Source organism: Fulmarus glacialis, unplaced genomic scaffold (assembly GCF_000690835.1).
Source record: "Fulmarus glacialis isolate BGI_N327 unplaced genomic scaffold, ASM69083v1 scaffold16504, whole genome shotgun sequence".
NCBI lineage: Eukaryota > Metazoa > Chordata > Aves > Procellariiformes > Procellariidae > Fulmarus > Fulmarus glacialis.
The window spans coordinates 1-65,510 of NW_009207580.1; the positions used below are offsets into that span (position 1 = coordinate 1).

At 36.1% G+C, this 65,510-nt stretch overlaps 1 protein-coding gene across 1 annotated transcript; it reads right to left on the bottom strand.

Annotated features, from left to right (window-relative positions):
* Positions 1 to 16,409: 16,409 nt before the first annotated feature.
* Positions 16,410 to 32,199, bottom strand: PCLO (piccolo presynaptic cytomatrix protein; the record flags this gene model as incomplete). Its single annotated transcript, XM_009576176.1, has 4 exons — positions 16,410 to 18,424; positions 18,803 to 23,870; positions 30,886 to 31,586; positions 31,737 to 32,199. Coding segments are annotated over 4 exons (8,247 nt in total), but the record flags the coding sequence as incomplete, so codon positions are not given.
* Positions 32,200 to 65,510: the final 33,311 nt, after the last annotated feature.

Consider the following 65,510-nt stretch of genomic DNA (forward strand, 5'->3'; position numbering starts at 1 on the left):
GGAAGTGGCTGAGTCACCATCCCTGGAGGTATTTAAAAGACATGTAGATGTGGTGCTCAGGGACCTGGTTTAGTGGTGGACTTGGCAGTGTTAGGTTAATGGTTGGACTTGATGATCTTAAAGGTCTTTTCCAAACTAAATGATTCTATGACTAAACATACTTAAAAGTTAAGGGAGAGAGTTGAGGGAGAAAATGTCAAAGGAAATATTTTGTTGTAATATTAGCCTGGTAATTGCAATTTTAAATTCTCAAGAAGAGCAGCAATAAATCTCAAAACAAACCAAAAACATTCAAAATTAAAAAAATTATGAATGCTTCACTCTGAAAATATTGAAAAAGAGTTGTCAGAACTTTGAGATATAATTTATCTCAAAGAGCATCACATTGATATTTACACAAAGTCATTATCTCTAATGCAATATTTGAAGAAGCCTGCAATTAGATTTTAATGTAAGTATTCGTAGAGATGTATGAGCAGAATGTATATACCTATATATCATCAGAATGATATATGCTGCTATAGCTCACTCATCATTAAAGTTAAAACATGCTTTATTTCAAATTTCTATGCTTTGTGAGCGGGACACCTTTCTTGCTCCACCTTGTCTCTTAATTTATTGCTCATTCCAGTGTCTGTGTAACATAATGTATCAATATGGGTATGATACACATCAAAATACGTTACTAGAGACTGATAAAAACAGAATCACAAATCTGATGCAAAATGAGACTTCTACAGTCTCAGCTATTCTATTAATATCTCCAGTTCGATATACACATTCAGAGCTATTCTATATATTGAACCCCTTCTGGGCTTTGAAGCAAATGGAGCTGATTATCATCGTCTGTCAATTCCCACCATTTACTTTATTGACTGTACTGTCAATACTTCTAGAACAAGTCAGACAATTGGAAATTCTTCTCCATTAATAAAAACTTTTTTTTTTTTTTCAAAAATATTTCCAGTAGGATCAGAAGTAGAGGAAAAAACAACCCATACCTGTGTTTTGTTTTTTTTGTTTGTTTTTTTTTTTTTGATCTGGATAGGAAAAAATGTGTTTCAGGAGAATCACTGTCTAATTTTTCAGCTTGCCAGCTTCCAGGGACTCATTTTCACTTTCTCTCCATAGACAGCTGGCAAACGATCACTTTATTTTTTTTCCTACTATACAAAACTCCATTCTTTTTACTGTGCAAACTTGAACTTCTCCAATATAAAATTCAGATTTAAAGGATATTTTCTACTAGAACATTTCCAGTGGCCCTAACTATTTCAATCGTCTAAATGAACAGCCTTTCTCCCTGTTCCTCACATTCCATCTATTTGGGTGTTGCATCTTTTATAATAACCAGAATTGAGAGATTTTGTTTTAAAGAAAGTGCAAAAAAGCCTCCCCATATTGGAAATAGTGGAATAACCAGTTCAGAGAAAAAAAAAATCATTCTAATTTCTTCAAGGCATGATCCACGGGTTACTGAATTAACAGAGTGTACCATTAACTTCAGAAAGTTTTATATGAGTTATCTAGTTAATGTCTTCTACAACAACCCCTGAGATATAAGCACAAGCTTCTATGGCTTTAAAAGTCAATGGACATACTGAATTCTGAACTTAAGCCGTTATAATAGATCACAAAGGGTTCAGAGGCAATCCTTGTTTAAAGTATTTCTTTCTCTCCTACGACTCCACATTTCTCTTTCTGCATCCTCAGTTGTGCCTGTACACCAGAATAAGCTGGCAAACTGCAGCAGACACAATTTTGCTGCTGAAACCAGTATGTAGATTAATGGGGAGTAAGTCTAGTACTGTTAAGGAACTGTTAATGTGCATTATCTTGCACGAAGTGCAACATTAATATAAGACTTCTAGTTCTCCAAATAACTTCTTTAGAGCCAGTTTAGATTTCATAATTTTTCATAATTCAGATTGCATAATACTACTTGGGGTTTATCATGAGCTGGACACATATCTGTTCTCCTGGGCCCACGCCTCTTCTCCTTTTCCCACATTTAAGTTTAGAGTAACATCTTTTGAAGTTTCTTTTTGAGCTTGACACATTTGATGGAAGTTCTCTGTGCCTCTTTTCTGATAACGTTCCTACCCTTGGTGGTTAAGGTGGCAATTTGGCTGACTTAATAACACTGCCAGAGACTGCTGTGAATATTAATGAGGTAAAAGATTCATGAAGCCAGCAAACATGCTTTAAAGTAATGACTCAATGGTGAAAATACAGAAGAGAAGTGACATGAAGAAACATAAAAAGAAGGAGAAAATAATACAATTAGTGAACGATAGGAAGAAAGAATGGGGAGAAGGAGAAGGACTAACAAAAGTTTGAAGAATGGATGGAGAGGTTACGCAGGCTGAACAAAATAGGAACATGCGCATAATCCAATGAGTACTGGATGCGAATGACTGCGGAAGTAGTAAGAAATAGAAACAGAAATGAGGTGATCATTTTCTTCTTCATTTATTTTCTACCTTATACTTAGCCTTCTACATTAAGCATACAAACAGGTAATTATAGAAGACAAAAAACTATGATCAATTTTATTATTTCCCTTTTTTTTCCTTCAGTTATACTTTAATCATTTATGTTAATTTTTATCTGCCTTAAAATGCACATATATTATGATATATTTATTATTAAAAAGTTAAATTAATAAAATGTATGACCTCTTCTTACAAACATTGCTCCCCTGTTACTTGGATATGGTATTTATGGATTATAAACAGACTTCTCTATTTCAGCAGAATTTGAAAGACAGATCTTCATCTGCACATGAAATTATTTGCTTAAACATACTATAAGCAATCGATACTGAGTAGTAATGGAAAACATTAGATTTCTTCAAGATCAAGAATCTTTGAAGAATTTGTAGAACAAAGTAGAAATAGGCGTCAAAACCATTCTAGTTCCAGAGTCGCTGTTCTGCAAGAAAATTTAGAGCTACTTTAATACTGACATTTGCTTAAAAATTATTTAAAAAAAAAAAAAAAAATCTTCCAAAATAGAGGAAAAGATTCCAACATTAAGATTCTAAAAATCATATTCAAAGAAATTCCGAAATAAAAAGGCATTAATGAGTGCCAACTTGAATTTGGGATGGTGCTGTAACTTAGAAGTGTTTTGGCAGTGCTCCATCACTTATCCTTCAATTGTAGTTTCTTATTATTTTTGTATAAAATATGGAAATACTTTTCATGACATATTTTTGAAGGAAATGCCTCATAGCGATGTTTTACAGAATACTGTCACTGGATTGGGGGAATCTTTATTTTCAAGCCTAATTTCCCATAACATGGGATCGAAAGAGGCATTTTCTAATCTATCAGTTAAAAATCCAGAATATTTTTATAATAGATTTTCTCTCTGTAATGATGACAGATGTTGAGGTGCTAGTATCTCAGAATTTACATATCACCTATGCATTACATGCCTATAAACAGATACTATTTTTTATTACCAAAGGACGATTTCTCAAAACTTCAGTGTATCAAAAATACATCTAGATAAAAAGGAGGAGGTTTTAGTGGCAAAAAAAAAATCCAGCAATTTCCCAAATTACTCTAACCTAATTACTGGGTTTAAGAGCTTAATGGGGGGCATAGGCTAGTGTTTCCTGATCTGTACTGTGTATTTCTTTATAAAGCTGCACAGGAAGTGCTTGAGGGAACATAACTTGCTTTTGAAGTGAAGCAGTACAGCAGTTCGAGTGTCACTGCACTCGAGCTAAGGAGAACAACACTAACTAGAAGAGCAGGACTTGGGAGAGGTTTCCATACTCTTCCCATCTTGTTTTATATCCACCCAAAGCATTAAAAATCTTGGTTAGAGAGCCCAACGCAGGCTCAGTATGGTGGTCAGGGCTTGAGAAGAGTGGCTGTTCTATGAAGAGAGGCTAAGGGAACTGAGCTTCATTAGCTTGGAAAAAACAGCTGTCTTCAATTCTCTAATGCAGCTGAAAAGACAGACTCAGACTCTTCTGAGAGATGCAGAGTGAAGGACAAAAGGCACAAATTGCACAAGGGAAATGATATGTTCTTCACCATGAGAGCAGTGAAGTCCCAGAACAGGATGCCCAGAGAGACAGTGAAATCTCCATCCTTGGAGATCTTCAAAATTCAACTGGACAAGCCCTCTAGTCATCTGATCTAACATTGAAATTAGCCCAGCTTTGAGGTGTAGGTGGGACTACATGACCTCCACATAACCTTCCCAATCTAATTTGTTGGTGATCCTTTTCTCAGTCGCTGTGATGGCTGAGGAGTTTAGCTAGTTAATGTTTGCAAAACATAATACAGGCACCAACATCCTGATGGATTTACTGCCAAGATGCTGTGGAGGGTGAGAAAGAGTAGGGACTGCAGTATTTATTTTTATTAAATAAAAGCTTCAATGTAGGCAAAAATGTTCCATAACTGCAGTGTCACTGAGATGAAAAATACTGTTAGACATGTTTGCAAAATACACTCCAGAAAAGCCATTTGCTTTTTTACATATATTTTTTATATATATATATAACGTAAAAATGTTATTTTATAACATTGTAAAAACTTTTTGTTTTCATTGGTGAGCTCTTGGGCCAAATGATGAAGAAATGGAAAAAAAGAGATAAAAATGGGTTCCTCTGCCTGGTATGGTTCTCTCAGACAAGCAATGTTCCAACAGGCTGTAAGAACATAAGGACTCAGAGCAGCCTACACTACTGCTGTCAAGAGAACGACTTTTACTGCCTGAAGAAATATCTGGAGGCATTACTATAAAACTCTCTATACTACTACATCACTGATCAAATGAGCAAAGAACAAACTCACTGATTTCTTTCCATTTTTCCTAGAAAGCCATGATATTTCTGCTGTGGATTATAACTTAGGAATCATAAAAGGAGTATCAATATGATGTAAGGAATTAACCCAGACAGTAAAATTTCTGAAAAAGACAGTGATTGGTTCCAACTTTAACTCAGACAAGAAGCATAATTTTATTTCACTGTTACCCTCTTATATCATATACATACAGCAAAAACACAACTATGAAAGAGGTGACAGAAAATGTGCTCCACAAGCTTATGAAGTAAATATTACTTCCAAGCTACCCTATGATTTCCTGACGCTTATGTCACTGTGTTTTATTAATGATATACAGCAGTTGAAAATAAACACTGAGTCTCAAATTAATCTTCCCTATTTTAGGCTTAAATTTAGGTGGGTAACTCTCATTCTAATTCACCCTGTCCATCACCCTTCATGACTATCTTTTCACCTCTGGCAACTGCTGACTGTCTATGTCAAGCAGTTATCCAGATTTAGAGAAATCAGGACCGTTAAACTTCTCATCTCACACACACTGAGGAAATCTGCAGCATTTAATCCTCCTTCAGGCCTTCCCCCATACTAGTTATTTAATTTCAAACCCTGCCTTTACTTTTAGTTAATGGCTAGCCCGTTTAGCCTGTTTGGCATTTATGATCCTACACCGGGGAAAAGGCTTGCGAGGCAGTGTAAAAGCACCAGCACACTCGATGCTTGAGCTGGATTTGGCATTAGCAAACAGCTTGAAAAGTGAGTAAGGTGAGATAATAAAAGCTGTACTTTGATAGGAACCACTTAGACTGGATGAGAGAAGGTGTCAGAGAGAGACCGGCTGGGAAACAGAAGTAGGGTTTAGCAAGGAGATTAGAGGGAAGATATGGACAGATGGAGAATATGAACAGAAGTTGAACCAAGACCCAAATTCATTCTGTACAAAATGCAAGAAATTTTGGAAGAGGAGAGCCAAAAGCCAGGCTTCCTCTGTAGTTTCATACAGAGGGAGAGGAGGAATATGAAAAGAGAAATTTCAGGCTCTGCATCAGCCATATCAGCCATATCCTGTGACTATGTTTCAGACTTACCCCTGTATTTGGAGTTTCTAAATGGCTGACTTAGGCATCACAGCACAGAGCAAACTGGCTGCTATTAATTCCTGTCTCATATCTTCATTCAAATGCAAAGACAGTAAGCACTTACCATACCATGACCCATTACGGATCCCACTCCCCGAGCTGAACATTGCAGCAGGTAAATCACTTTTTTGAGTTTCTGAAAAAGTTTACCAGTGTTCAACACCTTCTTGGTTACAAAACTGGCAATTATTTGAAGAAACTGAACTGAGAAGATAAGCACAAAGGAAAAACTATCTTGGTCTCTCCAGGTCAGATTTGAGAACTGTTGACAGGATAGCTTCTGAAAGTCTGAATTGGTGTCACAAAGCCAACATTGTTCTGTGAATATGAGGTTTGTCTGCAGTATGATGCCCATCTGTCAGCAGCCATCCATCTTAAAAGCACGCTGGGAGAAACTGGAAACTATCGGAAAGACTTTTTTTTTTAATGACATACCAGTTAATTAAATTAACATTACTTTTTTTTTTTTTTTTTTTAAAAATTGAGCTTTGGCACCTAGAAAACAATTTGTTATCCTAACTTTAACTGAATCATTAACTTTTGCTGTGCAGAATTGATAAAAGGAAACTAGTACACGAGCAAATAAACCACTGTTTTTAATGAGAGAAAAAGCAGGAAATAAGAACATAGAAGACTCCGAAGACAGGCTTTTCAAGAGACCATGGGATTCACCGAACCAAAAGCAGTCTCCGTCATCCACAATCTCTTTGTAGTCAATGGAGAAATGGGTGGGATTAATCATATTTTAAAGTACAAATATAGAATAAGTAGATGAACTGTTGCTCCCTTGGAATACTTCTGCCTGCAGACTATAACAGGAATCTACAGTGACCAGGTCAGGTGTGATTTTACACCACCAATATCTAACATTAAACGTGATCTTTCCAAACCTTCATATCTTAACTAGGTAGCCTATGTCCTTGTGTCAGTCAAGGAAGATGCTAGACCCCCCTAGGCTTCTGAAGAGAAATGTAAAGAGAGAAAAGTAAAATGGGGAATAAATGCCACTTCAGCTAAGGGATAGAAGGAACAAGACAGGTAGCATTTAAGCTATTTGATTATGGACCTATTTTATTTGTCTCAGCTTCCTATCTTTTAAATAAAGACTGTATCACTGTGGTCATTCAGATTATAGAAAGAGCCCTATATGGTCTAAGAGGTTAAGTTTACTCGAGCAGTCTGTGACAAATGCTATATCAATACAAATTGACCGCAACAATGTGGAAGATAATGTGTAAGAAGAGCCATAAATACTAAAGAAAGTTGTATTTAATTTTAGAATTCAATTGTTAAAGATAATGCTAATACTCATACTGCTCAAAATATTCTTGGCCTGGAAGGAATATCAGTCATGTAGGCTATCTGTTTCCCTTTATGTTATTCGCAACATTCAGATATAACACAGTTTCCCTAAAATATATTGATTCTAAGGCATTTGTGCTATTGCAGTTATAAAGTTTTTGTTCATATCTACTAAATATTCCAGGCCACAAATTGACGTAATCCGTTTCCTGCCTCCACTGGACATGAAGAGTGGTTAGTAGCTGTCCTATTTTAATGTTTAACACAGTGAAAGACTGTTCTCTTGTCCAGCTTTGGTCTTCTTTCTAGATCAACACAGCCAGATCCTTCAGCCTTTCAACCAATGTCTTGTTGTCTAAATCTTTTATGCTTTCTCTTTTGCTCAACTTTGAATTTTTTCAGTCTCACTAACTCTTAAGTGCTGCTGACCTAAATGCATGTAGTGTTATAGCTGCAGTCTCACCAACCACTGAGTAGGGTAGAACAATTACAACACACATCTTAGACATGCACAAGTTGTCAGCATTTCCAAAGAACACCACTGCCTTTCTTGCAAGCACTTCATATTTTTAAGTCGTATCAAGTCTGAACTTCTGCTACTACACCTGAACATTTTCAGTACTGCTATTGCCTAAACAGCTATATTTCTGAATATTTGTTTTTCTTTTGTACCTGTAGTGTCTGTATCATTCCTGAATTTGATTTTGGAACATTGCTCTGAATTGCAATTCTGCTTTCCAAAGTAATTGTGTTTCCTATATTGATCTGCAAATGCTATATGAGTGCTTTCTCCATACTCTAAATTGCAATTGAATTATTAAAGAGTCAAGCCTATGGCAAAGCCTTATTTGACCCACTTAAAAGTGCCTTCCAGTTTGACAGTGACCAATTTGACCTAAGATATCTACTTCTAGCTGGCAGATGGAAAGTAAACTTCCATTAAGAAATAGTAATTGCGAAAATTTTAGTTTATCAATAAATAATATTGTGCTGGAGTAAGAAAGTAAAGAAGTACAGTAGAAGGGATTATTTTTCTCAATATTTCATAATTCTTAAATTTGATTTTGCAGCATCAATATGTAAACCCATATGCCTACACCTAGTTTAATTTATAACTGTGAATACAATTATTTATCTTAACAAATTATTTTTAATATGAAATCAGTGACTCAGAAAACCAATGCCTGAATAGAAGGATTATGAGGATCAGAACTGAGGTAAAGTTAGTTGTAACATAGGAAAGCCTTATTAATTAAAAAAAAAACAAACAAACAAACAACAAAACTGTTAGGTGGTATTAGCCCACATTGCAATTTGAAACACTGATAGCATGAGAAAATCTGGCCTAGCCAGTATTTCTAGAGATGGGAAGTAAAACTTCAGAGCTCTGGTAGACAATTTATGAAGTTAATAATGCAGTGATGAGTATTAACAACACACATCTAGCCCAAAGATTACTGGCTACCTTCATTTCACCCTTTTTTTATTTTTACTTTTTGGGGTGATCATAGGAGGTATATCTAGCTCTGCAGATATTTTTCATATTTTTCTTTAGGGGAAAATGTAGAGTTTTGAAATTTTTAGTATCTCACATGCTAAAAATAAATTAATCTCCAGGGACAAGTATGTCCCTGGAGAAAGTATGCACAGATATGAGAATTTAATGGAGATGCACCCCTTTAAATGCTAAGGAATTGATTGCACAGAATAATTATTTCAATACTGGCATACCCTGAACTGTTTAAAAAAAACCAAAAAACAAAAAACAACAAAAACCAACCAAAAAACAGGAAGAATTTTAAATTTGTGATTTGTGTTAAAGGAGCATCCTAGAGGCCTCATATGCAGAGGAAAGGTAATCATTTACACAGTGGAGAATGAAGACGCATACAGAACATCTTTTTACTGTTCTGAATATTTTGTTGTATTTAATTATATCTGATCATAAGTTTTGGATGTACTGTGGTTCTGGTTTTTTTTTTTTTTTAGTAATCTTCGTATAGGACATATGAGCTATCATGGATTTTTGCCAGTCTTGGATCACTTCCAAGCAACATTTAATCACATTTGGCTGATCAAGACAATATTTTACAAACTTAAAAATGTTTTAATAAAATGATGGGAAAAAGTGTTGGAATTAAAGCTTGCATTTTGTTATGAGATGAAGTTTGGACTACTTTGACAAGAACAAATTGGTTTTCTCTATTTAGTGCACATTGCTACAGTTTGCAGGGAGGTTTTCATACATGCAAACTAGACTCCTTCTGGAGAAAACGAAATAGGAAGCTCCATCCTGAGAGTATCTCAAATGTGCTCAAATCCCAGTAGGGAAAACTAGTCCAAACCAATGACTGGCTCCTTTTGGACAACACCACAGTATACTTGCAGATACTTTAGCACGAGCTACTTTGATCTATCGTTCTGCTTTTATTGTACCAAACAACTTGCTAACATAACACAGTCAGTGCTTCTTTTCTAGGGAAGGTTTCATAGACATTGGTCTTCTGCTCCTTTTGGAGAATGTATGTTCATTTTCTCAGTACAATATGATTTTCCTGTGCTTCAGTCATAGCTGCTCATAAAAGAGTGGACAGAATAAAATGCAGGAAGCCAAACTTATCAGCAGAACATGTGAAAGAAACTCTCTTTTGAGTTCAGTCAGGCAATTACACTAGTAGAAATTTTACCGTCCTACTACTTATTCGGACTAACTACAATAACCTGTGGCTTGATAGGAGATGAAAGTCTGAGGCAAAACAGAGCTGAAGCAGGCCAAAACTTGCTGGTCGGTATGTGCCCCTCTATCATTCTTCTGTGCCTGTTTGGTTCTGCTGTATACATTTCTACGCTGTATTTATTACTTTAAAGCAGGGAACATGATACTGGCCTCTCTCCACACCTGAAACTCAAAGTATTCCTAAAATGAATAACCAAGATTACCAAGTCAGCTGGAAATGAGTGGAACGATATTATTGTACCTTCATTCTTTGTCTTTTATGGCAGATAAAAGAGTGAGGGATGGGATTTGTGGCCAGGGGCGTTTTTTTAACGTGCATGAGAGCTGCTTAAGAGGAAGATGGATAAGCTGACAGCAGGTGAGAAAAGGCCCAAGTGACAGAAAACCTAGGCTCTTTGTCAACTCTGCCATAAATCTCATGCTTTATAAAAGATTGTTAAGGATCCTCTTTCAAAAGCAAAAGAGTGAATACCATAATAGTTTTCTATTATGCATGAATGTCCCCTGGTTGAATAGAGAAGGTATGAAATCAACTAACTTAAAAGTATCAGGCACCCAGTTAAACGTGCTTTAGAAAATAATGTTTATATGATATGTTGACCAAATGTGGGGTAGTCTTTCTGTTTTGAAGATCTCACAGCTGGAAAAAAGATGCCTCATTTGAGTTACATAAATGTTATTCCAAAGGATTTCAAATACAGCACAGGAAGTAGTAGCTTGAAATGTTAACAGGACTCTAAATTGTAAATAATTCAGACCATTAGTGGCAAAAGTAATCTTAAATCTAGCTAAAACCACATAGTTAAAAGAGAAGATAGGTAAATCCTATTTTACTATTTGCACAGAGATAAGATTGTCTAGAATTGTTTCTAGAGATGAGTGAGACCCTCTCTTCAACTCAGTTTCCAGTGAACTTGTTTGAAACACACAAAAAAGTGTGTGACTTGATATTCAAGCACAAAAGAAACTCAGTAGGTACATCTACACCTTCTCTGGATTGCTGGCCTGAATTCAATCTCAAAATAAGATCTCCTGTCCATAAGCAATGGACTCTTCAGGGAAGCAGGAACCTGTGTGCCTAATCAGACCTGGTGACTTAGCCTATTGCTAAGTGCGGTGACATGCCGTCAGGCAGACCCAGGTATGCAGTTCACAAACTGCATGCAAACCATATGAATCGTGCAAATCGGGCTGCTCCCAGACTGTTCTTGAAGACTGGTGTATGCATGGCCAAAATGAAGGTCCAGTTATCACCAGTGCCTGAAGATGAGTTTCATTAAACCACAGCCCACAGACATCACTTAGAAGCAAAGCAAAAAAACCCTTGCATTTTAAATCTAGGTTACTCTAACATCATACTACCAAAGACAGTTCCTCACTCAACACCCATCTGTACTAAATCCAAATAGCAGCTATTCCTGCAAGAGGTAATGGCTCCTTCATATTGAAATATAACTTTTATAGAAAACAAAATGTTATTCCTTTTTTCTGGACCAGTTCACAGGACTAAAATGGAAAATTAAAGTCACTGAATTAAGCCTTTTGCAGTTACAAACATGAGATCACCTATTTCTCAGACCACAAAACACTTCTGAATATTTTACAATAACTGTAAGAGCTAAAACAAAGTAGCAACCTTTTTTAGCTGGAATTAGGCCCAGATAACAAGAAACCAAGGGAAATAGCAGAAATCTGTTACCTGAAATTCTGGCATGACACTAAGAAAGAACCTACTCCCTGCTTCTGAAGAAGGTAAACAGAAATACCCAACCCCAAACCAGGTAATTATCTCCACTCTTTCAATTCTTTACCCAAGCAGAACATTCCCCACTGTCATCCAAGTCTTGTGATCAGCTTAGTCCTGAATAAATGAGCAAAACATCATGGATATGATATATGGAAGGTTTCAATTCAAGCAAGTACCCTGCTTCCTCTCTTCAGTGCCCAGATGTGCAGCACGTCTGACACAGCAAAGGACAGCCCAAATCACAGAAGTCCTAACCTCCAGTTTTAAAGTTGAAAGCTTTAGAATACCATAGAAGATAAAACACAGATTAATGATGTGCTTTGTTTTCATTACTTTTAAATTTATGTCATTTAAGGAATTTTACACTTTTAAAATCAGTATAAAATCACTTCCATTCTTATCACAGCAACAGATGAAGTCCTGCAATTCTTACCTAAATAAAGAAACAATCTTTTGGGATTTTGCTTGAAATCATTACCTTTTTTTACTATAGCATACAAATTGAAATTATATTTGCCTTACAGTTGCAGCAACTCACATCAGATGAAAAATTTGAGAAAAGTTTCTGTTAACTCTCTTAATAAACAGATTGATAGAATTGGTTCTAAGTGTTGAAGCTTAAATGTACAATTTCTACCCTGAAGCTGACAGGCTGTTGACAGATGTGTCCTTGCGTTAGTTTCACTAATACAAACACTTCTGCTGACTCTTCATGCACTGCTTAGCTGTAGATGTTTTATGTGTGTGACAGTTCATGTGCAAGATCTTTTGCAATTTGCTTCAGTTTAGTTGAGCAGGCATTTTGCATCCAAAGGCAAAAGGAAGACAACTTCCACCTTTGATTACACATATGCAATGTGTACAAGTGCCGAAGTTGACTGCGACTGGCATGTGACTTGATTCTGTGATGCACTAGTGTAAAGCTATTTCTTTATTAAACTAGACAGGTACTCACAATTTTTTGTTGCTGCTGAATGGACGAATTTCAATCTCCACTTCCAAGCTCTACTAACACTTCCCGGTGCCCTCATGGAAACCACTGCTATGGCTTAGCACTCCGTGGAATCCTACCATGCTAGACTGCGGGACAGTCTATCAAAGTCAGTGTTGGGGAGCTCATTGCCACTGGGAGTTCAAGTGGCACAAAGCTCACAAAATAGGAAAATTAGGTATCTTTGCAAAGTATCAATTCCAAATGGGTGGCTTCCACAACTTTTTTGGGTACTGACAACCTATATCTCACAATTTTTCCTTGACACAGCTACACTTGATCACTAGTATATGTCACAGAAATGTACAGCACATAAAAACTACCAAAGGGAACAGAATGGAAAGCAATACTTTTACTTTGGAGTAATAGGAAGCCACCATCTATGTTTATTCAAGTGTTCACATAAAGGCAATGACTACGATAGACAGTAAATGAAAATGTAATGTAAACATATAACTTGTTATCTGAAAATTAAATGTGCCATCACTGAAAGCAATATTATCTGGATACTTATTATTACGTGATTAGCTGCCAGGTTATTTTTCAGCCTTTCACTTATACTATATTAGATAAAACATTGTAATAACTTCCTATAAAAGGTGCATTAAAGAATAAAATTATATTTAAAGCAGCAGTTCTAAAACATAGAGACATAATTTAATCATCTTAGTCATAGCCTCCATAATTTTTTTTCTTGAAATGTTAAATATATTTTCCAGTGGAAGAAGTACATAGATGATGAAAGTGCATTGCCTGAAGGACAAGGTATCATTTCATTGTAATCCTTAGAAAGAGACCAATTTTATTCTTACCCTTTTAGTTCCACTGATTGCATAAGGATCAACTTTTTTGATAAACTGTCATAAAAAGAAGTCTGTGAAACATATACATGAACACCCTTTTTACCTGCAATGTTTATAAATGCAGACAAAGACACACCCTGAAACAAGAACTATTAAAAAAGTGATGGGATATTCATCCATGCAAAAAATATTCATATACACACTCCATTTCCCTAAGGTAGTGAAAGATCAATCTTTCATTTCCGTTTTATTCTTTTATGTTCAGCTCTAGTAAATTCTGTTTTCCAGAGTGAGCTGTTTCACATGTTCTTCTGCACTGAACTTCATTGTTTTGAATGACATATCCGATCCCTTCTCCCTTTCCCTTTTTATAATTAGGCAATTAGGAGCTCTCCAGTCAGGAGGCACAAAAGGGGTACGCAAAGAATTAACAGACAAGGGCTTTAGCTGTTGTGGGCACTGTACAAAGAAAGAATGAAAAAACAGTCCCAGTGCCAAAAATATTTTAAAGTTGAGGAAACATCTTATTTTCACACTTAGTAGGATAATCCAAAAGCCAGCCTATATTTAAACTCAAGTATAACAACGATATGTTGCTATAACAACACAGTTCTACAGTTGAAAAAACGTCAACAAGGTTTACACTTTGTCAGCAGTGACACTGTGTGTATGCTAACTTTCAGGAAGAACTTTTGAGTGTGACAAAAGGTACAAAAGAAGAAATCACTGTCCACTCTCTCCTGTGCTTCCAAGATGTTACAGTCCTACAACCAGGTTCTCAGCTGGTATAAACATAGATGTGCTGGAGAGAATACTGTAAGTCTTGTGGAAACTGGGAGATCATTTAGATCTTATACTGCAGATCCCTCCTTCACAACGTAACTGGGTTGAGTAATTGAGAACTGAAACTGATATAGCAACTGCAAAAGCAATTTATGTCCATATTTCCAGATGCTGATGAGGTCATTAGATTATTTTCTGTAAGTGTCACTCTAAATATTTTCTTTTTTGGTCATATATCTCTTTTCCTCCTTTAAATTTCATGTACCTGATCCCAGCCTAAGCTAACTGAACCTCAGATACTTAATTAACAAAACTTTATCAGAAAGAGAGGGTGTAACAGACTTAACGCTTAACATGACATCAGAGCTGAAAGCAGCCATGATGGTCATGGGAGGTTTACAGAGCAGCTTCCTCACCATATGCTACACGACACAGTGCAGCCCACTTTATATCCATGGAAGTTTTTTACTTTCCTTGCACTTGTCTACTTGCACCCCATGTTCCATAAAAATGTCCACCTGATTTATTTAGACTGTATGTACTTTGAGACATAGGCTATTTGCTGCTTGATGGCTGCATGCTAATACGAACCATATAGCTCATCACTGTTTGAGCTCAAGGCAAAATGGTAATAAACATATGGGTAAAAAATAAACAATGATGTACAAGCCCTTTTTTCCATGTCTCATTAATGAATACTGTATGTGTTCAAACTCTACTGTAAAGGCCCTTAAATAATCAGCTGTTTATAGAATTTATCATCCATCATACAAAGTATAAAATTCATATCAAATATATATGTATCTATGAAATAAGTGAACTGAATAATTTGTCCTCAGTAATAGTTTCAGTACTCTGACAGTTATTTTACAATATTATACCTGCTCTCCAATATCTAGTAGAACCCAACACTTTCTAAGTCATGAGCAACATTCTTCAAGATGCTGTTCCAAATCCTCTACATGAAACATTAGTGCTCGTGCTACAGTTTCCCCCACTGTGCTAATCCTGCATAAGGGAATAATGTTGATATGGAGTGCCAATGCCATGACTACAGTTTTCCCTTCAAACTTCCAAGTACTGTTTTACAAGCAGTAACAGCATAGGAAGCATTTAATATCTGCACAAATATGTGAAGCTGCAGAAACTGCTTACAGTGGGAGTCTTGGAGGGTATAACCAGATAATTCTGCATTTGAAAGCCACGGCAAATTATCAAACATAGAGAACAAACCCTCTTTATTCTATCCAGCCTGTACTAATCACTCATGTATTCACACAGAACAGAACATGAAAGATAAAAATTGCTGAAGAACTTGAATGGCAACTCTTCCAGAGCTCTGACAAATAAGATACTGACCCTGCAACTTGCAGAAGAGAATGGACTCGGACGAAAGGACAGCCAAGAATATGTTAAATTATAAAGGTATTTTTTTAGCCAAGACTTATTCCTCTTAGTCATAAACAATGGACTGATTCCCAAATCTTACTACTCAAGGAAAAAGGAATACTGAAGAAATGAAAAATTTTAGTCCTGATGTCAGCCTTATTCAAAATTGCCTCCCCTGACCCCATAAGAAACAGCCCCCAACACTTGTATAACTTCTTGATAATCCTCCTTATCCAAAACAAACAAACAAACAAAAAATGGATCTGTGATATGAGACCTTTTGGTCTGGGAGAGATAAAAGATGTACACATTGGATTACCCACAGAATCACAAATGGCCAAGAAACCTCACGAGGGTCAAAAAGGACAGCTAACTAAGGTAATTATAAATCTGGTGTTAGCTGCCTCTCAGAGGGTACATGCAATATTTTCAAGGTAAATGCACTACAGCCTTCCAAACTCTGAACAAGAATTTCTTGTGTTTTTTTCTGAATCTTAGTAAGACTGTAATATGGATTCCTCTATTTCCTGGCAAAGCAATGAAGCAAATAACCATTGCTTTAGACAGCAGACATTCCTCGGGACCTTTCAGCAAGGTGTGCAAAAAGACTACATACACTGATATTGCAAATGAGTGTGTCAGCTCTCATGCTGTACTGATAGCTGTCGAATTGCATATTAAAAAAAAAGCAAGCAAATACTTCTTACCATGAAACCCTCAGTGTACTGAAACTGAGCTCTGGAACTGTCTTCTGCTGTGGGACTCAGGGGCTTAGGATCAGACATAGAGCGTTGCATCATCTTTGCCGCCTTTGGGCTTGATGGAGGAACCTTGGCAATGTCAGCATGCAGCATCTTCTGAGGGCTGATGTCATCAGTGATGGGTTTTTCATAGGGTACAAATGCTGACTCTATAACTTTGCTTGGTGAAACAGGTGAAATGGGTGAATAGAGAACTTTGGGAGATTTGGGAGGGGAAGGGACTACCTGCAATGTGGAGTCTGGACGAAGGTGGGATGAGTATCCTATCTCTAATGGTGTTGGGCGTTTTTTATCTTTCTGAGGAGATGAAGCTGACAGATATTGGGGACTTTGAGTATCTGACTCTGTCTCTGTTTGACATCCCAAACTTTCTCCTTTATATGTCTTTTCTGGAGCTGAAATGTGCTTTATGATTTCAACCTTAGCATCCAATCGGGCCCTGACTGAAGGTGTTCTTATTGTTCCTACAGGTTCTGTTTGTACTGAAATCTCTGCTACTGTCTGAACTGCAATACTAGATACTTTGGAGAATTGTTTAGCTTTGTCTGCCTCAGTGGTACTCTCACTGTATTTCACTACACGAGGCTTCCTTCTGGATGTGCTCGAAAGATCACATTCATCTTGATCTTCATCATCTGTCTGAACACTCGTATCAACACTCTTCTTAGTTCTCCGTCTCCTGTTTGTGTAACCTCTGTCTGCTCCGTCTTCATCGTCAGTTTGCACTCCACTGTCCACTATCTTTTTGAAGCACCGGGGCTCTTCTTCCACGGTTTCCTCAAGCTCCTCATATGGACCACGTAATTTTGGCATAGAACTTCTCTTTTTCAATTGCTTCTCCTCTCTAACATCAATATCCTTAAGAGACATTTCTGAAACAGAGCTTAGGATACCAGACCTAGGTATGTATTGGGTAATGCCATCAGACTGAACTGTATACCATGTTTGGCTTTGTGGAATTTCGATACCCAGTACTCCTGAAGCCGTAGTGGTTGCATCATCAGTAGGCCAAAACTGGCCATTTTCTGTGGTTGCATACTGTCCTTCCAAAAGTGTTTGATCTGTGGTAGTTTGTGGTGAGCCATTTCCTGACGGGTCATAACCATACTGATATATTTGACGAATTTTTTGCTCCTCTAACTGTTGGTGGAGCTGTTGTTGAAGTTGTTGGAATTGTTCAAGCTGCAACTGCTGCTGGGCTAATGTCTCTTGCCTCATCATAAACTGAGCTTGTCGTTCCTCCTCTTGCTGAAATAAGAGATGATGTTTCATGGATTGCAACTCCTCAAGCTTTTTTTGCACCATAAACTTCTCTTGTTCCCTAAATCTTTGAATTTCCTGACGTTCCCATTCCAGCTCTTCTGCAAAGCGCTGCTGCTTAATTTTCTCAAGCTCAAGAAGTTCACGTTCCAAATCAAGCTGCTGCTGTTTGCCTTCTTCAGGGGCAATGAGAAGGGCAACCTCATCTTCGATTACATCTGTATAAACTTCAGATGCTGTAGTTAAAGCAGGTATCAAGTTGGTTGGCTCAGTGGTAATAGTTTCTATAGTAAGAGGTGGTAACCCTGTCTCCATATCAATGGCAGTAATTGCACTATCTTTTTCAGCTGCCACTGTTGTCAAGAAACTGTATGATCTTGGGAGCGGTTGATTCTGTTGCAAAGTTGATAAAGAGGGCACTGAGTCAATTGTTTGGAGAGTAGGTAAATCTCTGACAGTTGTACTGAAAATAGAACCGGGTTGTGTAGTGATGGCAAATGTGGATGGGATTGGAGTCGCTACTGAAGAATAAACAACACCATTGGATGATCTTAAAACACTTCCAATGCCCAACTGGGAACCCAGAGATGATACCATTCTTGCTTGGGAATACTGTGGTGTACTGAGCCCGATGCCAGAAATCACCTGCCGAGTCTCTGGATAAGGACCAGTAGTCTTGCTTGAGTAATCCATAACCTCACCTGAAATTACAGGGCAAAGTTACAGTCCAGTCCCACAAAAGAATGCTGCTTTGCGGATTCTGAAAGTCATCCCGTCTTGATGAATTAAATGGGAAGGGGAAACTGCATGCAAATCTTCAGGTTAATGATCTACTTTAGATGTGAAGGAAACAGCATTTCTGAACATGCAGGCACATGCAGGCACCTCTGTGCAAAATACATATGTAAAATGAAGAAATGAAAAACACGTGTAATCCAGAATAATTTGTCACACTGTCCAAAAGAAAACAAAACAACAGAAGGAGGGGAAAAATAATAATAAAAAAAATCATCCTGAAATGAGGTGAGGAACATCAAAATTATATTTCAAAGAAAGATCTGCTGCTGTGTCATACTGACCTGTAGTAACTCTTCCAGAAGTAAGATCTACTGCTGCATCAGTTGCCCCAACTCGATAATCAAAGCTATTCTTGCTTTTGTATGCAAACAGTCCAGCTTCCGATAAGTTTGTGTCAGACATAGATGGTTTCATACCTCCCATTCCTCGGTAGCCATATGACCCTGAACGATCATACTGATAATGGTCATCTCTGTAACCAAAGCGATCTTCAGGAAGTGTAGTTGGCGGCTGCTGTGCTGTACAGCTCCTACCAAATGGCAATTTATAAACCATATCACAGCAGACAGCTCTTCTCCCTGCAGTCAGATCCACAGGCTTTTCATCATCTTCTATTACTGTTGTTATGACACCTGAAGTAGTTTCATCCATTGTTACTACTGTCCTGTGGGATTTTGTAGTGCTGAGGTCAACTGCTCCACTCTCCAGCGGCTCCTGAGAAGTGGAGAGATCAGTCCAGCCATTTGTAACACCAACAGGAGGTACAGTAACAGGCTTTGTAGTAGCCCATGTCACTGCATGTGTTGAAGTACCTAGGGATAAATTTATTGGCACTTCATCTCTACCTGCAGAGAATGCCTGGCTGCCTGTTACTCTGTATGCAGGCTCAAAATGTTTTGATGTTGTTAGCTGAAGCGGCGTTGTCATCGCATGTCCCAGATCCACAAGGCTGTCCATACTGGCAGTGTAGCTTACAGTGGCGGTGCAGGTCATTACAGTTACTGTCTCAGTGACTACAGACAGAGAAGGATCGGCAACACATGCAGTGCTAAGATTTATTATAGCTGGCTGGACAGTACTTACTGGCCGCCCACATGTATCACTTGCTGGCATTTGCCTTCTCACGTCCATGGAAACAGCAGACAGATCCATACAGCTGTCTCTCATTTCAATATCCATCTTAGTTAAAGTGCGAAGATCTATGACATCACCCAAAGGATGGAATCTTCCGTTCTCTCTATACCTGGGTTGATCTACTATATGTAGTGGCTCTGGAGGTATAGTAATAGCGACACTACCTAAACCAAAACCGGGCACTGGGCCCTTAACCACAGACACTGTGGTCTTGGTTAGCTCTGTTGTTACTACTTCTGATTTTGAACTAGGTATTTTTTCAAAAGTTGCCTGTGTTGTGACAGGAATAGCTTGCAAAGCACCTGAAATATACATACTCTGATCTGCCATACTTTGAATTTCCATAGTTTTCATGGATGGAGTAAAAATTGGTTGTATAGGCTGGGAAATCTGTTCTTTAGAAGGTTCTTCTAAAGGCCAGCTGGTAACAGCCTGACTAGTTATAGCTTCTGTGGGAGTTCCAGGCTCAGATGGCAGTGTGATGACAACATAGGTTTCCTGTGAGGGTTTTGTCAACCTTGGTGAAGATTTGTTAGAGTGTGGAGACAAAGGGGAAGTGGGAGAAGCTATTTTGTATTCAGCTGCAGAGACCAAATTCAGAGTCATACTTGAAGTCAATGACAAACCTATTGGTTTGGGCTGTGTTTCTGCTGGCTTATAAACAGCTATTGGGAGCGGAGGAACTGCTGGTTTAGGAGCAATTGGAGGTTTAGTTACTTCAGCAGGCCTGTGACTGAAAACAAGCCCTGCTGGAATGGAGGATGGTTTGGGTGGTACAGGAGGTGGTGTTGGGGTGTATGTTTTTGTGATAGGTACCACATGATTCTTTAATACAGCTGTGGACTCTAGTGTTGGAACCCTTGTGACTGAAGGTACCCCTGTGGGAGCTGTTGCTGCTGGAGTCTTAACCTGTGACTTCTTTTTGGGATAAATGGCTGGCTTGGGTAAAATAGGTGGAGGTAATGGCGGTGGAGGAGGTGGTGGAGGAGGAGGAGGTGGGGGTGGAGAAGGTTGTGCAGAAGAATCCAAAGAAGAGCTTCTAAAAAGCGAGAATACTTTGGATGTTACAGCAGGAGCTGAGGAAGGCACAGAGACCATGCTGGTCTTTCTTACAACACTGGGGGTGGGTACAGAAGATTTCTCTGATGCAGGCTCTGTAACTGGTTCTGATGCTATACATACAGGTGGTTGCTCAGATGTAGCACTAGTCAAATTAATCCTTGTCATATCAACATCCAATTCTTTGTGTGAATCTTCATGATGAATTTTGACAATGCCAGCCTCTGCTGTACTTTTCATTTTTCTAGCTGCTTCCTTTTCTGCTTTGGAGGTATCAAAGGTAATGATATCAGTTGCATATTGCTTGGGTTTTATAACTGTAGTTGCCACTACTGAGGGTGCAGTTTCAGGTAAACAAACTGCAGCTTGGTCCACACTTTCCACATCTGATGCTATAGATGGCTTTTTAGTGGCTTCAGCAATAGATTCATAAGGCATGCTCACTTCAGAGTACTCTCTTGTCGATGTTAAGGGAACTTGGGTTATTATCCTGACACCTTCAGAATCTGCTAGTTTACTTACAGCATCTGCTGTTTCTACATAACCTGGGGTTGCACTATCTATAGGTGATGAACTATCTGTGGTACAAACTGAAGATGTAGATGATGTTAAGGAAGCTGTATCAGAAGGTAAAACTGATGCAGCACCTTCTGATGTCTCAGAGTATGTCAACATTGATGTTTCATGAGAAATTATTTCTTGAATTTCTCTGGCATAATCTGTTAAGTATTCATCTTCAATTTCCTCTGCTGTAAAATGCTGTGTTATTTTAACATCTGGAATAGAAAGTGCTGTGCTACTGACAGGTGATACATCTGAGATAGCTGAAGTAGTGCTTGATGTTAAAGATGTACTATCCACTATTTCTCCAACACTAGATACCTTTGTATCAGATATGGGAACGAAACCTGAAGTTGGTTGTGTTGGACTGGACCCGGGGGTTAGCTGCATTCTCTGTCTTTTCATAAGCTCTTCATAAGCAGCTTCTGCATCTAACAACTGCTTTTCCTCAGTGGTGGAAGCTACTGTGCTGTCTAATACAACAATTTCATGACTTTCTGGGATAATGTAAGAACTAGAAACAATATCTTCTTGAGGCACAATAGAATGTAAAGTCTCAACACTATAGTAGTCTTTCTGTAGATCAGTAATTTTCTGTGCTTCTTCATAGATCTGTTCTGAAGCTCTTATTTTTTTCTCTTTTCCTCTCTGTTGTATATATTCATTGCTCTCATCTTGTCTCATTACAAGATTAGTATCAATAGTTCCATTGTAAGTATCCTCTACTAAAGATTCATAAATATAATCCTCTATTAGCATTCCACCATATAAAGATTCTTTTTCAAATACTTCATCTTTTTCATTTGCAATTTGAAATGACTTGGACTTATGGGTCTTATGCATCATCTCCTCATATACCTCTTCGGCACTTTTCAATGTCTTTTGACCACTTTCTTCTTTTGGGAGTCCAATTTGTTGTTCATCTGTTGGTGAGTATAGAGAGACAGCAGTAGGCAATTTGTAAACTTTTTGTACTTCTATTATTTTTTCTGGGCTGATTTCAAATCCTTCAGGATCTGACTCAATACTAGGTGAATATTCAGAACAGGAAGATCTGTGCAGCTCTTCCATTTCTGCTGCCTGTCGTAATTCTTCTGTTGGAGATGCATCTTCAATGGGAGAAAGATTACTTGGTGGAGTCTTTGGATGTTCCCTTCTTCTCTGAGCTCTTAGTTCTTCCTTGTCCTTTTTAGATTTTTTGCTAGAACTTTTTCTTTGTTGCTGTTCTAATTCACGCTGTTTCTCTTGTTCCTTTAGCAGTTCTTCCTCTTCCCGTAGTTCTTCTTCTTCTGAAGAATCTTCAATAGTTGGAAGAAGAGGACCATGCGACCGATGTCTGGCTTTGCGCTGTTGTTTGCTCTCCCCTCCCATTTTTTTGTGACTAGGACTGCTGTCACTATCTTCATCAAGTGATGACACTGAAGTAGGAGATGTACCTGGTGTGAAACTAGAAGCATGTAAACTAGAAGACCCTTCTCCTCTAGATCTATCTTCTGGTGAATCTGTAAGACTCTCCATCTCTAGCTCAGGCTCTTCATCAAAATATAAAATACCTTTCTGCTGTTCAGATGCTTCAGAATATTTGTTTGTTATTGTACTATTTAATTCTATTGTTTTGAAACGCCGAAGGCCTCCTCCTCCTGTTACTGCAAGTTCTTCACCATCTTGACTTTTAGTTTCTCTGTATTTTGGCTCTGGGCTTTCATCAAAAGTCTCATCATCATCATCATGCCATGAATGTCTTCTTCCTGCATCCTCATCATAGCCTGCACTACTTTTCCGTGCCATTCTTCTATGTTTTCCAGCTGTTCCTTTGGCTTTGCTTTTCACTTCTTCTTTCTTTTGGCTTTCAGTTACACTGATCTCTTTGAGTTGATTTCTGATGAATTCATCATCTTCAGAACCTGAGGCGTCTTCATCAGCACTCATCTCTATAATCTGTTTTCTAATGAAGTCTTCCTCATCACCTGATCCCTGACTGTCGTCTCGTTTGTACTCATCACTGCTTGAAGAACCAACACTAGCTCTTCTTTTTCTCCTTGGGACAGGTGAGTTTTCACTCTCACTGCTGTCTTCCACAGAATCATAGCGTTGTCTTCTTGCCGATATGTCATCTCCTTCATCTTCTTCCTTGTAGTCTGCCCGGGAGGAAGCACTTCCTTTGCCATCTTCTACAATGGTTCCTTCACCTTCTTGAATAGCTTCTATGTCTTCCTCATCTGAACTGTAAGACTCTGGAGTGACTGGCAAAGGCTTTGTTTTTTGTTGATCCTTTGTCTGTTCACCGTATGTTTCATAAAGGTCTTTGCTTTTCGCAGATTTTTCATCAGAAAGCGTGCTTGCCTGAGCTTCCAAAATAGACAGTACAGTGCTTTCCAATTTAGCTAGATCTGAAGGGCTTGGTGGACTTTCTTGTGAAATAGTGTCTTTTTTATTAGATTCTCTGAGTAAATCCTTTTCATCACTGGGGATATGACTTGGAATTTCACCAAGTGAACTTGATATCCCATCAGAAGAATACCCGGTGTCACTCAAACCTTGTGGACTTTTCTGTTGCTGAGAGCTTGATGTGTCTGATTTGTCATCCTCCTTTTCCTAAAAAAATAAATACATACGCGTGTGTATATATTTATATATAAATTCTTAATGCCTCCAGGCAATTAAATACATGTGATTTTTTTTCTAAAAGATGAGTTAATGTCTCAGATGAAAAATTATGATGCCAGGAAGAATTATATTAAACCATAAAAGACTGAACACTAATTTTGTTGTTCAGAGCCATTAAAATAATACAAAAAGTTCCCCAAATTTTGAGTTTTTGCATTGAATCTAACTATGCTTTGCATGGCTGTCCACGCTGGCAACTGATTTTATTAGTTGTAAGATGATCTTCTATTTTTCAATATAAACAAATACTGTATTTATTGTTTTCAGAACACTTACTAATGATAATCTATCATTTGTTCATATATGCATGGGACAAGTTGTTTGGGGGTTAATTTAAATGAAGATTTTTAATTACTTATGTTTCAAAACTGCCTACATAGCTCTAGATACAAAGTAATACAGCTTGCCAAACATCAGCCTGCAGTATTTCAGGGGTCTGCTCCTTTCTTTGCCCATTTAATCTTTTATAATTGTCTAGCAATACGTCAATCTTCTCAAATTTTGGACCTATAGTTTCATTTTGTTGATTTAAGTGTTACAGATTGTAACATGCAACAGAATACATGGAGTATTGAAGCATGATTTAATGCAATTTGGAATGTCCCCTTATCTTCAGTTCGGCACTGTACAAACATTTTCTGAGTATCTCACAAAAAAGAAGTTTCTCAGTAAATTTGTAATGCAGAGGTAAGCTGCTGGTAGGGAAGTGTAATTGCAGGGAGGAAAGCACGATGGTCAGCTATTGATCAAAGGAAATAAGGAAGCAAAGAAGGCAGGCATACCTGCCTGAGCATCATAACCCATGCTTTCCTTCTCATCCCTAATTAAACACCCTCAGTCATCCTCCTAGCTTCCAGATCCTTCTACACCATTCTGAATGACAAGCACCTCTATCTCCTTCTTTAAATAACAAAAATACCAAGAATAACCTACAACAAGTATTTCCACACCAGAGTTTCCCTCGTCCTTCTCTCAACTGTGAAATGCTCTGTACTTAGTGAAAGTACCTCACCATTTGGCTAACAAAACAGCTCACTTTCCAAATGACAGGTCATCTTAGCTGTCATCTCACAAAGTGTCCCCACCTCCACTAGCAATTTGAGAACAAGCATCCCAGTCTCCTGATTTTAATAATATGATGTGATCTCCACATTTGTTGTGGCCCTTAATAATATAAATAGGTAATATTTATCAACTTTGCTAATCTAAGTCAATGATTTCTGAAGTACAGCAAATCACTTATTTAAATCTTTAATTTATCAACTTTCTTGACAATATGCCAAGTTAAAAAAAATACTGTGGAATAAATATGTTAAGAAAATTATGCAAATGCTTAATTATAATTTAAAGGTACATTTACACTCATGTTAAGTTGCTATCAATTACAAGTATTTTCAAATGTTTATTTACACTAAAGGTATATTTAATGCCAAAATCTCATAAACCAAATATTTGTTATTGTCAGTTATTTTATTTTTAAAAACCAGCCAAGTTTTTTCATTATTTAATTTACATTTATTTAAAGTACCTGTTCTTGCCTAGAAACACATCACTGTGCACATAATCCTACATTAAAACACTAATATTAATATTAGTATCAATATTACAGTAATCTACTAATTAATATTTTATTAAGTAATCTCCATTTCACAGGAGTGATTTATTATATGCTTTGCAAAATCAGATACTACCTTGAATATAAACTACATCTGTTCTTACCAATATTGTAACCAATATGATAAACTCAAATATCTGATATCAGAGCAAAATCTATTGCAATTAAAAAACAAATATGAAAACAAATATTTCTAAGGACTACTCTAATGATAAGGCTGTGATTAATATATAAATATGGAGAAACCTATAGTACTCCAAACAACTTTGGGAAGTCATCACCACTTAAACACTTCAGCACTTATTATTCTGAAAAATGTAGTCTGGGATATTCTCCAGCCCTTAATGACAGATTTATATAAACTCTTCACAAAAAGTCAGCAATGAAGCATAGTTAAAAATTCTAGGGTTTGTATGTTGTATTTACATTTTTGTTCCCTTTATTAAAGAAGAAAGTGCTTAAGGGGAATTTATTGGGCTATGTTTTAAAAAATACACATTTCATTAAACCAAAGGATTTTTCCATCTAGAAATATCATGCCCCTCACTAAAATTTCACCTATGACATTTGATTGTTATTTTTTATTTTCTTTCCAGTATGTTCATACTTATAAAGACATACTCAAGCAAACACACTGTGATCAATTTAGATGAGCTACTAGAAAATCCAAACATTGTTCAAGCTCAGAAGGCCTCCTAGGAGTTGATGGACTGACTGCGTCCATCTAGTGAGAGTGACTCTGTCAGATCCTGGTTCTCCACAGGGAGATGAAGTGATACAGTGACTTGTAAAGCAGAGACAGAAGGCATCAACTAAAGAGTTAAGCTCAAAAATAGGGAGACAACAACTGGTCATGGAACAACTTTAGCCATTCGCCTTGTGATGGTGCCACTATCTGTGAGTCCAACGTGTAGTACCTACTCAGTGACCAAACCAGAGGAGATGGCAATGAATATTGCTATTGCCTGCCCTGTTGTTGAACCTCAGTGTATGCCGTAACATCACTGCTATGAATAATAGGAAACTGAATACAGGAAAGTGCTATTTGTGCAGTAAGGAGAAGAAAAAGATCTACAATAAGGAGGGACTTCTTTTATGACTAGAAATAGACATGATGAGAAAATTCAACTTTCTTTTTAAGGCTACCATAATATGAAAATATTTTCTATCATTTTTGTATGTATAGTTGTCTGCTCCGTGATATGTCATGCAAAAATTATCCTGCACATCATGTTTCAAGATCATATGCATGTAACTTACAATAAATAACATTTGGTCTTTGTGCTGCTTTTCCTAATTTCCTGCAGCCTGAGAACTAGAAGATTGTCATTAGCTACATCTATTCTTAAATGACTGGTAATTAATTTTCTACAGGGTTGGCCATCACATACACAAAGAGAGCATAATTGACAAACTTTTAAACATACCATAAACATAAGATTTTTAGACGATTAACAAAATATCCAAACTTTTAAACATACCATAAACATCATAAGATTTTTAGACGATTAACAAAATATTGCAGAAACAATGCTGCTAAGGATCATATATATATTCAACAACTCTTGGAGAATGAAAAATGTATTTTAATCAAAAAAACACTTTTTTTCTTGTAAAGTAGGAAGTACTTTGGTACATGTTGAATTACTGGGCCTTTCTGAGTAGTTGAATGGCATTTTTTCTGAAAGTTTGCCTACTGTGAGTTTTTAACACTGGACAAATTTAGGTCTAATACAGACATTGAAGGGAGGATCTTCCTGAGACATGAGGAACAAAGACACTTATAAAAGCTGCAGGCTGCATAAGACTGTTTAAAAACAGCAAATGTAACCTGTTTAACTAATGGTAAAAATAATCTACTGTAGGATGTATTTGTACTGTTCTAGTGGCATTTCTACAGTGTCAATGTCAATACATCATACACCTATTTTGCATTGGAAGTTTTTGCTTTAGAAGTATTATTTATTCTTACACTTCCTGACTTTTAATATTCTTATTTGAAAATATAAAACTTAGTGCTTTACAAAGTCCCACTGGTTATCAAATTCAGTCAGAACTCTATTAAAAAGAAAACTGTGATTAAAAAAAAAAAATCTTGTCAGTTTTTTGAATTATTTACAGCTAGTAAGATTACATTCTGTTGCGCAGAACAGAAATTTTATTTTGCAACGGATTTTTAAAAGGTCATTCTTTATAGAAGAAATAAAGATACTTACATTATCTAAAAAAAAAAGTTTCAGAGAGTGAAAAAAAGACTTTGGTTGACTAAACTCTTTAATCTGTATTTGGATTTTATGTTCTCAAAATGAAACATTTTATTTTTGTCCAGAAAAACTGCTTACATATAAGCCTTTTCCTCCTTATTCTGGCTCTCTGGTCTGTGTTTTGTCACTAATGGCTTGTGTTAGAATAATGATGTCAATTTACAATATATTAATTTCTACCTGGTTACACCACCTAAGCACACAATCATTCCTCAGTAAACATAAGAAGGTGGTAATAAGGGCACTTATATAATATAGCTGATGTGTTGTAAATATATGTCCAGTTTACACCATGGTAATATGTTCATGTAGATATGCTGAACTACTTCTATGTTAATTTGTGAGTTCCAAGATGACTGTTCTATACTGACAAACCGTACAACATAACCGTCCAAGATTTCTAGGCATACCTGTTAGAACAGCTAACTGCTATTGCACGTGTGAATAGTCAATATTACAAGATGGTTTTTCAGGAGAAGGACCTGTAAATCATGAGCAAGTCAGTTTATTCTGTAAAACTTTTTTGAAGAAATTACAGTTTAAAATATTACTGAAAAAATAATGTTTTGAAGAAAAAAATGGCTTTACAATACCTTAAATCATACTTTGAGATCCAAATATTTAAAAATGTTTCAATATTTAAGTCACTTTTGTTTCAAAGGATGCCAGATCTCTAAATACAATTGATATCTGTGATTTTCCAAGGATCATTTTACTGACTGTACTGGATCAGAACTTTAGCCTCTCCATGTCTTTAGGGACTTGTTGGGGTGTTGCTGTCTTTTTTTTTTTTTAGTGAAAAATGAGGATAGTATTATTTACTTATCTCATTGGAATACTACAAGAGGTAGTAATTAGCATTTGCACAGATTTGCATATAAAATGGCATCAGCAGTTTGTCAAGTGCAGAAAGTATTAGATTTTCCCTTGCATCCCTATTTAAAAATATACCTACCCGAAATCCTTCATATGATTCTGTCCTGAAATACATGTAAAATATATTCTTCAGTGTCTGAATATTGTCCTTTACCCACTGAAATGGAATCAATGATGTGTGATATCTAAATTGTTATCTCCTCTTCCACTTCTGTCACATGCTTTCTTGGGAAGAATTGTATCTAGCAGTGTTTGATGTACAGTACGGAGAACATTAAAATACTTCAGTAAATAAAAATTTAAAAAATCAGTTATTTTTTTGAAGTACCAGCTAGTTGAGGCACTAGCTTTATTTTTAATTCTGAACAATTTGAGCTGCTTTTTTTTTTTTTTTTTGAACGATTCTTCCAAGGAGCAAAAAAGGGGGAAAAAAGGAAAAAAAGTCTTTTTGTGTAAAAATAGCTACTCCTTTTTCATTCATTGAATTCTGGTTTGTATTTCAGTGTGTTCTAATTTTAAAAATACTTATAAGTAGATATGTATGTTTTTTTTTTAATTCATTAAACTTCTGCTTTAAAAACTTTAGCTAAGTGTGCTTCAAAGTCTGATAATAAAAGAAAGATAATCCCTATTTATGGTATTAACTCAGTAAGTCCTGATTTCAGTTAGGAGTGGGAGGAAGTGAAAAATAAGTGAAATAAGAGTGAAATATATGTGTGCGTCACACTAGAAATCACTAATTAATTTACAATTAAAATCTGTCGCTATCAGAGATGGAAATCTAATATATGTATCTTAGATTTGTCCGGAGTATTTAACCTCCTTATAGAACATAAAAATGACTAGACAGGACTGAGACTAGCATGTGATGAAAATTTTCCCTTACAAATGCTTTTCAACAAAAAAAAACCCCGCAAATTTTTAACAAAAGTAACAAAATTCTAAGTCTACTTCTTAGGTTTTCTAATACGAATTTAAAAAAAAGTGACATTTTGTTAACAAAATTAAACTTACTCTTCTTGGAAAGCCCTGCAACAGTGTCTTATGTTTGATACGAGATAATCAAATTGATAATAGGATTTTCTTAGATCTCCTCCTTGTTTCTTCCAGAAGGGAAGATTTCTGACTATGTTACTTTGAGCATAATTCAGAGATTCCCTCAGTACAATCACTGGACACCATACCTCTTGATATCACCAAGAGGAGGAAACACAACATCTGATAGGAGATGTATTTCAGACAGGAAACTTGGTTTATAAAAATAGTAGTATTCTCCACAGAACAATTTCTGAATCAGAATATTTTTCTGTCCAAATAATTTGGTTATCACAAGGAAGAAAAATAAAACAAAAAAACCACCCTTTTTGAGTGGGATTATTTGAAAACATAATTTTGGCAAAGGTTAAACACTTTTCCTAAACCTACTCCTACTTTCATAACATGATAATCAGCACCTAATTTGCGGTGGTGATATAAATAAACTAGCAGTTTTCATTTCTCAACAAATCGTGTATATTACTCACTTCAGCTGATAAATGACTTGTTGGTGACTTCACATCCAGCAAATGCATTTATTTAAGAAATGCAGACTTCTAGTACATGCTGTCATAAACTCATCCATTCATCTGACTTGAGAGCCCACCAAGAGCCCTACCTAAAAGTACTTGTCCATATGAGATAAACAAATGAAATTGTAAAAAGATATAAATATTGCATACTTTAACATACCATGTTCAGGCATCACGAAGTATTCCTCAAATGTTTATTATATTTTGGTATTGCAAAACACTGTACATTTTACCATCACAGATTATTCCCTTTTGGGATTAAGAACTATGAAAATACTCCCATTTCAACAATTAAACTCCAAAGTCCGGAAAGTCTACAGAAGCAGGTAAATAAATCAGAAATATTGGAAATATTATTAAACAGGAATTTTGCCTTAGTTTCAAATGCCTAACTGCTTGAGACTGAAAATCATGCAAGAAGTGTTGAAAAGTTGCATGTAGAGCATAGGACTAACTGGTGAAACTTTCACTCAATGGGAGTCATTGATTTTATAATTTAGTATCATCCCGTACAGAGAATAACCATAAAGAGCAGGAAGACATAAAGGAGAAGGTCTGTCAGGATCAAATTTTAAATTGTAGCAAGGCAGAAGGGGGGTGGGAGGGAGAAAGCCACTTACTATTTTTTCTCTTACTGCTTCCACATGGTCAGTTCCTGGCAAAGGTGCTGTTTGAACAGGAATTTCTTCTTCCTGAGCTTTTTCAGCTTTCAAAACCATTTGTGAAATCCCAGTTGTCAAGCCCTCTTTCTTAACATCCTCTTGCTTCTTAGCTTGCAGTCCCTTATAAGGTGCTTCAACTTCTGCTTTCTGTTCAGCAACATGGTCTTTAGTCTCAGCTGTAATTTGTTCTTTTTTGTCCTCTGGATGTGGTGCGCGCTCTTCAGGGAGCACAGGTTTTTTATTTTCTTCCAATGTGCTTAGGGGTTTCTTCTGGTCTGAACTTACTGTTGCAGGAATTTTATCTGCTGAAAGTGTCTTTGACAGTTTCTCTTGCTGAAGTTTTGATTCTTCTTTTTGAGCTTCCTGTTGGATTTTCTCCACTGACGAAGTTTTCGTGATTTTCTCATGTTGAAGTTTTGGATCTTCTTTCTGAATTCCATGTTGGATTTTATCAACTGAAACTGCTTTTGACAATTTGACCTCCTGAAGTTGTGCATCTTCCTTCTGAGCTGCAGGCTGGATTTTGTCAGCTGATAGTGCCTTTGCCATTTTCATCTGTTGGAGTTTTGGGTCTTCCTTCTGAATTCCATGTAAAATTTTGTCAGCTGAGGGTATCTTTGCCAATTTTGCCTCTTGAAGTTTTATGTCTTCCTTCTGAACTCCATGCAAAATTTTATCAGCTGAGGATGTTTTTGCCAGTTTTGCTTCTTGAAATTTTGCATCCTCCTTCTGAACTCCATGCAAAATTTTATCAGCTGAGGATGTTTTTGCCAGTTTTGCTTCTTGAAATTTTGCATCCTCCTTCTGACCTCCATGCAAAATTTTATCAGATGAGGCTGTCTTTGTCAGTTTTGTTTGCTGGAGTCTTGGGTCTTCCTTCTGAGAAACACGTTGGATTTTATCAGCTGAAGGTGTCTTGACAAGTTTTCCCTGCTTAAGTTTTGCATCTTCTTTTTGAATTCCTTGTTGGATTTTATCAGCTGACAATATTTTTTCCAGTCTCCCCTGCTGAAGTTTTGGAACTTCCTTCTGAACGCCTGGTTCTTCTTTCGGTTTTGCTGCTGCTGGAGTAGGCGGTGTGGAAGTCTTCTGAGAGGAATGTGAGACAGCAGGCATAGGCTGTTTTTGAGGAGTAGCAGGTGGTTTGGATACTGGTTGTGAAGGGCCTGTTTTCGGAAGTGGCACCTTGCCCATGTCCCCAAGTTGTCCTGACATTGCCCTTTGGGTCTGGCAGTTTAAGCACAGCCACTCCTGTACCTGTGATACAACAAATATATGAAGTTACTTATTTGAAAACATAACAGTAAAATCATACGGCTTTTTCAACTGATACAGTTGAACACTTTTAATCTGAATGCTATGCATACTGAAAAGTTATTTTCTTTGTTTGCTGCTCTTGCAGGAAGATCCATAACACCTTTCTAACAGAAATGAAGCATGAAAGGTTCCAGAAAGCCAAGCTGAACAAATGTAAAAATATACTGTGAAAACTAACAGCACTTACATTGTTCCAAAGTATTGATGACCTTTATGCACAAAGTTTGCTTGTCTATTTCTAACATCTCTTGTTTTCTAAAGCCTCTATAATCTATAGATAGTTCCCTTTAAGTTTGTAAATTTGAGTAAAAGGGGACCAACTGGGACTCATGGCTCTTTGTGTTTCTCTTCAGAAGTTACCTTTCCCTCTTGAATTTGTGTATATAGTATCAGTGTATAAATTTAATATGGCTATAACTCAAAAGGAAGGTTACCTGTCTGCTCTCTTTTCCACTAAATCCCTGCTACACACTGGCTCCTTTTACTCTTCTTCCCAGAAAATCAGAAAAAAAGGACAAATGCTTATATCTGTGCAAAAGATTTAGTTGCCAGTTGCCTAGCTATTACATGAGAGAAGTAATCAGATTGTTTCCAGTGGGATTTGGGGTATAGTTTCTTTAGAATAGCAAAAGGAAATTTTAAACACGGGAAAGTACTCAAAGGAAAGAAAAAGGCCAGAATCTTCTGGATACTAGAATAGATCATGAAGCTCTACTTCACTAGTGCAAAATGAGCTTCTTTGGAGGATAAGAGGTCTATGCTGTACATTACAATCTCTGTATGCTTGTTTTTATCTCCTTTTACTGTGATGATGGGAGGTCTCAACAATTCTTTTTATTTTATTTCTCTGATTTAGAGAACTTAGTGGCCTATTGAATATGAAGCACATGAAAAACAGAGCAAAATTGTTCTATGAGTAATTATATAGGTAATACTGCTGATAATATTAGGATAGTATGGATGACTGACCAGTTACATACCATTGAATATTTCAGAATATCCAATGGCATATAATCAGTTGCCCAGAAGATGTGGCATTTAGTCAGACGAAGGGGTATCTGGCAGAAGTGTGCAACTCCAGACACATTAATGCACTTTATATTAACAAGTAACACAATAATAAATGAGGTAACACCAAAAGCAGAGACTGGAACTCCAGCTCTGCCCCTGCCAGCAAAGAATGCCTGAATGACAGGGGTATAAGCACCAGACTCCCTGCTCTCCTGACTCCATGTAACTTGCCTTTTTCAGTGTAAAGAGGGGCCTAACTTCAACAAATACACTGGCAGGTTTTCCTACCAAGAGTACTTAACACTTGGTGGTGCCAGCATATTGTCTTTGATATGGCGTTTCTCACAGAGGGATAATGGTTGGTCATGATAGGACGACGAATGGCTTTTCAAGATAGTTAACCAGAAGGGAGGCATCTCTATTTACCTTTAATGATGGAGCTCATATGCTCAGCTCTCACATCCCAACCAGGATATTTCTGAGCACATTGATGCTTAGTAAAGTTTCTGTGCACAGTAGGATTGTTACAGTTATCCTGGATGTCACAGTCCAGGATACTATGATTTTTGGTGACTTTAGAAATTAAGACATTTTGAGATTAACTGGTTTCAAACACTTTCTGGAATTATCTAAAATCTACCAAAACCCCAATTTGTGAAGTCTATCTGCATACTTCAGATTCAAATCCCATTGCTAAATGGATTTATAATTCTCTTGTTTTTTAACTGTTTTTTAAAAATAATTGAATCACTACTATGATGCTGCCCCTTTGAAAAAATAGCTGATTAGGCTAATAAGTGAAATATAAATTACAAGAATTGCAGATGAAATGACAATTGCATGTGAAACAAAATTTAGTAAGAAAAGCTCATGTGGGCTATTTTTGTTGAAATGCAATTAAGGAGAGGCTATTTAATGTATAAAATAATTTTCTTTGTCTGGCAGATTTTGTTTCAGGCACAAGAAATGCGAGAATGTATGCATTATCAGTCAGGTCATCTAACAATTGCCTTGTGTATTTATTATTCTACTTTTATAAAAAATGACCAAACTAGTAAGTCCTAGTAATTCACACAAATAAATATTTATTAAAAGTATTTGGCAATATTGTCCCAATAAATGCAGTTTATCGACTGGATCAGCTGTCTCCAAATGCAATGAAGCCCCTAATAGTTACTATACCCTTTGCAACTCCGAACTGAATGTGGCTCTGTATCAGACTATTAAATATAATTTAGGTTTAGTTTTTCTGTGGAAAAAAGCATTAAAACATAGCCCTCCAGGGAAGATTATAACCCTCCATAGGACTTAAAGTGCTCCAACTACACAACGTTTTTCTGGGAAGCACTAATTAAGAAATACAAATAAAAGTAACTTCTTTTTTGAAGAATGTGTAAAACATAACTTAGTTTTCTTGCAAATATTTCTCTTAGAGGGGTTTATCTGGAATTTTTACTATAGCTTCCTCCCTTTTTATAGGCAGCAACATTTTTTTCCTAGAAAACAATATTAGGAGCCGTAAGTATGTTGTGAACTGTCTTTTATAAACTTAAAATAGAAGTAATACACCAGGAAACAAATTTGGCCCACAGAAAATGATGATCTTAGCATTATTAGGAGTCTGGAAGTGACTAAATATACTAGATAACGTCTAGCATAAACAGACTACAGGGAAAAGATCCAATTCCATAATATCCTTGATTCTTTTCTCATAAAGATTGTAAAGACCACTACACAAAGTTGACTAGCTAATTATAATAGAACAATTTTTCTATTAAATTTATTGGCGGGCCCACCCTCCAATAAACCCTTTTTAAATCCACTAAAAAGGGGGCAGGTTTTGCCTGTCCCAATCAGCCTGACAAATACTCATTTCACAATGTAAGCAGAAATAATACCATTATTATTCGTGCTAATACAGCTTCTGTCAGCACAGGGCATGGGAATGAGACAATATGTAGACGTTATTAAGCTTCTCCGAATCTAGTCTTAACCATCTTTAATTTCATAAAAACATCATTAGTGGCTTCTACCATGAAATAATCCATGGTTTAAGAGTTTGTTGAATTTCACATACAAGCTGTATAGATATTGTTAAAGAACATGTTACTTTATACATTAAATGCACATGTTCTCACAGTACCATTTGTTCGTGACATAATTTCCATTTATTTCCTTATAATATATCCATATCCAGTTTCTAGGGTCTCTATGTTGGTTTCTTTTCTATACATCTACATTTGTCTCTTATTACTTCTCCTAGCTCTGCTGGTTATGTAGATCCCATTTAGTACCTCTTCAGCTGCAGCCTACTGATACACTTGCTCCTTCTCAGATTCATCAAGTCACTTCCCTTCCCTCATTTAAATCCTTCATAGGCTCAATTCTTTGAACTGCCTATGATAACTTTAGCAACTTTAGTAATAGTATTAAGTATTTAAAAACCAAAACAGTTATCCAGCCACTGTTTCCTCTCAGCTTTGCTCACTGTCCCTATTCAGTCTCTTTTCCCTGGAGTAAAGTTCTTCAACTCAAGGACTGTGCTTTGTGCTGAGCACATAGCAGAACAAGTCTCTTAAAAAGGAAAATAATGACAATAAACATGAGCAAAGGAAGGTGATGATGAGCAAATTGGTAAACTGCACTAAATCTTGTCACGAGATGGAAGTCTCAGTCTTGCCTCTCTGCCATACTGATGCAAGTGATACTAGTGAAATGACCTGGAATTGTCCAGATATGCAGTGACTTAATGAACCTTGCCATTGTCCTCTTGGACTTTTGTTATACCTGCATCTATTTACCACTTTATTTTTTAGTGTTGCTATATAGGCATGGCAAATACTTCTCCCAAGCTGTGTGTTTTAAAATCCAATCTAAGTTTTTATAATTGTGTGGATATTTCATCACAAAAGAGCCTACAAAAATCGTATCACCAGCCCTCTAGCTCCTGAGTCTCTGTCAGAACGGTTCTCTATGAAATCCAGTTTTGTACTATGAAGTCATATGCTTGTTTTAGACTTGTCTTTTCCTCAGTTAACCTCATGCCCTGAATGCAAGCTTTTCCCTAAGGCTATCTATTCAGTTAGCCTGTCAACACAAATTTATTAGGACTTGGGAAATGGACATCATCTTCTTTCAGCAGTCTTCACTAGATAAATCTTCTTAGTTTTTTACAGAATTCTTCACACCCTTTGGTTCCTGAATTGGCAGTAGACACTATTATTGGCATCACAAGTGACACTAGTGTGCTTTAATATTCTGAATCCATGGCTCTCTCCCTGTGTTTTCAGCAATCCTTACAACCCCATATTGCTGGACAGAACAAAGTAACTGTGTCACAATGTTCTCCTCATTCAGTGTTGTAATAAACAAATGTCATCATGAAAAGGGCATACATCTAACATTCATTGTGAATGTCTATTTTTCATCTGTCATGTAAGAGCTCAGGCATTTCAGTTCCTTTGCTTTTGTATTCGCACAGCACAATGTTAGATAATTTCAAGCTGAAAATAATAGGTCAACTATTCCATCTCCCTGCCAGTCAACGATTTTTTATTGCAGTATGTTGATAAATTCATTACCCACCCTTGGCAAACGCTAATTGGTAAACTAGAGTTTTTCTCTAACTGAAAGTACTTAATATGTTTGTGAAGGTGAAAACAAATGCTTCCTCCCATAAAAAAATCTCTAAGTTACTTCAGAAGGCAAATGCTTTAGTTTCATTTAGATACCAACAAATTACTTCCTTTGTCATGGTTAGATCATATTTTTATCCCTTCCTAATTCTTCCTCCTCACTGCTGTCAGTAAAACAAAATCATAAAACCAACATAGGAATGAAAAAAGCATTAAGAAATACATCTCTGAAAAACTAATATCCTTCTGATTTCACTATCTAAAATAATCACATTACAAAATGAAATCTTTATCAAAAACCATACGCTAATTATAAAAACCCGAATATATCTATGAAAAGAAAAGCATGTTTTTTCTCCCTAATTACCTCATAAACAAAACAGGGGGAGGAGCAACACAGGTAGCCACTAAAATATTTTTCTTATTACTCAAATTTGTCATCTTCTTTTTTACTAAGCATAAATTTGAGTACGTTTCTTAGAAAACACAATAAACATACAAACACAATAAAAGTAAGACATCTCTGGCATAAATACTAATATAAACTAGTTGTTTGGAGACTTTAAGGCAGTTTTACTTTGGATATTTATTTTTAATTGATTTGGGTTTTATTTTCACAAACTTGTACAGCATGTTTCCAAGATCTCATATGAATAAGCCACTTAATGAAATAATAGAAAAAGTAACCAAATAGCCCACCCAGAGAGGAAAAGCAATCTGATGAGCATAGCAAATTCCATCTTGAAGACCAGAAAAAGCAGGGATGAGGAAAGAATTTCCAAAAATTGAGCTAAGTCAAATTCTGCAAAGGAAATTTAACCAAGCAACAAAATATTTGGTATCCTTGTAGATAAAAAGATATCCACAGTGCAGTTAAGATTGCTTTAGAGTTAAAGGTATGGTCCGCATAATAATTGCTTTAATCTCAAATTTTTGTAATAGTGAAATTGAACACAAGCGAATGTCAACAGGAAATGAGCCCACAGCTATAAGACATAAATAGAGACACCCAAACCGAGCGACACACATCTTACCCACATTCAACTCACATCCACTTTTACTTAATGTGTAGAAGAAGTGTTCCTGGTAACTACAGCTCTGCTAGTCCAATTCGAATGTTTACAAAGTTTTAGAAAATAATTTGAAAGAAAGTTGAATTGATCCTTGTGATGAAGAAAAGGGCCACATACTAAAAGGCAATATGGGTTTACTGAAGGAAGACTGTGTCAGATAAACCTTGTATTCTTTTCTTGGATTTATTTATTCTACAGGTAAAAATGAAAATATTATACGTTGAGCATACCTGGACTCCAGAACAACTGAACCTGTGCCACCATGAAATGATTAGTCAAATTAGTAGAGATGAGTCTAGAAATTGCCAGGTAGGGAAAACACATCTCCAATAGAGGGAAATTACCCTACATTCTTTTTAAGTTTTAGTTACATTTCTTACGTTTTAGTTACTTTAAAGTAGATATGTATTCAGGCATTGGATGCCTTCACATCCTCCTGCCCTGGAGAGATATATTATAACATGTGGCCAGCGTCACTCTTCCTCTTGTGAGATCCCTGTTCTGCTTGTTACAGAATGGCCCTTTTTGCAAATAGGAGAGAAGGAACTCTTGAAAGCCTCGGCCCAGAGGCTCAGATGTCTATGATGCAAGGCCTAGGTTGGTGCAGCACAGCTGTGAGTCCTCAACTCATTTTTACTGAGAAAAAGGCTGTTAAGATGTGAGAAGGTGTTTGAGAGAAAGCCAGGTGATGTAAGAAAATTAAAAAAAAAAAAAAAAACAAGAGCAAAACCACAGAGTGTCATCGGGAGAACAATTCAAGAAGAAAAATACTGACATGAAGAGGTATAAAACCAAAAGAAAAATACACAGAAGTGGATGGCAGCAACTCAGCAACAGCGACGGTTGGTTGGTCTCTTCCAAGGAGCAGGAGAAGCTGACGCTTCCTAACCTGACTGATGATTGCCTGGCCAGCAAACAGCATTCAAGGGCCTCACGGAGGTGGTGAGCATATTAATATTAACAGTTCTTCAGAAGTATATGTCTGCTGTGAGTATTCATCAACAAATAATTGCTCTGTACTTCTAAAGTCTGTACATCATCTTTGCTGAGTCCCTCTGCATATGATAGACATTGCCTGAACAAAACAACGCAGACAAGGAAGGTTACATTCCCATCTGGAATGGGAATGGTGGCCTGAGCATTTGTTTGGGATGCGTGAACTACAAATTCAAATCCTACACAGACTGAGGACTCAGATCTCCTACCTTTAGGGGAAATATTCCAATTGCTAGACTCACATGTAAAAAAGTTACCACCACCATCTCACAGAATGATAGAGGGACATACGTATTCAGAGCATGACCACCAAATCAGACTGTAGATCTGGCAGGAGAAAAAAATACAAAAATAAAATATAAAACCCCCACACTCTTCTCTGTCCAGAGAGCATTAGGCAGGAGGTAGCTGCCTAACCAGCCAGCTTGGCAGAGACAGGGTCCACAGTTGAGGCTCCATGGTGTCCAGAATTAGGAAAATACAGAAAGGTTTTCATAGATACTGTGTGCCTGTGGAGGTCACAGGCAGTTTTCCAGGATCATTCTCCTAAATTTATACACATAAATTTTGTCTAAAAAGTCACTTAGGACCTTAAACATATTTTTGGATTTCACGCCTAGTGGAGAAAGGATGTGCAAACAAATGCTTAGTCAGATGGCTGATTTTTGCAGAAGAGGTTAGAAGAATATGGCTAATTTAACTTAGGGAAATGGATCCCACAAATGTGACTTATATAGGAGGAAAGGTATACTGGCTGCAAACCAAATGGATAGAAATTGTCCATGGATAAATTTAGGTTTGAAACTAGAAGACCTTCCTTGCCATTAGTGATTAGCAGTTTGGAGTACGATACAATAGGAGCAGTGGTACAGAGAAATACAGCTGATTTCAATATATGATGTGATTGCCAAGAAAATCACTCAATGATACATGAAATCCTACCAGTTTTACAAACTGCATTCCTGTAATAGTACTGATGAGCAAAATGCATTATATTATTAGCATTAAATAGATTCATAGCATTTAGCTGACTTTAAATGTCAAGCTATCTTTCAGCCACCAAAGAGAGATCACAGAAATCCACAAAAGCTTGTTCAGGTAAATGTAATGCATCAACTTAAAACAAAAACCAGCAAAAATTCCCACAGAACAATGAAGTTTGCTAATAGAAGGAGGAAGGGATTATTTTCTTAGTTTGAGAATGCCTTTTTTTTTCTTTGAAGTTGCAGTCAAGCTGAGATTGTTATCTGAACAATGCAAAAAGATGACCAGCTTTTATCTCTTTCTCAAATAAAGGCTTTCAGTATGTGACTGAGGAAGACCAAGTTATCTCAGCATTGTCATTAATTGATAAATTTATTGTCATTAATTGATAAGCTTACTTTTAAGCCATCACAACTATGAAATAGAATAAGTTATTTTCAGCTGTTTTCATTGCAGAGTTGTGTACATACCCAGTTACCACTGCTTATGTGACTTGTTAGTGTAAACACTAAAAGTCACAAAAACTGACATGACGAGACTCTTACCTATTTTCCCTGTAAGCATGAGTAGAAATATTTGCTATATGCTTCCTGGCTACTGCTGTGCATAGCTATTGAAGACAATGATTGCTATCCAGGCTTATGCAGCTCAATTATGGTATATACACAAAAGTCTCAAAAGACTTTGGTCAGTGTGTTGGAAGATACAACTAATATCAAAATAACAATATAATCAAGCTTACTTCTTTTTACGTCAACTTTGAAGTGCAACAGAATCCTAGAACAAAAAAAATGCAAAAAAAATTATACTTAACTTTGCCTGTTAAAAGGTATTGCCACTGACAGTGCTGGTATTTGTTTTGAGCTCTGATACCTTAGCATATAGTCTGCTTGATGAGTTGCCATTTCTGCATGCTGCTGTAAGGCACTTCACTTTTTTTACTTGGTGTCTGATGGGGAGCAATAAAAGTAAAATCTATTTTATTCTATGGCTGCAGTCCACAATCTTCTGTCTTAGATTATGGGAATTCTAATCATTACTGAAGGAAATAAAGCAGTTCTAATAAAAGAAATCTTAAATTTCTGAAGGCTGTTTTAGCTTGCCATCTTTAGAATAAAAGGTTTTGGAGTAAAATTGTCATTAAATCCCTCAAAAATTACCTCTTGATTTTTTTTGCCTTCAGTTGCTTTAAGCATCTTCCAGCGTCTCTTAATGGCAATATATTTCATGCTTTTAGAGGGAGAAAGAAACATTCCAGACTACTAGTAGACATATTCAAATCACATAAATTCAAGCTTATTGGAATTACTGTATAATTACTCAGTGTGGTCTAACTGAACACTTATTCTTTAGGCTGTTAAATCTTGTTTGTAGCTTGGCATTGCTCAAAACACTGGGGTAGGCACTACCTAAGCAGGCGAGAAAGCGGGATTTCTACTAAACTGTGGGTATGTATTGTGTAGACATTTATAATTGCGGTTGGTAACTTTTACCTTCAATGGAGAAAATCAGGAACATTTAGAAGGCAGTTAATCTCACCTATCATAGGTGAGATAAAAAGACTGGTACTTTAAAAATGCCTGCTTGTGTCCACTGACTGTAGGGCAAAAGTGTAGCTGATTAGACCAGTTACTCAAGTCTACAGCTGACCTAGTGAGTATCATCTTGATTTTTGAGCTGGAAGAAACTGCAACAAATAAGAAAAGAATAAAGATATGGAAGAACACACAATGGCAATGAGATAGCATTGACCAGTACACTGGGTGCATAGTTACTCCCCAAAATCTGCTCTGGAGCCCTTACCTTGAATGCAGTGACTATGCACAACCACTATTGGATCTTCCCCTCCTTTTTGTTTTTCCTTATCCTTAATGCCTTCCATTCAAGTTTGTGTTTGCTCACTAACAGAAGCTTTCAGGGACTGAATTTCTGAACAAACACATCTTGGATGTTGGACTAATAACAACAGCTGTAAGAGCTCAAAAAGGTGCCAAACCATCCACCTATGTTTCTAAAGTGTTGGTACATCCCAAGAAATTCTTCTCTACCTTGTTATTATCCTGTCAAACAAAGCCTGATGACCTCCACAGGTCCCTTTCAACTGCAACCATTATGTGATTCTGTGAATGTGCTAAAAACTAATACCCTGGCACCAGAAACTGTAACATTTTATTCAGTCAGAAGATTTCAAAGAATACCCCGCCAAATCTCAAATCTTAATTAAAAAGGTCTATTTTATAGAGTGGTAGAGCAGCAAGTTATTCCTAATGTCCTAAGATTTTGTTTTGGCTCCAGAAAAAAATTAAAGCACTCATGGAACTTTGTCAGCTGGTTTGTTGTCATTAATGACTCCTTCTTTTTCTCCTACACCAAGTGTGAAAGGAAGAGAGTTGTAAATAGTGCAGCAGATTACTAGAAAAGTACAGAGGAATCAGTGTTTCTCCCATGTGTCAGAAATTATCTGCTCCTTAATTTTAATAGGGTTGGGACCGCTGAATATTCCATTCAATTATGAACAGATGAAATACAGAATATGACAACACAAGGGTGACCTACTTCCTCAAGCGATGACAACTCTGAAATGTGTATGCCCTTACCTTATTTCAAGATACATCCCATCACCTTCAGAAAAAGCTCAAATTTTGTGTCTTTTTAGCAACTCCTCTGTTGTTTGGGATTTTTTATTTTAGTAATTCAGTTTGATAGATAATGGGATTTTTATGTGTATAGTGTCTGTGTATACTTTAATTTCTTTTAGTTATTTTAGTGAAGGCCCTTAGAGGTTTAGAATTATGCTGTCAGTGCACAAAAATGTATCACTAGCGTATACATTGTCAGAGATGCAAAAGAAGCAAAGCTGTTGAAAAATAACTGCTTTTTTATTGTGGAGGGGGAACATTACCATACTTGTTTTTACTCTGCATCTAACTACACTGTCACGTGTAGATTGGTTTTTTTCAAGCACTGTTATAACAAGATGACTAAAAGTCCTCCTTTGTATTGGCAGGCTTAGCTGTAGGGGTTCTGTTGCCCAAAACAAAGGAATGAGCCTTCCTCCTCAGTGTTACTCACCCAGAGGAATTCCCATCAAGCATTTTACTGCCTCTGGTGCCCACTTCTTTTGTTTCCATGGCAAAGCCAACCCCAATGAAGGAAAAAACAACAAAGTGGGTATGGGCATCATCCAAAGGCCAAAGAAGTCAATGGAAAAGCCTCAAGTACTTCAGTGGAATTGGGATGATTAAGATCTGTGTACACTTTGAGAAATTCTAGATTACAATGAAAATCCACAAACATGATCTGAAATGGTATAAACCTTTTTTACAACTGTGCAAGGAAAAGATTCTGAGACTGAAGCTCCTTTAGACAATTATATATCATACTTGCAGTGTCTGTCACGGTAACATTGAAAGATCTCCAGGTGACACCACAATATAAATTTGTAAAAATACTAACCTCTAATTCATACAGAATGATACCCTGTAAGCCTATGGGTTGAATGTTTCAATTAGTGAATCTATAAAATTGAATTTAGGAAAGCCTATTAATAGTCAATGTTTTATCAAGGGAGGGTTAAAAAAGTCTCTCTTATAATAAATAGCTTCTTGATATTCCATCTCTACCAAAGATTCATTAAAATATGTATCCTACTTGTTGATTTCTCTAGTTCAAATGGAGAATATCTACCTTATGTACACACTTTACGTTTTTACCTTTACATACAAACTTTACAGACTCTATACTACGGCTTTTTTTAGAATACATACTACTACCTATTTATTTTTGTATTTCCAATATTAACATCTGAAGAGTTAGATATGTGGAGTGGCATTTAGTTTTGGGTATTGGGTTTTCTGTTAAAGTGTAATAGTCCAAGTTTTTTTCAGAGTGCTTCTGCAGTTAACTGCTGTCCTCTAGTCAAAGAACGAACCCATCCCTATCACTCCCAGTGTACCCTTCTTTCGTTGTGATGAACTCCAGAGGATCCATAGGGGAATCAGATCTATCCTTACTCACACCACAGTTTCCTTCTCTGGCAGGAAACCATGCATGCTCAATAGCCCAAGCTATATTGGTAGTCACAAGTATTCATGATATTGCCTTAAACGATAATACAATTTTTAGAAACCAAGAAGCCAATCAAAAAAACATGAACAAGATTTCTTTTTCATTTCCTTTTTGTTTGTTCTTAAGTCTTTAAGATATTTTCAAATATTGACTTTTACAAGAAAATATGCATGAAAATCAGATGTGGAGAGCTTTCTGTCCTTACACATTAATGACAATACCATCTTTATATTAAGCAGTCTTCCAATCCACAAAGTCCATCCTGGCATGTTTTCAATATTATTTTGGTATCTTACTTTCCACTCACAAAAGACACTGGAGATTCAGTATTACTTCCAGGATAAGAAGATAATAATTACATTCATAAACATATTTCAGCACATACCTGACAATCATAGTCAGATGACAATTGTTGCAATGATATTCTCTTTCACAGGTTCTTTTAAGGAGATTCCCAATTAGATGCCTAAACCAATTTCAATTTACTTGCATCCATAATAAATGAACATGATGTTCTGCATTAAATAAATATCAGTGTATGACCTCTATTTACATTATTCTTAACTTGCTTTGATAGTATTATTGTAGTTATTCCATTTAGATCATATAGACCAAAGAAATCCGAGGTTGTGTTAGTGTCCAAAGTAATAATTTCATAGTAAAAGACAGTTTTTAATAACTGAATATTTACAAACTAGTTTACTCTGAGCTTTAAAAATGTTGTTATTGTAATCCTTCTTGGCTATATGTAGATGTTGAGTAGCCCTAGTAAGCTCCTTTCTACCCTTTATTATAATAGTCTCAAAGAATAACTGTCTTCTAGGCATTCTAGCAGCTGAATCACTATTCCCCACACAACTGATCAGCAGAGAGCGTGAGTATTCCCATCTCATCGTTGCTATTATTTGTTCTGAACTGACAAAATGTCTAGTGTCATGGATGGCACTAAGACACCAAACAACTCCATCCCCTGAAGAGTTCGCAGTCTATTCAGTCCTGTGTTCAATGTTGACCTTTTATGGAGAGCCTAGAAGAAAATGTTCTCAAACTAGGGCTTAGTTATGGAAATAGATGAGATGAATTCTGTAGTAAAAAGAACTATTCTTAATGTTTCAGGGTGCCTACTGCTCAGTGGATCTTTATCACATCTCAGAATCTGTATTTGATGATAAACTACAACCTACCTTTTTATCTGAACATTAATGGACCATATTAATAAACAGCTCAACCATTCTCTGTAAAACCTGTTTTATTTTGGTGATCCCCAATAGAAATACAGAGACAATTGATGTACACCATTATTCTGAAAAGTCATTTTGCATTTTGTTTGCTCTTGCAAACCAGATAATCCTAAAACTAACATGTGTAGTTAATTTCAACAATATGCTTTGCAAAAACAATAATCTCTGCTAAAACAGATTGAAATGTGTCTGCGTTTTGCTCGTATTTAGTCTATTACTGTATGAATAGTCCTTTTTACGAAGAGGGATCTGCATGCTATTTCACATAAGTGGAAGTGGCTGAACTACACTCCAAGTGAAATGCTATGGAGGAGGATGGAAATACTTACTTAACAAACAGAAAGGGGTTTTTTTTTATTCCTAGCTCCATCCAGTCTCATCTCACCTAGATTTTAATACTCAACTGAGGAGCTAAAGTTTTGACCCTGGCTACTTAAATTCACTCACCAGGCTATGGGACATTTTCTCTGGATATGAACACCACTGGTGGGCTGACTACTGTATCTGTTCCTGATTAGGGAGAGAGCCTCCAGCAAACTATGCTCCAGACAAACCTCACTTCAAGGATGAATTTGAGATGTGCTGAGAGCCTGCCCTGAAGTCCAAAGATAAACCTTTCTTAAAATCATAGCCTGAATTAAGGTCCTAAATCTAGATATCTAAAGACACTTCCACTGACTCCCGTTTTCCAGTTACTCTCTTCTGTTTGAATCTTACTTCAAACAGAACCACAGTGTGCGTATCTATTTCATCACTTTTGTTTATTGTAACTTGGCTTTATCATTTGAGTTTATTACCATTTAGTAATGATTTATGTATAATGTTTGCTCTCCGTGTTATGTGACTGATATATGAATCCTTTAGGTGCCTGAAAATGATGGGGAAAGGCAAAGAAACAAGCAGACAAAAAGACTGGGGAATAATTCATAGTCAAGGGAACAGACTATTCTCAAGGAAGATAGCACAGGTCAAGCAGAAAGTGAAGGAAAATCACTTACCTGGCTTTGGAAAATTATATTAATCATTAACTACAAATACAGTAAAAAGGTTGCATATAACCATTTCCTGATGTACTGTCAGCTGCCATGGCAGTAAAGAGATAATAAAGCAAACAAAGGAAATAGATATTGTACCATTACATCTGTGCAGAATGACCACGACTTTGTGTGATATGATACATGCTGAGAAGCACATACACCTTCCAGCAACTTCTTGAGCTCTTCCCAAACACCCAAACTGAGGAGGTGAAAACTGTGCTGGCCTCCCGGCTTTAAGATCATGACAAGGGCAGTGTGAAGAGATGGCAGAGCACAGAAATAGTCAGAGCTGCCATCTCCTACAAAAACTCTGGCTGGTTTTTCAACATACGGGTCAGAAAAACGCTTTATCATTAGGTGTGGCCATTTTCACTGATAAGAGGCAAATTCCCAAGCTTCGAGGCAATGCAGTCCAAAGTCCAGGGAAAGGCAAAGGGAGAGATGAGGGGCAGGTGCAAAAGGGACAAACCAAGCTTTTTTAGTGTCTTGGCTTCTGCCTCCTTTGAGATTTATGCTGATTATGTCTCAAGAAGACTGTGGTAGACACAATTTAATACTAATCTTTCCTGCATGTCCTGCTCATTGATTTTACCTTGCACTTTCCCGATTACAATTTTGCCCTTGTACAGCCGTGATAGGAAATACTGGAAAGATTGTCTTAAAAAGGAATATGCCATTTAGTCAGCAAGACAATCCTGTCATACATTGTAACTGAAAAAAGGGGAACATGCTGTGTACTTCCATAATTTGGCAAATATGTACACGAAGGATTAAAAATAAAACACTTTTCTCGGAAAACTTCAGACCAATATTCATTAAAATTTCTTCTCAATGTTTCTTACAGAAACATGCTTGCAATCTGTTTAAAAGCATAACATACTGTGATGCTACAGTATGACTTAAAGCAGATGTTTTCTTGGCGTTTAATGTGCAAATAAATCCTATATACTCCAGCAATCATATATAATAAGCTTGAGTTTACTTTCAAGAGACACCATGAGTACAATTATGCAAACAAAATACCAAATAATCTAAACCCATGCAAGTCTGCCCAAAACAAATGTACTGCGAACTCTCAATATAAATATTAAATATAGGGAAGACAGGTTTTAACTGCTGGGGGTGGGGGGGAACCACAAAATAAACCAAAGCCAGCGAAATGAGGGGACTTAGTTTTTCTGTCTCGTTAGTGTTATAAATCAGTGGTAGTTCCTTGGAAGTAAGTAAGGGTAAGAACCCAAAATACTGAGTTGAACTATGGTAAGAGTGCTCAGTTTCCCAACGGACTTGCAATGCCTAGTAATAGATACATGCATTATTCTGTTACCTCATGCTGAAGTTTTGTAGTCAGCGTAAAACCTCAAGCTATATCATCGACAGAGTCCAAGAGGGCATTCATAAAATGGAGCTTTTTAAAATATTAACCTTACTTGTATTTTATGATTAAATATTTGTTTCTGTAAGAGTGAATAAGTTCTAATCAATACTCCACAATTATTTCTAACCAAAAATACCAAATGTTTGCAATCTCCTGGAATGCTACATTAATTACCTGAAAACTATTTATTTTAACCTTGTGAAATTCAGTTTTTCATGTGTCTCAAAATACACATGGTACTGCTTTAGTGATTATGAAGTGGGGAGAAAAATCTACACAGATAGCAAAAAATAAAGTGCCCCCGAAATGATCTCCCTGCAGTCCTTAGTTGCTCTTTCACTACTTTTTGCTATCTCCAGAAGAATAAAGAATCCTCTCAAAGCAACTATGTTAGCTCAGCTTTAATACTAATTACACAATTACTTAGCTAGTTAAGATCATTCAGAATTTCTCCTTGATAAGAAGACAGAGGATCCCTCCCCACGTCTTCAGCCAATTGCTCTAAGATATTAAATTTTTCATGAAAAGGGTAAATCAATAATCTTATACTCACACATGTATGAGTGATACACAGTCGGACATACACATGCATACACATGTATGCAGAACACTGTAGGAAGCCAAACAAACTCACTCAATACAGTCATAGATTCTTATGGCCGGAAGGGGCGATTATTCTCAACAGATTTGATCCTTTAATGCCAAAATCCATCTAGTTCCACCAAGAGGTTTCTATTCTCAACCTTTCAGCATTTCTTTTAGAAAGATATGCAAATTTATGGGGGAGGAACTTCTCCATCTTCAAAGTTAATTGTTCCAATAATTACTCTATCTGTAGAAAATTTTTTACATGTAGACTCGTAGATGACACAAAACATACAAAGAAACTAGTGAAAATATGAATTTTTAATTACATTTGTCTTTCTAAATAATCATATTAAAACTTTAAAAAGTTAAACTTCAAAGGAAGTATTGCAAAACCAAAATTCATGTGATACAAGCTCAGCACTTTCCTACATCATGTGGCCGGACTATAAATGTATGTTATACACACAGTCCCTTTTGGCAACAAATATCGCATTTATTTTGTCATGAAAATAGCTTCTGTTTTTAACGAGACAAAACTCTACAACAATAATGCTAAAAAATAGAGTAATAATGGCTCTCCTTATTTTGAAATCACACAACTTCCATTTGTATTTTCAATCATACTTATTGGGTTTGTACCTTATGTCAGATTTAACAAACCTTATTCTTGTGGTTAACATCACATTTGTGTCATTCTCACAATGTCAGCAGAAACTGCATGGAAGCTTAACTTTTATCTTGAAAGCACGGCCTGTCTTCAACCATGTTTTAAAAGGGTATTTGATGCTAAAATGTCCTTAGTAAAACTTTTAGATATATTGCAAATTGTAGAAAACTTTTAGAAATATTTTAAAATACTTTTAATACAAAATGTTACTGGGTCCTAAGGTTAACTGCACTTTTTACCCTATTGACAAGAACCTGTCTGTCCTTTCAGAAGTAAACCATTCTCTTACTTTACTTCTACAGCCAAAATACTAACATCTGTCACAAAAGCGAACAAAAATTTTAATTCTCCAAACCTTGGACTGAATTCTAGCTTTTTATGCCTTATTAAAAAAAACAAAAACAAAAACAAAAAAAATCCCCAAAACCAAACTTAACATAAATAGCAAATAAGTAAATAAGAGAAACATTCATTTGAATTTTTACATTGTCAGCTTTTGTTTTTTCATGATTCCCTATGTGGACTACAATTAGCCATCTATCAAACGTGTTGCTGTTATTCAGAATAGACTGATCTTATTTTCTCATTGAAAGTCAGTTTTCAAGTCTTAATTAATCATGAAGCATTTGCTCAACCTTTGAAACACTCTTTTAAAGAACCTGTTTACATCATAAATAACATAACATGATGCAGTCTTCCAGGATGAGTGATACTAATGTCAGCTTCTAATTAACTTAATTGTAGGTTCCCTATTAAGTCAAGAACAAACATCTGGAGATAAAAATGACAAAGAAGTCAATAGCTCTCAGTTGTTTAATGAAAAGTCAAAAGTAAAAAAAAATACAAAACCCAAAACTTCTTCCTTCGAAGTTTTGTATTTCTTTCTTTCTTCTCCCCTTCTCTTTCCTCTCTTTCTAGTCATGTGGGGAAAAAAAAAAGAAAAAAGAAAAAAAGAAGCAGACAGAAGAGAAGCTGAACAAGAAAAGAGTCAGACATGTCATACGCAAACACACAAAATGCATTTTTTTCTGGAAAAGGGTTGTTAATGAAAAAAACTAATTCATCTCTGTTCTTAGGCTATGATAATCCAAATTCAGCCAAAGGAATTCAGGTGATTTAACTAAACTGATGGTCTTATCCAGATAGCATTTCCACTGTTCTGTGTAAAAATCCTGAGCAAAAATTTTACATGCATTTTTACATAATTTTATTCTTCTTAAGAGATGATCCACAGTTTTCTCTGCTATTTATAACCTTTCCACTCTCCTCAGGATATTCATATAAGAAATGGTCTGAAAATAAATAACAACATTTTACAAAAAAAGGAAGTGGAACAAACTTTGCTGGTTATCTCTAAATTTCCTTATTTTTCTAAAATTATCACAATTTCCAGAAAAAAAAAACAAAACAACAGCCTTTTGGTAAAACCATTCAAAATAATTATTTAGTTCTTGTCTTTGTTGCACCTGAACAACTTAGCTGGTTTATTGTCACCTTAACTCAGAATTTATAAATCCAGGATATAATGGTTTTACATGTTTGTCTGTTTTTTGTTTAAAAGAAAGATATCTTTGGAATAGAAACTTACTCATTTTTTTATGCAACTGTATAGTTTAAATTAGGAATTCTCACTTACATACTAATTTTTTTTTTTTTTTTTTTAATCATATATATCATGTAAGCCAATTTGAAAAAAATAAAAATCAAAGTAACCTTTTTGGTAAAATAGGCATCTGCCTGAATAAAAAAAAAAAAAAAAAAATCAATTATGCTATATATTGGTAGTAATTTTAAATAACCACAGACAGCAAGAGCCTTTGTAAACATGGGTTACGGAAAGCTGCAGACATAAATGCATGAAGAGTGTATTACAGAAATCGTAACTCCAGATGTATGGCACAGAGAACTCAAATTTCATTCTAAAACATAAAAGAAATTATCGTATCTATATTATCGTCTATGTAATCAATTCCCAAGCCTTTGACACTATAATAATATACAGTGTGCTTGTAAAATGAACCATTTATGGAGCTCTCTTCAAAAAAAACATCTCTAGGCAATGAAGTGGAAAGTTCACATCTGTCTTGAAGGGCAGAACTGGAAGTAGTTTCCAGTGTGCAGAAGTGAATTTTTGTACATCAAAGCAGTTACAATTATGTCCTCCAATAATCTGCATTTAATATAAATTCAGTACTTCAGAAATAATCTTTTTTATTTAAAGATGGCAGTTGCATACAATCATTCTAATTATTCTGCAAAGTCAACTAAGCAGTTTTTTTTTTAAAAGCTTGAATTTTTACTGCTGTGTTTTCAGATATTTTGCAGTATAAATTTACTTTTTTCTGTTTCAAATACAATTAAAATATAGTTACAGCAGTAATTCCAACACAAAAGTGTTTACATTACACTGGTAACTGTAAAAAAAAAACCAAAAACCAAAACAAAAACCAAAAAAACAACTTTGTTCAAATAATTATTTCAACTGGCTATTCATTCTATAGTCATGTTTGGGAAGTTTAAACTATAACCCAAAATGCCTAGCTAAATTAATAAAATTCACCATTCATGAGTTTGTTTAGGAGATGTTATTGTTGGTTGAACATCTACCTGTGTAACCTTCATTTTATCAAGGTATTTATCATTGTTTTGCTTAAATCTCCCTGATTATGCTACATTGGCACTTAGAAAAAACATTATACTCTAATGCTTCATTAGCTACTTTTCCATCATAATTAAAAAATGTACATTACAACTATAATGTATTACAGTAAAACTGTAGATAGCTCAGAGATTACTAGCTCTTTTCAGTTCTCTCTTTCTAATGGAGTATTTGCCCAATAAATCTTCACTGGGCATTGCATCTTACAGAACTAATTTGTTGATATTTTTCAATAAGTATGCTGTATAATATTACCAAAACATTCCTTAGAAATTACTCATAAGAAAAATATTGCTATCGATAATCATTAATGAATTTCATTGGTGATGTTGATCATGCCAGTAGGAAAACAAAGCCATTTCTGCAACAACATTGAGTATTTTAGGACAAAAAATTATCTATGTAATTGCAGAATAAATTGTTCTGAACAGAAGAAGCCAGAGAAGAACGAAGTCTGGTTTTGTATGGTTTTACGTAAAAGGATTCACCGAATTAAATGAACAAACCTCATGAACTGATTTAACAAGCACCTGCACAAATAAAAGTAGGAAATGGTCTAAGAGTTTAACAAAAATCTGAATAAAACAGCAAAACTCAGTAATTACAAAAGTTGGGGAAAACAGACTGTACCACAGTGCAAGGCTTGACAGGATGAATGCTCACAAACAGACATCACTGAAAGGAACTGGGAAACCCAACTGCTGCAGGATGAAACACAACAAAACCCAGAGGACCTTGGGCAGCTCCAAGTTAACAAACACCCTTTACTCTCATTCCATCAACAAAGATCCTTCTCAGAAAAATGCTGATTTAAAAAAGGGGGAAAAGAGTGCTGCTCAGTCTGCTAAGCCTTCATGCTTCGATAAGTAATTTGTGTTATATAACAGCAGTAAGTACGGTAACAATACACTTTAAGAAAAATACATATCCATAGGACTGGCTAATTTGCTTTTAGAGCTTCCTCTCTAAAACCTGATGAACCCTCTAGGAAGTCGTATGTTCGCTAGTTTGATTTGAAAAACATGTCATTGTGAATCTGTTGTAAAAGCTTACAAGCCAAAGCATGGGGTTGAAAACTAATGTCCAAATACAATTTTTTACAAGCTTCTTCTTAATATGAATCAGTTTTAATCAGTATGTCAGAAAATGAATCCATTTTGTCAAAAGGACTATCTGAAGTATCTACACTTGATTGAGTTTTTTGTGCAACCAATTAGGAAATAAACTCACAGAGTTTCCAGAATTATTGGAGATAAGAAAATATGTCCTACCTGGTCTGAATAAAAAGACTGTAAGTAAATAAAAGACTCAAATGAAGCTCTCGAAATGATTAAAAGTCATATTGAATATCATGCAGTACTTCAAACTCAGGCTACTTTTCTTAAATGCCACTGATTGCAGTTTATATTTGCTGCACAAAACCACCCACAACCCTTCTCAAGCCGACCCAGATTGGTTCTACTTGGTTTAAACTCTCCATGGTTAGCTGGAAAATGTTATCATCTTACATTATCTTTACAATTATGAAAGGCATGAAATATTTCTAAAATGCCTTCTTGTGAAAAAACTGCATGACCACATTACATTTTTATAAAGTGTGCATATTTTTAATGAGACACTAAGAGATGGCTAAGGGAACAAAAAAACACTGTACAATGGAGCAGACCAAGGGAACCTGGAAAATGTCATCTGAGGGCAACAGTGAGATTGCATTTTAGGAAGCTCAGAAGATTGGTACATTTTTTGTCCTATCTGCTGTTCTCATTACAGTTTGACAATTTTCATCAGAACAAATTAAGTTTGTGATATTTTCTGTTCTCATTACAATCTATGTGACACGAATGTATTATAAATTTGCCATTTTCTATCCCTTTTACAATCATTTACAAGAATAAATTATATCAACATTCATGGCTGATAGTTTATCACTCTGTGCAGAGATCCACTAGATAGATAGATAAGCAGTATCTCACTTTAATCTCACATTTACCTGGTAAGATTTACAAGTGTCATCAGTAAAACTGAGACCTTTACAAATTTATGCAAATGTCATGTCAGATATAAGTAAACATGAGGCTAATCTACAGAGTTCAGATGCAAAAAACCCCAGAGAATCTGGTGCAGCAACAGATGAGCTGGGAATAAATAATATTTCTCTCTCTCTTCAGTCTTTCTTTCTGATCTAGGCCATTTATTATAAATTCTACTCAGTTTCTGCAGACCTAATTTATGTTTTCTAAAAGATCACTCTTTCTCCAGACTCGACCATTCTTCCTCCTGTCCTACATGGATGATGATGTGTTGCATTAAGACAGTTTACTCATTTCAGGATGTCGAAGTCCTGCTCAGATTTTAATTCACAATGCTTATAAGAAAAAGCTAAGAACCATTACAGCATTCTGTGGAATAATCAAAATGTAATTGGAGAAGTTATGATTTATTTTAGACCATCTAGTGAACCAGACACAAGCCCAGAAGTTGAGGTCAGTGTCTGTATTTCTTCCTCATCCCTGCTCAAATTAATTTTGAGGAAATCCAATTTTATATTTTGGTAGAAAAGGGAAACAAAGGAAAAGGAAATGTCCCAATAATTTGATGATAAATCTTACAAACTCCTGTTTTCTGTGGTATTCCAGAAAAGTGTCAGATAAGAATATATAGATCATTTCTCATCTAGGAATACGACTCTCACTAAGGCCTTTTTTTAATTCTATATAGGGAGAGTGTGGCCGTTCTAAATAACAGGGTTAAAGAAAGAATTCGCACAAACTCCAGTTAGCTTTCTAAAAATATTGTAATATAATTATTATTTCCACACAAAAAGATCTCTAGATGCTAAACAGTATCCAATCTTGATGTGGTAAGAGCATTTGCTGACTTATGCAATACGCATCTAGAACAGAAGTGCAGTGGTGACTGTAGTCACATTCAAAAACTGCTGATGTGTTTCAATGCACATCAGTAATTGCCATTGGAAAAAAATGTCAATAAATCATGGCAGGCATCCTGACGTTATGTATTTCCCATAAAACTCATCTGAACTGTTAAAGAATCATTGTGATTTAAGGTAGGTCTGTTGAAGTTCATCCTGAACAGACCACTTAAAATTAAGATTCAGGATGTTGTAAGGCAATGAAATTGCTTCCTGTGCAGAACCTGTGAAAAATAAAATTATTTAAACTGCAGAAGGGTCAATAACTATTCCTCAAATACAGAATGCTTTAACTGAAGTCAATTAGATCTGTTCAGCCCATGGTGGCTGAAGAGAACATCTGAAATGCTTTGTGTGTGTGTGTATGTATGTTTACATGCAAATTTTAAGTTTCCAGGTCTGTAGGCTACTAGTATTCACTGCAAAAGCCACACAACCTTGATAGAAAAATGAAATATTCTATTTTTATACCTGGAGTCATCATAATCTTAATTGGAATCAGCTCAATTTATAAATAGCTAATTCAGCAGATCCCACTTTAGTATTGAATAGAAAAGATGATGGAAAAAATTAATGTGAAAGTCCTAGAAAGACAACCTTTGAAGGCTGCCCATCCTCTCTTCTGGAAAATCAAAAAAAGAACGAAGAACCACAGAACTGTAAATCTATCCCCCTCTTCAAGTGTATAAACACCATCTCAGCTATAAGAATCAGAACAGATGTCAGTGGGACATTAATCTCATCTGACTTGAAACACCTAACAATGTATCTGAGCTAGTTACCCTAAACTAATTTTACAGTATGTGAAAAGAAGCATGCATCTCAAGAACGCAAGTCATTGTCTTATTTATCTGTCTTAAAATTAGATACAACACAGGTCTAAAACATCTTAAGGGAGAAAATTAGACATTAAATCTGTACCCTGCTGAGGCATTACACCATTTTATCTCAAGAGAGGTACAAGCCATGCTGTTTTGTGCCATCAATCTCCCTTATGGGCAGGTCTCCGTGGCCACATCTACAAACAAATGGGTCGGGGTCTGTTCTCTTTCACTGAGGTCCAGTGGCGCAGCAGAGCTCCTGTCTCTATGGCTTCACTAGCCCTCCCCCCTAAATACATTTCAGCCAAAACGAGAATGACTTCATCCAGACTGTCCGTTGGGAGTATTTTGCATGCTATTACACAAACTATGAGCATAAATTGCCAGGATTTTGATAAGTTGGTACATGCTAAAAACATGCCAGGGAGGATGCTAGTGATCAACCGTATGGACAGCTTCAGGCCAGTGCTTGTTCCACAACTCATAATTAGTTTACTACTAGTTTATATTGCTTATAGTCTCATTATAGCCACTATGTTGTGTGAAAACCTTATTTCAATACACCTAATAACACTTTTTTTGTACTATTTCATAAAATATTTCAATGTACTCAGGAGAAACCTATGTTTTAAAACAGACTTTCACTGAAGGGAATTGTTACTTCTGACCAGCTTCAGCACTGTAGCTGAAATTAAAAACAGATGGATTCTCCCTTCTAATTAAAGAACAGAGTTTACTTCTGAATGAACACTATGAATGAATTCACTCAGTATTTTATTTGCCACAAATTAATGATAAGCTCTAAAACAGCACAAGGTAGATGATTTGCATCACAGAGCAACTCTTAAAAGAGTGTCGTTTGGTCATTAACCGCAATTTGCAAATTATCCCATATAACAGAAAGCAATTAATAGTATAAAATTACACGTGTAGAATCACAGATGATCAGAATCGAGTTGGCAGAAGAAGAGAAATGAAAAAAAGTTGCTTGCAAGTTTTATATCGGTTCAGCTGGAGAAAAATATTTTTGTAATAGATGGGACACACATACCTTCGAACTCTTCCCTACAGAAACTAAATAATGTTATTTTTGTAGAGTGCAGAGATATGTGTTTAAAAGAGTGTATGTATACATAAGCATGTGACATATTTGCTGGTAATCTAGCAAAAGGCCCAACTAAACACAGACTAGATCCTCAGTTTTCAGGAAAGATAGAGAAACAGCTGTGTAGAACTGGAGAAAATGTCACTGTTGTACCAAATTTCTGTTTACAGAGAATACCTAATTTCCCATGAAATTAACTTCCCATGAAGTTAAATTACACTTTTTCAAAGCATTGGTGTCAAAGTCCATTTTTAGTATTAGAGAATGAAATCTGACAGTTCATATATGCAAGATATACATTGCAATAATTCTACTAACTTGATTTTTTACTTAATCTAGCTTTTAAAAATTATTTCTATTGATTCTTTCCATTTTTTATATAATCTAAAGTCATAGAGCCTTCACTCAGTTTTATCCATGTTCTCTCAGTAATGAGGTGAATTGCAAAAGATTTTTCTTTTCCTGATAAAATTTTCTGTACCATTAAGAATAAAGAAAGAGACAGAATACAGTTCTGAGCGGGCCTGAAAATGCTGCATTCCTCTATGAAACTGAGTATCTTGGCAAAAAACTTCAGTACCTGTTTGGAAGGTATGCTGTCAGTTATGAGAGAAGCTAAGCTTTATATTTGTACATTACTAATTCATGTCAACAAGTCTTTTACAGTTTCTTACACAGTTATACCCAGATTCTAAAACTTATATATGTATTCTAAAATCTGAAATACTTTATGACAAGATCTGACAATACTTTCCCAGAACAACTTCAATAATCTGCCGTTCTAACTCATCAGCTACCTCATTTAAACTCACAGATTTGTTTTGGACATACACTTTTCAAATAGAAATACTATACGCTTACAGAACAGTGATGAGAGCCTCATTCAGAAAGGTGTCAAGGCATCCTAAGCCTTCCAATCCTATTTCAGAGCAGCCAACACAACTTCTTAACTGAAAATTAATTTTAGTCTAGATTATTTCCAAACTGAGCTTGTAGATTGTTTCACATGGTGTTTTGTCTCTGACAGTAGGTGATATTCGATGCTTCAGCAAGAGGTGAGATCATGTACTGGTTACTCACTGCAGGTTAGCTGGGACCCCGAAACACTCAGATTTATGTCTACTTTTTATTGGTAATTATTGTAAGTAAGTTCTTAGATGTCCTTGTTGTTCAACCCTTTTTAATTTTATAGAGATTTACTCTTATGAACAACGTTTCGCAATGAATTACACAGTCTAATTTCATGTTTGTGAGAGCATATTTCCTTTCATTTTGAATGCATTATTTTAACCCTAAAGCTTTTCCATGATTCTCTGTTTCTAATTCCTCGCAAGATCTGTGAGAATCTTTAGTAAAAGTTCTTTATTTTAAACACTTATCTGCACTGAAATGGATCAGAATTTTGCAATTGGCTCTTACTATTATAAACACTATTTGAAACAAGGATTTGGATTTTGTGGATTTAATCCATCTTTAGTAAGTGTAAATTTAAGCCAAATTCAGGAATATATCTTTAATGACACAATGAGAGAAGTACCAAATGGAAAAGACAAATCATGTTGCTTAGTTTAGCTCTGTAATACATGATGGTATAGAAGAAAATCTACACTTAACCAGCACAATTACAATTTCTATTAGAAGTAAATTCTGCTATGCAGGGGGAAAAAAAAAAACAAAAAAAAAACCCACAATGAAGAAAAATAAAGATGATAAACTTGGCTACCTGCCTGCATGAAAATACAACATGTAGAGGAAGTCTTCAGTGATACTTACATATAATTTGGAAACCCTGTAGACTATGAACAGTGAAGAATCCAACAAACTGGGTTACTAAACACTTGACAGTGTCAACTACTGTCTATGAGAGTTTAAAAACACTACAACAGGAGCAGAACAAGTAAAAGAAAGATTTCTGAATTTCCAATTCTAGATGGTATTTTAAATTGATTTTTCATTCTCTATTGATTAGTTTTACTATCTCAAATTATTCTGCAAAATTAAGGGGAAAAAATTACAAATATTTTAGAGTCCCTTTTTCATAAACATTCATGTATTATTGCAAGTCAACGAGTCTTCAACCCCACAGCACATATGTAGCATAGGCCATTTCTGTAGATGGAAGTTTTATTTTGTTTTCATTTTTATTCACTCTTCTAGGACAGCAGCCTTCTTGACAACGTGCTGGTTTGTCAAGTTAGACATTGAAATGATGTTCATTGAGAAGTTCAGAGGCCACTGAAGTTCAGAGAATCAACGATGTATTTTTTAACAGAATTGACTCTGATTTAAGGTAACATTCAAATCAGCTTTACAAGTATAATCAGAGACACGCAGCCATCAGCTTGTGTTCTATGTGTTATTACATGAGATGTAACTATGACCATGAGTATACTTAAGAAATTAGTTAAAAACTATAATAAAAATGGCCAAATTTACTATTCTACATCATCTAGTTCCCTTTTAGGCTATACCTTTTAGAATATACCACTATTTTTCTACATAGAACAATAAGCACTGAAAATATTTGGACATGTACCTTTTCTTTATCTGTCTCTCATGAATGCAAATGGTAATGTGAATGTACAAATCCCATTACAAATCAGAGCTAAACTAATGTATTCTCATAACACAAAAACCACAGAATCCAGTAGCACTCACAGCGTTCATAATCAAAGGTGCATCTGAATGAATAGAAAGTGTGATTAGGCATCTTTGAAAACAGTTTGGTACCCAAACTGCATAGTGTCTTACTGATAGAGTGTACTGAGTTTTTTTATGCATGACATGCCACAAAATGCAATTTCCCAGTAATTAATAGGAACAGAACCCTTAGCTTCAACAGGAAACACTCCAAAGAACTGACTGGATTCTAGGGAGAGATTAATGTTTATCACCTCCTTTGTTATCGCTCAGACAAGCTAAGGTTTCTGCTTTTTCTTACCCCTATGGAAAGTAGCTGACAGAAGCAGGATTTCACTGTTTTAGTCATCTGCTGAAATGCCTTTAATGAAGCTTGAAAGAGCAATTCACATATTTTTCTTACTATTGAGATAAGGTCAGAGGAAATCACTGCAGACGAGAGAAACTCTTCCTTGTTCACTTCTGCATGAGGTAAATTAGCTCTAAGGTTTCTTTGAGGTACAACAGAACTGGAATCACTGCCCTATTCAAGGAGATGCACATGCCTTGAGTCACTCTGTGACACATTCTCACCTGAATCATTTAAATGTTATATCATAAAATGTTTATTCATTGACATGAACACAATCCTAAACAGGTAAAAAAAGGGTTAATTAACATATCTCTAGTTCCTATGGTCCAAAAGAGACAAATTCTGTGTATGATACATTTTCCACAAATAACTCTAACCATCAGCACTTGCTCTCAAGAGTGATCAAGAAATGACTACACATTAACACAGAATGACGTTTTCAAAGTTAGTATTTTCAATGAAATTGCTATGGTAATTTCTTACTATTAGATGACACAATGTAGTATCTCAAAGCCTCTCTTGCAGACTCAGATTAAAAACCTCCATAGATAGTATACACACAGAAAAAAAGAGTACTAAAGAATAACTTAGCTTCAGGATGTTATTTCTTGAACAATTCTTGGAAAATTGGAACTTTACGTGTTGAAAGATCACCATGAACAAGAATATTCATCAACTTCAATTTTCAAGCACTATGTCAGAAAATATCTCACTAAGAATTTCCAATGAAGTACTTCTTTTATTCCAAAATGCTTATTCACCATTCCCAAAATTACCTGGAGAAGTATATCACCTTTGATAAAACGTTTGTCAGGAAAGTGTTCTCAGATTTTCTAATATGGACAATATCGAAGAGTGCTTATAGAAATACAGCAAATACTGATATCCAGAAATTTAGAACAGAGATACAAAGCTATGAAAGATATCAAAGAGCTACATTTACATTTTTGAATGCAAATACAAATTTTGAATTAATTTTTTACAGTGTTAATTATTTATGCAAGTTATAATCTTAAAAAAATGAAATGAAAGTAATCCATCCCAGGCTTCACAGAAATGTGAAGAATCAACCTTTGCTTGAATCAGGTAGAGAATAAATATGAAACTGTCCCTTCTAAAGAGTTCCAAAATCTCTGACCTGGGAATATTTTGTAAACGTCAAGAGATTAGGGTAGTAAAGAAAAATCTTCCTGCCCAGTTCCAACATGAACTTTTCTCTAATGTTTTTAGTCATGTCTGAAGTTTGAAATCTTTTTGTTCTTATGGAGTAGTTTTTATAATTACTGCCAAGATGTAATCTTCTTTCTTGTTCAGCCAGCATTCAGAAAATATTAACTCACTTCCACTCTAGAGACCTTATTTGATGTTTATTTAAGCAGTTAATTTAATTCAGCAACATTTCCATTAAAGATAAAGTCCTTAGTCTCTCTCTCACTGACATGCACAGAAAGCAGGAGGAAGAAAACAGTGAGAGGAAGAGATAAGTGTAATAAGAATTTCCATTTCCAGAAGGGTGTTACAAAAGGCACTGATTAATCTCACGTGTCTGAAGTGACAGACAATGTACAAAGACATGATTGCTTAACATTGATAGAAATTGTCAACCAACAGGACACTCAAGTAATCTTTTTGTGGTGCTCAGAGATCAATTGACAAACTGCTGCATGAGGATGGAAAATGTGTATGTTCATATAAAGAAATATAGCTCCACGTGAGTGATTCTTTTTTTGGGGAAAATGCCTTGAAATAAATAATGATGGTGTAATTTCTTCATTTTGCCAGAATGTGAACAAACCACAAACGTAGAAGTGTAAGACACCACCTTCCACTGTGGGAAGTCTTTTTACTTAAAAGCACACATAAACACAGTCTCTAAACTATAAAGACCTTGTAATGATTATGAGACCTTGCCCTGCCTACAACCAGGACAGAAGGAGAGAGAGGAACTTGATCTGAGATTGTGACACCTAAATTTTGTTTTCATGTGTTAAGGGTGGCATTCAACTACTTGAACCTGGGCGTCACTGCCATTTTAGACGCCTCACCTATGCCCAACCTTTTTACATACACTGCAGTATCCAAAACACCAAAAAGGAGCTGGAAGATATGAGCCAGTATCTTCAGGAGACCTGTGCCTTCTGGATTGTAGGCAAGAAGCAAAGAATGATACTCTCAACATGCTTAAAATGGTACCCATGGTACCTGTGTTTAGCCACCTGAATCCTAGTCTAGTTTTCTGAGTTCACAGTATAAAGAACTCACACTAAAGTAGATTGTTAGTGGCATCTCTCCAGGCTACCTAATTCTCTCTTTAGGCTCCATTAGGCAGACTGACTGGCTCTTCACTTACTGAAATAGGAGGCTGGATGCCTACTTGGAGGCAACAAAATTTAGAGATAGTAATCTTTAACTGAATCCCACCCAGTCTCAAGAGCCACAGTGAGCCCCAAGAAGAGAACAGGAAAACTCAAAAGCTGACCCAATGTTCTAAGTTCCCGCCTTTTCTTCGTTGAACTTTGTACTAAAAAATGTGCATTCACTTGTGCTGGTTTTGGCTGGGGTAGAGTTAGTTTTCTTCATAGTAGCTGGTATGGGGCTATGTTTTGGAATTGTGATGGAAACAGTGTTGATAATACAGGGATGTTTTAGTCACTGCTGAGCAGGGCTTACACAGAGTCAAGGCCTTTTCTGCTCCTCGCCCCACCCCACCAGCGAGTAGGCTGGGGGTGCACAAGAAGCTGGGAGGGGACACAGCTGGGACAGCTGACCCCAACTGACCAAAGGGATATTCCATACCATATGACATCATGCTCAGCATATAAAGCTGTGGGAAGAAGAAGGAAGGGGGGGACATTCGGAGTGATGGCGTTTGTCTTTCCAAGTCACCATTACGCGTGATGGAGCCCTGCTTTCCTGTAGATGGCTGAACACCTGCCAGCCAACGGGAAGCAATGAATGAATTCCTTGTTTTGCTCTTTTGCTTTACCTATTAAAGTGTCTTTATCTCAACCCATGAGTTTTCTCACTTTTACACTTCCAATTCTCTCCCCCATCCTGCTATGGAGGGAGTGAGTGACCGGCTGGGTGGTGCTAGTTGCCACTGGATTTAAAGCATGACACCACTGTAGTACAACCTGCGATTTCAAACTCTTTTTTAATATTAAATAAAAATCATAATAATGTTAAGAATTTAAAAGTTTCAAATATGATTTAAAATAAGAATAAACAGAAGTCAGTAATGCTCCTACAAATGATGACAGAAAATATGTGGCAGATCTAAAATGCAATCTCTCAGGTCATATTATTCTTTAGTCTAAAAAGTAGTTACATTTCCTCTTCAATTTCTGTTTATTAAGAAGTAGTGAAAAACTTGTTAGAAACATCGTAAGTTATAGAAGAAAACTCCTACAAGTATTTATATACAAGGATTCACACACATCAATGAACACAATCACGATACGGTGCTTAACAAACAAGCACTCATTAGATAAGCTCGTGTAACTATCAGCATGTGCATTTTCAGTCCATTCCATTGCAAATTAAAATACATAAGTTTATTGTGATTACACCACTTCTACCGATGTTAAATCTAATGTATTTTAATTCAAAATGAGGATAAGCTGAGAATACAGCTATAAGCAATCAAGTTACTGCAGCTTAGCTTCCAATGTAGCCACACCACCTGACTAAATGTTCATTTCCATTCTGCCTGAATTTTAAAATGTGGTACATTCATATTTTACATCACATTTGTAACAATTAAAGTTGTCTTATCATCAGTTAATGCTGCTTATGACATGAGATGACATGAGCTAACTCATTAAAATATGATACTGATTTCTTTGCAGCCATTTAACAGTGGACATTTAATATGGGCAGGTACCACAGTTCTGCTGAGCAATAGTTTGTCAAGCTGCTACAATTGAACTCATACCTGATCATGTGTTTGAGCACATTTTAGAACTTATTCTAAAATAACTTAATCTTTTAATAAGCAATTAGTTTAAATAATTTATCAAGTAAAAGAATTGGCTGAGTAAAAAAATTAAATATGAGAAATATGGTATGCTTAATCAAAAACACTGTTCCGTGACGCAATTGTAATCAAACAATTGCATGCTGACAAACTGTAGTAACAAGACTTAGTTATCAAGCTCCTTGAGGTATCTATAGATTAATTAATGTACCTACTGAACTTAGGTAACTTAGGATCAGTACAAACTTTTTTGTACCAGTGAAGTTACTGGCTGACATTATAGGTCATAAAACTGCTTTAAAAACAACAGCAAGGGGATTCTGTAATTGGAAAAGGATGTGATCTCATGAAGCATCTCTGTTAAACACTGGCAATACAGTTTGTCAACATATACAAGCAACAGAGAGGTCCATTTTATATGTAGACAGGTATTTTTCTGGCATTTCAGCATCAACAGATGTCATGAGGTAAGGAAGCATGTGGCATCAATGTGGCAATTCTATCTTAGAGCAGAGATAGCCTGCAGAAGAGCTTTTGTAACTGCCTAAACCCACATTCACTTGGCACCTGTAATCTAGTGTAATGGTCCAACCAACTTCTAAGTAGGAATAGTGCCATGATAACAGATGGATAAAAGTGTAGGCAGCAATAGGAGCATGTACCAGCATCCAGTGTATTTACTGAGACTTGGAAAACCTAGCCCAGAATGACTCAAGTGACTGAAATAAAAGCCTATGGCCAAGATGGCTTGCCAATGGTAATTCAGCTCTTGCCTCAGTTAGCACTTCAAAGTACATACATTCTGCAATTTCTAAGTTAGGGATAAAAAAGTAGGAAAATAAGCTGTATAGTAGGGGACCCTGGGTTTTCAGTCTTATCTGACATGAGGGCGTCTCTGCAAGTCTGCATAGACATTGACCAAACATCTCCCGATTCTCTGGCAGATCTGGGACTATTGGCGTGGCTAACCCATACAAGAAGGGGACAGCCTTGTAGATCTTTATTTACAAGATTCCTTAGAGAGAGTAGTGCTGTTTTATCAGCACTTTAATCATCAATGTAATTGCTGAGCTTGCCCCTACTGTGCTACAGATGAAGAAGGCAGGTTGCTATTTTCAGAATTCTGTGAAGAGATATTTGTGTCCCTTCACAAAGCGGTTTTCCACCCTATTATGTAAAGGCTTTTCAGACGAGCAGAAGGAAGCCTCTAATAGCTCTTGTGAGCTACAGCTGGCTGGAACGTCAATAGGTTAAAGGGTTTTCTACTCAGATTTTCACAGTCTGGTCATAGGAAACTGTTATAGAAAATTTTCCTGACTCTTGCATTCAAGTTTTCAACATTAAATCGAAGAGGACTGTATCCAGACAAAGATCAATCAATTAAGCCAAAAAGAACCCAAGCAAAAGAAAACACCTCCTCAGCAATGTCTGCTCAGAGGGCAGGCAACTGTGAGGTTATCTCTGCACAGGGAAAGTGCTGTTTTTTTTCCTGCGAAATGCAGATCACTGTTCCATTATATGAAGGATACCAGGAAGGTGGTCTCCTTCCATAGTTATCTGTCTGACAGCAGTATATATAAAAACAGGGAATGAACTCTGCCCTGAAAATAGGACTGGCAGAAATGAAATTTGTGAGTACCTCAGCATACCATGCAGCTGGAATTAAGTTTCTAATAGACCATAACCAGAACTCTACAACACAATAAAATGGAGAGGCATGGGACAGAGGAAGGAAGAGCAAAAGAGTTATTAAAACTCTTGTACCCAGTAGTGCCCTCAAAGAGCATACAGGACATTTATTAAACAAATCTGTCTTCCAGAAAGTTGTTATGTTACAGCACAAGCTCACCAATTCTTGTAACAATAAAGATATGACACATGACATGATACAACCAAGTAACATATTTTAGTGTCAAGTCTTAAAATGCCCTGCTGCGAACTTGGAAAAAGGTCCTGTCCTCTACTACTTGAAATATGAGACTTTATATAGCTCCTGTCTGCTAGTACTTAAATGACAGACTTGATACAACGCTATAACTAGACTCTCACACCCGCTATGATCAAAAGCTGTCTTCTCTGACATGGGCTAATATATATATATAT